The sequence below is a fragment of the Nycticebus coucang genome, chromosome 19, assembly GCF_027406575.1.
Source record: "Nycticebus coucang isolate mNycCou1 chromosome 19, mNycCou1.pri, whole genome shotgun sequence".
In the NCBI taxonomy this organism is placed as follows: Eukaryota; Metazoa; Chordata; class Mammalia; order Primates; family Lorisidae; genus Nycticebus; species Nycticebus coucang.
Genome location: NC_069798.1, coordinates 49,949,407 through 50,021,495, shown reverse-complemented (window position 1 = coordinate 50,021,495; position 72,089 = coordinate 49,949,407). Strand labels below are relative to the sequence as shown.

The following is a 72,089-nucleotide window of genomic DNA, read 5'->3' as shown; positions in this document are numbered from 1 at the left end:
AAATTCCTTTGCACACATTTTTTTTGACTCTATCCCTGTAATGTTTAAATCTTTTATTAATCACAGATAACACTTACAGGCACGAGCAGCTATTTGAGTGTAAACACAGCAATATTTTAGGAACTATGCCTTGGGTCAGGGAGATAATTCCTTAATTCTTCATTAAATCAGACGTCTGAGAAGGAACTGGAATTGATAAATTTTGTAGGATCATCATCTAACTGATTTGCTGGTATAGAGGTGGCTGGAAGTAAGTCTTGGGATGTTGTGAGGGAGAGGCAAGGAGAGAAGGGAATATTCCTTGTTCTGAGTCACTCCAGGAAAGAACCAAGATGTTTCTCTGCTAAGACACAGATTTGCGTGAGGCTGGTTAGTACCCCAAGGCAAAAGGATGTTCAGAATCTGAAGAAGGGGACTTAGAATTCACTTCTTTGACTTCTTCAGAAAAGTTGATAATGAAGGACTAACAATTTTACAAATAATTGTTTGAATCTCTTTTCATTTGAGAAGTCTATGTGTTATTTTATATTCTTGACATCATTATCATATTCATAAGTTAGCATGTGTGTCCTGGGGACACAAAGCAGAATACAAACCACTGCCTCTTTAACCACACTGTGAACATCTCTCAGACAATTTTTTTCTCCTATTCACTTTGGTAACTTTACCATGTAGTTCGGGTGCCAACACTGTTACGGCTTAGTAAATGGTTGTCAAAGCAGTTAATGATTAAATGAAGTTATAATCTAGTTGGGAAGTGAACCAATATATGTAAAATAATAAATTACTAATGCAAGGAACATGGGCAAATGCCCAGTGAAGTTCAGGGAATGACAACATTAGAGAATATTTTCTCTCTGAGAAGCTTAAAGAAGAGCATCATAAAAGAAGGGTAACTTGAGCTGGTCCTTAAATATGGTTGGAATTTAAAGTTGTGGGTGGTTTCATGTCTTAAGTTTAAATCTTTAATCCAATGAGAGTCTATCATAGTTAATGGTGAAAGGTGTGGGTCCAATTTCAGTCTTCTGCAGGTTGCCAGCCAGTTCACTGGCTGGCAACCTGCAGAAGACTGAAATTGTTTATTGCAGCCCAATTCATAATAGCTAAGTCATGGAAAAAGCCCAAGTGCCCATCGATCCACGAATGGATTAATAAATTGTGGTATATGTATACCATGGAATACTATGCAGCCTTAAAGAAAGATGGAGACTTTACCTCTTTCAGGTTTACATGGATGGAGCTGGAACATATTCTTCTTAGTAAAGTATCCCAAGAATGGAAGAAAAAATACCCAATGTACACAACCCTACTATGAAACTAATTTGGGACTTTCACATGAAAGCTATAACCCAGCTACAACTTAATAATAGGGGGAAGTGGGAAAGGGGGGGGGTGGGTAGAGGGAGGGGAATCGGTGGGATCACACCTATGGTGCATATTACAGGGGTATTTGTGAAACTTGGTAAATGTAGAACGTAAATGTTTTGGCACAGTAACTGAGATAATGCCGGAAAGGCTATGTTAACCACTGTGATAAAAATGTGTCAAATGGTTTATGAAGTGAGTGTATGATGCCCCATAATCATATCATTGTATACAGTTATGATTTAATAAAAAATAAATAAATAAATAAATAAAAATAAAGTTGTGGGTGGAACAGACTCTTCCCGGGCCTTTTTTCCCTGCTTTTGTGTTGTTTCCTCTTTTGAGGGTAAAGCATTTGATCTGACTGAGAATCCAAGAGGAAAACTATATTTTTAGGGAAAAGAATGACTTCAATCTTAGTGAACAGAATTATTGAGATCAGGAAATGTGTACGAGCTATTAGTACCTTTTGGGGCAAAAGAAATTGGTATCCTTTTGACTTCTTAGTGACGATAACCAAGGACATAGTCAAGTTTAGCTAAGTTAGGATTTTAATAAAGGTTAAATTATGTGTAATCCCCACCACATTGCCCTGGCAATAGGGTTTCCCATCTTACGATAATGACAATTTACCAGAAAAAGAAAAACTCTAAATGCTTATTAAATATATTGTAATCAGGCACAGAGCAATATGTCTAATTAGCTCCACCTTTGGAAATGATTTAGGGAGGAGTTCAACAGTGGTTCATGAACTAGTTTATATAGGTGAAATTAGTTCATAAGTGGTGAAATTAAGCCTGCTTACTTGAGATGGAGATCGTCTTTGGGATACCAGATAGACCTGGTTTCTTTCCCTGGTTTAATCATATACAATGCATATCATAGGTCATATAGTTGCATGCCCACTGACATTACTGTCTGGAAAAAAACTTAGATGGGTGAAAGATAATTTTCCTGAGGATTACAATAAATTGGTTTGAGATTGGAGCATAGGGAATAGGATAAAGGGCATCACTGCAAATTTTTTCCATCCAGTAAGAAATGGGGTAATAGAGAGTCTGGATGCTTCACTACAGAGAGTCGTCTCTCATGCCTGTACAGAGAGGAGGAGTAAAATAGTGCCAGATATCTTTTCTAAATGGGGGACGGATGCTACCACAAAAAGGACAGCAAAAGGGAAAAGTTTAGCACTCTTTTTCTATTTCCCAAAGGAAAAACACCTGTGAGGCAATGGCAAGTCTAAAAATTGGGAACTTGATTTCTGTCAGTAAATTGTGGTTGCCCTGTGCCTGCCTAGGGATCTGCTGCAATGTGAATAACTGGGTTCATGGAGGAAGGAGTTAGCCACCTGTTTTGGAAGGCATTTTGCCAAGTCTCTGACAACTTTGGTCAGCATTGGTTTCTGTGCTTCTTGATTAGGATGGTAGAGGAAGTGGGGGGGATTAAAGAGAGGAGAGGAATAGGAAGATGGCCTGGCAGCTTTGCAAGGTACTCTGCCCTTAGGAGAAAAGGAGAAGGATTTCTGAAATTCCAGAGATAGAGTACAAAATAACAATAATGATATTAATAATACCATGGGATGCAACTGGATAGTTGTCAAGGATTTTAGACTTATATGCATGAGAGTGAAGTTGTGGTAGCTTTGAAATCAGCTATAAGGTAAGAATATACTCTAAAGATGATACATGGGGCTAGCTGTAGGTTAAAGATTTTAATAGTGAATATATTCAAAATAGGTATAAAATGTCTACTCTTGTAGATCAGAGGATTAAAGGGTAAGTTGCTAAGGCAAACTGCTATTTGGGAGTATTTGGGCCCCACATTCTGATTCCAGGCCCAGGATTTTTAGCTGCTCTGATTCAGCCATTCAGGTTTTCCCTCTCCCATTCCAGGAGCCTAAAGGGTTGGACATGCCACAGTAGAGACAGTCAGAGAAGAACAGGGAATCAGCAACTGTCTTCTCCATCATGGGTACAAATATGGTCTCAGGAGAGGACCTGATTTCAAAACTGACTCTGCTACATGATTTGGAGGCATTGTGTTACGGTCATCCCCGTTAATTGTCAACCACTTAGCTGGCAAATGATCTCATTGATCTTTCTAAAATTCCTTGGAAGAGCCTTCTATGCTGCCTCGCTCCCCCTGCTCCTCACCTGTGTCCTGTGATCTAATTTCTGCCTCCACTGTAGGTTGAAATATTTCTTCTGTGTTATCCAGGCCCTCCTTCTTTCCAAATATAATGAGTACATTTTATTTCTTTTCCCATCTGACAGTCCTTGTCTCCTTATTAATCTTTATTCTCTCTTGACTTTGTAACAAGAGGTTCTTCTTCATCTATGTTATTTCTCTGTCTCTTCTGTTGGTTTCTCTCCTGCTACTCATTCTTTACATGGTGGTATTCGTCAAGGTTCTCTTAGGAATCTACTCTCATTTTATGTCTATTCTCATCTGCTGATTCCTTAAATAATTTCAATATTATTGAAATTTTATTTCCTCCCTACACCTTGAAATCACTATTCCCACCACAGAAATCGCCTACCAACTTGAGATGTGTATGTCCAATAGAAAAGTGGACATTTCTGCTGACATGGTGTAGGTATACCTCAACTCAGGATGACCCCAAATGAACTAACCATCTTTCTTCTAAAACTCACTTTAAAAAAATAATGATTTTAGTTGGTGGAGTTTTGTCAGCTATAAACCTGTTAGCAGTGTGTAAACAGTGGGTTCTGTGTGACTTTTACTAGAGTACAAAGAGGTCAAATGTGTAGTAATTTTCCAAGTATAGTGATAGTACCTCTCTACCCCCACTTGCTTTAAGCAGGAAAGTTATTCATTCCAGTTCTCTCCCTTCCCTTGAGAGGACTCTTGGGGGTGGTGATCAGCACTTCCTTGACAGTGCTGCGGACTTGGCATTCTGGTGCCCATCAATTTGGCCCTCTCAGGCCCAGGGCCGAGATCTCTTCCCGCTCTTCATGCTTGTAACTTCTTCCATCTCCATGGGCGCCTTTCCTGAACTCAGTGCCATCTCACCACCTCCAACGAAGCGCTTAACTTCTGTATCATTTTTCCACTCTGCCCTCTGGCCAGGATGACCCTCTTATTGAGAGAGTTTGATTTTTATTTTCTTTTGTTATAAAGTTTATGATATCTTGTCATGGAAAGAGAGAGTGTCGACCCAGGAGCTAGTCAGGCAGAGTCTCACTCTTTACCTGCGACCACGGCTTTCTCTGATTCAGGGTACCCAGTAGGTGACACGCAGCTGCTCAGTATGCTACTCTATCTGGCATGTTTTGAGAGATTTCTTACTTTCTCACAGTGATGTTTCCTCAAGGACTTCATTCTCTGACTTCTGGCTAATACCCTCAGATCATAAAAAAGTCCATAAAGTCTAAGAACTACTTATGACTGAGGCCAAGGGATTTCTTGAAGAGCCTTTGGGCACCCGACACTCAGAAGTTGTGGTTGGGTATCATCATTCCTGCCTCAGTTCATGAGTCCAGAAGTTCCCCACCTGTGGAGATAAGAGAGGGGAAAATAGAGGTTGACATGTTAAACCTCTACTTCAGAAAAACATGGATTTTACAGATCTGAAATTGAGAGAACTCTGAAAACACAGAGGTTTCTATCCACCAGTTGGTGGTGAAATCTGACCAGGCTTCAGTTCATTTCGTGTGAAACTTGTCTGGACTGAATGAAGTTGTCTCTTTATCTCATTTTTTTATGAATTCTCATACACACCGTCAAAGAAATACTGACAGGTTTGAGTGTGATGTTGAGGTGGGCCCTCTTGCCTGTGTGGGGAATACACAGCATACACACCATATTATTTTACTAAATCCAAACTGTTCCATATCCTGAAGCCCTTTTGACAAAATGGGTTTCAGTTAAGAGAGTATGGCTGTGTACTACCATATACAATCTTAGTTTCTGAGTTTTGGCATTTTTTTTATATTAACCAACCCTATAGTCCTGAAAAATTTAGCTCTGTTTCTAGAAACTTTCTCTGTCTTTACTCTGGCTGTCCCAAATCTAGTCAACAGCAGACTAAAGTAGGTAACCAAGGAAGGCTAATAACTTGGGTTACTTTAAACCAATACTATTTAATTAATATTAATCATTTAATTTTTTTTAGCAGAGAGTATGATGATTGTGTGCAAAAAACCAGAGACCATTGTATGGAGCAGGAGGGTCAGTGTCTCCTCCATCATCCAGGGCAGTGATTTCCATCCAGTGTGCCATGAAAACTTTCAAAGATCACTAATTATTTCCTAAAGAAGTTCAAAACACAGTAAGTACATTATTTTTTTACTCTCTTTTTTAATCAACATAATTTAGGTGTGCCACAGAAGTTTAATTATAGGTTCAAGTGTACTGGGAGATGAAAAAAATTTGAAGAACACTGGTCTAGGGTAATTCAAACTTATGTCCCCCAGGCCTCAAACTGTGTCACCATCTGGTATGATTAAAACCCTGCACTTGACCGAAGCTACACTCTGTGTAGTAAGCACGACCCTGTGGGAGGTAGGCCGTCCTGCTTCCCATTCCAGTTGTCATATCAAAGAATTCCTTCTAAGTATATATACTTTTCCTCCCAAAAGGCAGTTGGTTAACACAAGGTATGCTTCCCTGGACACATCCACTGTTGTTTTAGTGCCCTTAATAGAGTGTGTCTGAATGACTGACCCTTTTTAGGGCGTTGATCTAATTCTGCTTTTTACCCTATGACTCCAAAACAGTGGAAAATTTCTTAAGTGGCCTTTCTCCTTGTGTCTTATTCTTTCAAATCCATCTTCTCCCAGCCACTAGACAGCCCTAATTTGATCACAACGCAGCTGGGCAACAAACTGTTAAATAATTCCCCTCTTCCTACAGGTAGATATATAAACTATGAGAACACAAAGGCCTTTGCCGATCTGGCCTCTGCTTTTCTTTCTTTTCTCACTTCTTTCATTGAATTTTGTTCTTCAGCAGTTTAAAAATGCCTAAATCATGCTCTATACTTCAGGCTGTTTTTGCATCTACTCTCCTGTTTTTTTTTTTCATCTCTTCCTAAAATGATGAATTCTTCCAATCTTCTACTACCAATTACCTGGCCACATGTACTTACTCGTAGCTGGGGACACAAGGAGGTGCCATCTCCTTTAGAAACCCTCCCATCCCTCCTGTCTGAGTTAGACATCCTACCTGCCCCTTTTTGGTGTGATATTATATGACCCTGTGCCTTAAGTTAGCATTACACGGTTATCATGAGAATCATCTGTTTAGCACGTGAAAGCAAAGATCGTACCTGAAAAGACCAACTTTATTATTTTTTTTTGAAAAGACCAACTTTATATCCACAGTTTCCAGGTCAATATCCAGCCTATAGTAACCTGTATACAGTAGGCACTTAAAAGAATAAATATAGCATAGAGGCATTATTTTTATTTTACAGAAGAGAAAGCCGTGGCTCAGAGAAATTCTGCAACTTGTGATAATAACAATTTTGTGGTGCTATTCCCTGTGCAGCAGGGTCTTGAAGCCCAGACTACATTTTCTAGTCTTACTTTCAGGAGGGTTTTGGTTTAGATTTCTTCGATAGGAAGCACTTCCTTGGCAATGAAAAACAAATGGAAGGTCAAAGCTATTCTTTTGGTGCAGTAATTGTGGTAGCAGTGCACTAGTGCAGACTGCTGTGAAGACAGGTTGTGAGGGCAGCAAGAAGTGTAGCGATGGTCAAGTGGGGGAGCCCCTTGATGGAAGTTGGGCCTGGGGATTCTAGCAACTGGTTGCGGTGTTGCAGAACGTGAGGCTGAACAATGGTGCGAGGCTTCCTGCAGTTCCTGAATTCTATATAGCACCCTCTTCCCCCTACTCTGGCTTTTCAGGAATTTTGTAACCCAATTCTTTCTAAATTCCTTCCTAAAACTGTGATGATAATTGATATTTTAGCTTAAAGTCACAAAAATAATTATCGAATGATGCAACTTTGTCTGCTTAAGACTTGGCACCTTCTTTTAATTGCAGAAGAAACTTCTTCTTTGGCCAAAAAAAAAAAAAAAAAAGAAAACAAAAAGAGAGAGAGAGAGAGAGATAGAAAGAAAGAAAGAAAACCCTTATGTTTTTTTTTTATCAAGAACTTAGATTTCAACAAGGAGTAGAAATATTATATTGAAGAAGGGAGGAACCTTCTTGTACAGGGCAGCCTAATCTTCACATGCAGAAAGTTAGTCCTATGCAGAGTTTCCTCATATGTTTTTGAGGAAGAAAGTCTACTGTTCTTTTAGGGGAATAAACACTGAGTTGATCTGGAAGAGAAAGAAAAAGTTCAGGTCTTGTCTGCCCAGTGAGTCAACTGGGACAACATGTCAGGTAAATGAGTTCCTTGGAATCCAGTGACCAGAAAGTGCCCCACATGCATTGGGAGTGAATTTTTCACTCTTCGACTTGTGACACTTTTTATAGAGGCAAAGCCAATGTTCCAGAAAAACCACGCTGCGCAACTGAAGGGATTTTCCAAGCAGCTTTAACACACCTTGAATCAGGAAGAGAATACACTGGAGAATATTTGGTAGCCCCTAGTAGCTGGCAGAGCAGGTGCGTTGGAGCTGTTTCCTGTGGATGGGAGATAAGTACTTGTGAAGGGATGGTGTGGATGAGAATTTGTTATCTAATTTCCCTTAGTTTCTGTCTCCTCAATACAAAACACTCACCTGGCAGGATTATGGTAAAGAATAAAATGCTCAGTTGGTACTGGCATATGGTAAATATCTACTGTTTGCTTAGTCAGTCAAAATAGTTATTGAGTATTTTTTAGCTGCCAGGCATTGTTCTAAGTGCTGTAGGATGTGGACCTGCCCGCCAAGGGCTGACATCTGGAATATGCTATCTTCATTTTTTTTTCTTTAATACTTGTTTCCATGTTCCCCAGCTCTCTCAAGCTCTTGAATTGTTTTACATCACTCAGAAAACTAAATAAGTCAATGGAATGGAGAAAAGTCAGATTAAGGGTTATGATATCCAGAGTAAAAGGCCATTAAAATGGCTGAGAAAGGAGAAATTATCCAGGGGTTATTTGGAGCCTCTTTTCTGAAATTGTAGAAAGCAAGCTGAGTGAATTGCTAAATCTGAGAGTGTCAGTTATGGGGGGAAAAATACCCTTGTCTTAAAAGCGTCTCAGTTATTTTGTTGTGTATGTGTCTTTATCTTGGACTCTTGTATCTGGGAACATCTCATAAAATTAAAGTTTGCAGTTCCTTTGTGATGTTCAGGAAGTATCTCTAAAGGGACTTCAGGTAGAGAATGATGGGAATTACCTGACTATCTGGTGCACGTAAGAGGGATTACAGATGACATGTCTGAGCTCCCTATTTAGGGAAAAATGAAAAAATCTACAACTCTTCAAAGCAGGATTTTGTTTTGTTTTGTTTTCACCCTTTGGCAGAGTGGACAGTTACTTGCCAATGAACTACCAAACTGGATTGCACTTATTATTATCAAATAATATATTTGATATATATCGATGTCCATTGCAACAGAGATACATAAATTTCATATATATTTTGTGAAAGCCAATGTTTAATGGAGAATAAAAGTACTTAGTTTTCTTTTAAGTAACTTTTCTTTTCCCTGCCTTTTTTCATTATTATCAGATGGCATTTACTATGTTTTCTTTCATTTCCAGGCCATGATATGTCACACACCCAATTTACTCTGATTCTGGGTGGTATCCAACCTACCTCATCTGACCTTGAACTTTCCCAAAGTATGTAATTTTGAAGTTGGCTAGATATAAATTTTTTCAATTTTTACATTTTGCATAAAATGGAATGTTTCTATATAGTTCGGAGGGGAGTCGACTTTATATTTAATCTACCTACATATATTTAGACATGTAGCAACATTTTCAGTAGTTAAAAGAAAATTGATTACTTTTATTCTCCATTAAACATTGGCTTTCATGAAATATATATGAAATTCATATGTCTGTTGCCATGGATATCAAAAATTGTATATCCCAGTGATTTTCAAACTGACTTTGGTGAAGATCCTATTTCCAATATTACAAATAAATAATTTCATAAAATATAATAAAAATAAATTAATGAAATAAGACAAAGACATTCAAAACACAGGCCCATAAAAAGATATTAGATTTAACATCTGTAGAATTTTTCTATCCAATTGTATAAACATTTCTAAAGATGCACTTTCAATTTGTAGACTTTGGAGGGAACAGTCTCAGTTTGTAGGCTAGAGTCATCCTACAGCCTAGAACCTATGCTGCCAATTTTTACCACTCATCTTTCACTGGGTTGTGTAGACCATACGAACACTTGCATCTCCATAATTCTGTTTCTTTTCAGTTTACACTAACTTCATGGCTGCATCTATGCCAGGGATCCTACAGAGCAGTGTCATCCAATAAAAACATACCATGAACCCCCGTATATGATTTTGTTGTTCAACAAACATATACCATGAGCTTCCATATGTAATTTTAAATTTTTTAGTAGTCACGTTAAAAAGATAGAAGCAGGTAAAATTAATTATAATATATATTCTTTGGTCAGATTTGTCTAAAGATTAACATTTAAACATGTAATCAATATAAAATGTTATTAAGGATAAATTTTTCACTCTCCATTTCATAGTAAATCTTTGAAATCCAGATAACATTTCCATGTGGACTATTCATATTTCAAGGGCTCAGTGGCCAGGTGTGATTAAGCTGCCATATTGGAGAATGTAGCTACAGAGCTTCCCCTGAACTGCCCTAGAGCAAGTAAGACACATCGACAGCATCTTGTACCTTGGAAGAAAACTAACTCCATGAAAAGTACATTTCAAATTTATGGGAAAGAGAAAGTATGCTGGGTAAGCTTAGGTAATTGTCCATAGCAAAGGATCAGTGTTCCTTTTCTAATCCGTGTGTGGTAAAATCAGGTTGAAGTAGCTAGTATTTTCAGTTCAACACTTTTGGAATCTCAGTTTCAAATATTCTGATTTCCTGGGCGGTGCCTGTGGCTCAAAGAGGTAGGGCACCAGCCCCATATGCCGGAGGTGGTGGGTTCAAACCCAGCCCTGGCCAAAAACTGAAAAAAAAGAAAGAACTGATTTCCTACCTTGATATTTTCAGCTGTGTTATATTCAGACTCCTCTGGGCTACTCTCTCCTCATATTTCAAATACAAATAATAGTTTGTATCTTGCATATCTTACAGTTATTTGCAAACCACCAGCATATTTTTAAAGTATTTTTGTTGGGCTGGCCTTGCCTTTTGTCTTTTCCCTCCTTTAGTTTTATTCTGTAGGAATGATGTCCTTAAATCTGCCATGTTCATACTGATTGTTATTGTTTTGGGATAATGATGGGAAAGCTGTCTGATCTGGCAGTAAATTATGTAGGAGAATAGCTCTGCTGCCCAATGGAACTGCGCTCATGTGTACTTAATATCCTTAATGACATTCATAGCGACAGTTTCAGCTCAGTCTACTCATCATCTCAACAGGCTCATCAGTCTTCCTCTGTTCCAAGTTATATCCAGGAAGAGGAAGGCAAATATCTCCAATCAGGCATTCATAAAATTCTGAGTAGTCAAATATTTATAGTTAACCTCTTGTTAGCTAATCCTTTAAATTAAACTATTCCACATTATTCCAATTTAGTTACAGATTGAAGGAAAAAAATATCTAAACTGCACTTGGTTGAAGAGGGTAGTAATAGGTTTTAGTTACATTATCCATCATTTTATTGGCTCAGAAATGGGAAGGTAATGAATACTATAGAGAGTGAGTGATATAGTTGGGTTTCCTGAATCCTTTCTCTACAGCCTCAGTCTATCTTAAATGTATCTCCATATTATGTTATCATAAAGATAGGGTCTTTAGTATATGATAAATTTTGCCAACACTAAATCATGAGTGTCTAATTTTAGAAATATGATTTTTATAAGAATGAAATTAAAGTGAGAACTTTAGCCCAAGACTGCTGAGGACATGAAGAATGCTGGGGCAAATCAAATTTCAGTCTGTTAAGAAAACCAAAGTTTGAACATGGGAGGTACACAATAAATATAAGGGCCAGAGGAGGATGGGGCCTGGGGTGACAGCAACTGGGGCATAAGGAAGATAAGAGGATGGCCACAGGTGCTGGGGAGTGTGATGGTTCACCTTTATGAAGGATGGTGTCGGGTGCAAGAAAAGGGTTGTTGACTTGTGCAGCCACTCCTCTAGCGGCCTTTCTTCTAAGAAAAGTAGAATCAGAGTCTCTTGAGATTCTCTAGTGAAGAATTCTGGTTTCTGGTAAGCTGTTACTGAGGTTGGAGAGAAGAAGCCAAGAGCATGCTTCAGTCTATCACTGTGCTCCTGTATCAAAGACTGATGGTGCATATTAAACATGATTTTCCAACTCCATATTTTAGGGGAAATATATAACATGAGAAGATATAGCAAGAGGTATTAAAAGATTATATCTGCAGGATATAAGATACTTAGGACATTTTATAGCATTCTATTAAGAATTTTATTTTTTTAGACAGGAAAATAGTGGGATTAACATTGTAAGCAAACTGTACATCATTATAATTGATATGTGCCAGGCACATTTCCAGGGCTGAGGGAGTAATAAAATATGAGAATCACAGACCTATCTTTAACAAAGTTACATATAAGAAGGGGGAGAATGATTGTATTTTATCTAGCAATAGCCCTTGCAACTCTCCAGAGCAGAAGTATTTCCACAATGAAACTAGCCCCCCAAATCAGAGGTGAATGCTTCACCAAATGCCCAGACATCAATGAAAAGGTTTAATAACCAGAATCCACAGAGACTCAAATGCATTAGCAAGAAAAGAACAAGGGATCCCATTGCAGGCTGGGCAAGGGACTTGAAGAGAAACTTCTCTGAAGAAGACAGGTGCACGGCCTTCAGACATGTGAAAAAATGCTCATCATCTTTAATCATCAGAGAAATGCAAATCAAAACTACTTTGAGATATCATCTAACTCCAGTGAGACTAGCCTACATGACAAAATCCCAAGACCAGAGATGTTGGCGCGGATGTGGAGAAAAGGGAACACTTTTGCACTGCTGGTGGGAATGCAAATTAATACATTCCTTTTGGAAAGAGATATGGAGAACACTTAGAGATCTAAAAATAGATCTGCCATTCAATCCTGTAATCCCTCTACTGGGCATATACCCAGAAGACCAAAAATCACATCATGACAAAGATATTTGTATCAGAATATTTATTGCAGCCCTATTCATAATTGCTAAGTCATGTAAAAAGCCCAAGTGCCCATCGATCCACGAATGGATTAATAAATTGTAGTATATGTACACCATGGAATGTTATGCAGCCTTAAAGAAAGATGGAGACTTTACCTCTTTAATGGTTACATGGATGGAGCTGGAACATATTCTTCTTAGTAAAGTATCTCAAGAATGGAAGAAAAAGTACCCAATGTACTCACCCTTATTATGAAACTAATGTAGGACCTTCACATGAAAGCTATAACCCAGTTACAACCTAAGAATAGGGAGAAGGGGGAAAGGGAGGGGGGAGGTAGGTGGAGGGAGGGGGATTAATGGGATTACACCTGCGGTTCATCTTACAAGGGTATATGTGAATCCTAGTAAATGTGGAATGTAAAGGTCTTAGCAAAATAACTAAGAAAATGCCACTAAAGCTATGTTAACTAGTGTGATGAAAATGTGTCAAACGGTCTATGAACCAAGTGTATGGTGCCCCATGATCGTACTGATGTACACAGCTATGATTTAATAAAAAAATACACAAATAAATAAATAAAAAAAAAAGAAAGGCAACAAGAAGCATGAAAAACCAAGGATGCTTGCACCATCAAAAGAACACATTAATCTCCCAGTAGCTGGTCCCAAAGAAATGGTGATCTATGAATCATGTGACAAAGAATCTAAAATAATTTTTTAAGGAAGTTCAGTGAACTTCAAAAAAAAAATACAGAAAAATAATTTAGTTGAATAAGGCAAATAATAAATGACTAAAATTAGAAATTTAACAGAAAGATTTGAAATTATTTTTTAAAAACCCAGAAATTCCAGAGCTGAGAAATATAATTAATGAAATGAAAAATGTAATAGACAGCACCAACAGCAGAACTGACACAGTGAAATAATTTTTTTAAAAAAGCATTTGTGGAGGCTCAGTGCCTGTATGTAGCTCAGTGGGTAGGGTCCTGGCCACATACACAGGAACTGGTGGGTTTGAACCGGCTTAGGCCTGCTAAACAATAATGACAACTTCAACAAAAAATAGCCAGACATTGTGGTGGGTGCCTATAGTCCCAGCTACTTGGGAGGCTGAGGCAAGAGAATTGCTTAAGCCCAAGAGTTTAAGGTTGCTGTGAGCTGTGACACTACAGCACTCTAACAAGGGTGACACAGAGAGACTGTCTCAAAAAAAAAAGGACTCAAACACAGGTTATTTGAAAATTTACAGTCATAAGACAAAACAAAGAAAAAGAGAGAGAAGGCGAAGAAACTTATGGGATTTATGAGACAGCTTCAAAAAAGCAAATGTTGAATTTGTAGAAGTTTGGGAAGGAAAAAAGTAAGATGGAAGGGAAAAAATTTTACTTAAAAAGACATAATAATAGAAAAATCACTAAATCTGGGGAAAGAAAGAAAAATATCCAGGGTACAGAGGGGTCAAATCCAAACAAGACTACACTGAGACATATTATAATCAAACTGGCAAAAATCATAGGCACAAAGAAAAAATACAAATGACAAAGAGAGGTTCCTGAAACAAGAAAAGAAAAGAAGCAAATCACACATTAGGGAGTTTCAGTTAAGCAGTGGGTCTCTCAACAGAAACCTCACAGGCCAAGACAGAATAATATATTCAAAGGTAATATAGTCAAAACACTGGAGAAAAAAAAAATCCTCAACCAAGTATGCTTTGCTTGGTAAAGGTATCTTTCAGAAAAGAAGAGAGATAGATGGACTTCCTAAAATATGAATGCAAATTTGTCTAAATGTGTATTTATCTATAAAAGGACCAAGAAAGTCCAGAAAGTAAGAAAATCCATCATCTTCCCTGGTTGCTCATGGCCAACATAATTGATCTGAAATTTGAAAAATGTCATGCATCTATCATTAAAAGTCACATCTATATATGCCACTACTTTCCAAGTAATCTTTTATTTTTAATTGTAATATTTATGAATTATCACTCATGAGGAATTCTGTGTTGCTTTAAAGGCAATGGTATGGAACCCAATACATCAAGAGAAAGACATGTACTGATGAAATATGGTCCTGAATGTCCTCGTTCCAGTGATGTATATTAGAATAGGGATGGAAGAATGAAGTTGAGGGATGAGTCTCTCTGCTGTGCATTCTTTTTTTAAATTTAATTTTATTATTTATTTACTTTTTATTATTAAATCATAGCTGTGTACATTAATGCAATCACAGGGCACCATACACTGGTTTTATATACCATTTGACATATTTTCATCACACTGGTTAACATAGCCTTCCTGGCATTTTCTTAGTTATTGTGTTAAGACGTTTATATTCTACATTTACTAAGTTTCACATGTACCCTTGTAAGATGCAACGCAGGTGTGGTCCCACCAATTACCCTCCCTCTGCCCATGCTCCCCCTTCCCCTCCCCTCTCTTTCGCCCTTCCCCATATTCTTAGGTTATAGTTGGGTTATAGCTTTCATATGAAACCTATAAATTAGTTCCATAGTAGGGCTGAGTACATTGGATACTTTTTCTTCCATTCTTGAAATACTTTACTAAGAAGAATATGTTCCAGCTCCATCCATGTAAACATGAAAGAGGTAAAGTCTCCATCTTTCTTTAAGGCTGCATAATATTCCATGGTGTACATATACCACAATTTATTAATCCATTCGTGGATCGACGGGCACTTGGGCTTTTTCGATGACTTAGCAATTATGAATTGGGCTGCAATAAACATTCTGGTAGAAATATCTTTGTTATGATGTGATTTTTGGTCTTCTGGGTATACTTAGTAGAGGAATTACAGGATTGAATGGCAGGTCTATTTTTAGATCTCTAAGTGTTATCCAAACATCTTTCCAAAAGTAAAGTATTTGAATGATTCCCATGAAAACAGTGGCAGTTATTATCCACGTGCAACGTGAGATAATCAGGAAGTGTTTGCCTATAGAGGAAACTGTTTTGCAATGTGACTATGAATATAAACCATCAACACACTGGGCCACATTCACTTTAAAGGGCTAAAAAATCAAAGCATAGGAAAAAGTCAAATAGACTGTGAGTAAAATCCAACTAAATCCCATCCTCACAACTCAAGAAATTCCTGCCTATATTGATTCAACAGGCCATGTATACAGAAAACACTAGTCATTTAGAAAGTTCTGTGGGTGAAGAAATTCTTAACTCTGAGAATCCTGGTTTTATGTTTCTGTAATTATGCAGTAGATTTCTTTCACATCTTCACATTCATAATTACCTGGTATTTAACTTTCAATGATGACATTATTAAATCTAGAGATGACAGCCCTTCACTTGTGACATTTAATTTATGTTTCAATTTTCCTTCTCCCCTTGGTCCTTTAAATGGTTCTTAAGGGCAAACAACTGAGGAAACACTGTCAATTCCACTGAACATCAGCTATAATTATATTTCTTGATAAATATTCTCAAATTAAATGTTGAAATTCAAGTGTTGAGTAACACTGTCCAAGGCAATATAGGGTTATTTTGAAGTAGTGTCCTTTTTGGAACAGAATGGCAGTGATCAGATGCTGAGTATCTTTTCAAGCGTTGCCTCAGAAAGCGCTCTTTAGGGTATGCCAAAGGCCTTTATTTACACACAAGATTTCCTTCCTGTCTTTTTCTTCTTAATGGTAAAGTTATAAAAGGTTACTTTTTACATAAAGGTGAGCTAAAGAACAAATCTTCTATGTTTATTTCATACAGGTACATCTTTTCTTCAGGTTCTTTTGCATACATTTGAGAATTAAAAAAGAATACCCAGGATTGTTTTTCATACACTGAACACAATATTTTAAAAAGAGATGTGTAAAATGAGTAAGAGAACAAAATGTATTGGACTTTGGAACTTTCAAATTGGGGAGTTTCATTTGGGAATCATTAAGTTTTAATGAAATCTAAACTGGATATAGAAACCAATAAGCATATTCCCGTGACTTTACAAAACGTAATACACTCAGTCATGAACATTATTGATGATTGCTCAGCTAGTATCTTTTATACAAACAATAAATGCCCACCACGATGCCCTCCAAAAAAATAAAAGGTTTTCTGTTTGCCATGAGGTCATAAATGTGATGCAGTCAGTATCGCTACTTTAATTATCATATTGTTCAATTTGTCTTTATAAACTACTTATCCCCAATCATACACAGCTTGCTTTAAAAATATGAAGAGAATGTTACTTTGGGGACTCAATGCCAATTGTTTTCCCTATTGGTTAATACGATAGAATATTGTTGCTCCCATGCCAATTAGAGGGCCTGTCCCTGATAACACATAGAATGCGGAGATCTATTTTTATATTATTAACTCATGATTTATGGGGCTCCTACATGTCATTCCTTCTTTTTCTCTCTTTTCTTGTCCTTCTGACCATTCTATCTTATGAAGGAGGGACTGCCCTACCCATATTCCCTCAGGCATTATCAACTCAGGCGTTCCAGCCAACTTCCAACTATCAGCATTTGGGCTTTCTCTGGACACTGAAGCCCACATGACTCACAAGCATAAGAGTCTAAAAGTAGCTTGTGAGAATGAAAGTCTCCTGGGAGCAAGTCCCACATAAAGATGGATGGAAGCTATTGTCTAAATACCCCAGCATCCCTTCTCTTTAGACAGATGACTTTGGGACATGAATTCTACATGTGTTTATAGAGTTCTCCAGTGAAAGTCATCACCATGTGTGCACAGCGATTGTGTTGCTTGGTAATATGCCCTTTATTGGCTGTTTTCCCTTCCCCATCTCTAGTTAGGACTCTTTTACTAGTGTTTCCAGGAAACACCTCCAAAATAAACCATTTGTACTCAAGTATTTGCCTCCAAGTATACTTCGGAGTGTTCCCAAATTAACGTACTTATCTGGACACACAAATGTCAATGAAATAGCTAAAGGCTTAATCTTTGGACTACTTTTCTTACCTAAATTTCTTGCCTAGGTGATTTTTAATCTAAACCTAAGGTTTCAAATATCATTCACAATTATACCACAAGCTCTGCCTTCTTTATAGAACGTCAAATGTCTAATGAATATTTCCATTGAGAAGTCTACTAGGTATCTCAAGACTGTATTTTCTAAACCAAACTCTTGAATTTCTTCCCCAAAGTGGTTAGGAATTTAATGTTCCACATGAAATGCAGATATTTATGTTGAATACATTGGTATTGGTTCTGTCATCAAAAGATGTAGTCAAAATATGAGTTCTGAACCTTCAATAGGAAAAAACTTGAAATAAAGAAAATAGCCCTCTCTCTTTTCCTAGGATTCTCTTGCATCCAGTTTCAACAAACCTACTTCACTCAATGATTTCATACAGTAATACTCACATATTTACCAAATTCCCCTCTATAAATATCCAAGTTTTCATTATTCCTCTCAAAATATGACAACTGAAATTAAATCTGATATTTCTGATATGGTCTGGCCAAAGTGGATATAAAACACATGTGCAGCTGTGCTCATTTGCATTTGAGCTCTTTCTCTGTCACACATACTATTTTATCAGAACATACACATCCTTTGCAAGTTCCTCTGTTGAACTTGTTTGTACATGTCAGCAATGTTATCATTTTGTTATTTTATTTTATTTTATTTTTTTGCAGTTTTTTGGCCAGGGCCAGGTTTGAACCCACCAAGCTCCAGTATATGGGGCCGGCGCCCTATTCCTTGAGCCACAGGTGCCACCCTATCATTTTGTTATTTTTAATAAAACTGAACAATTGTAACTAAAAAAACACCCACCACATCTTGACAGATTTTCACAGAGCAGTCTCGTTTTTTAAGTTTAATTTTAAGAATACGTTTTCAATTCAAGAAAGGGCACTGTGACAGGATGATAAAAAGCAATATAAGTCTGTATGAAAATGAAGAATGCAGTGGTGTTTATTTGGAGTAGTTTTTTTTTTTTTTTTATAACATTGATCTGGATAGCCTATTGGCCTGCTCATCCTTCCTTTGGGGAATTCTGCAAGTCTGAATGAGTGTGAAATTTGAAAGGAAACAGTGACTACTTTTATTTTTTTCTTGTCAAAATGGAGAAGCTTTACACGCCCCTGTCACCAGGACAATTGTTAGCAACAATTGTTCTTTTTTCTTAAGAAGATGGATTTGTTTTGGTTTAGGAATTGCCAGGCCTTAACGGGGGAATCTAGCAAGGAGAGATTCCTTGAGATAGCAAGGAATGTGATCATGAGAAGGACATGCTATGTGAACAGCTAACCATGTAATAAGATCAGCCACTTTTCCATGACAAAAACAAAAAAGGTAATATGCACAGTATTTACAGTCTTCAAAGCATTTTTGCATACTGTCACCCTCCCTCCCTCCTTCCTTCTCTTGTTCCTTCCCTCCCTCCCTCCCTTCCTCCCTCCCTGTCTCCCTTCATCCCTCCCTCTTGCCCTCCCTCCCTCCCTTCCTCCCTCCCTCTTGCCCTCCCTCCCTTCCTCCCTTCCTCCATCCCTCCCTCCTTCCTTCTCTTGTTCCTTCCCTCCCTCCCTCCCTTCCTCCCTCCCTCTCTCCCTTCCTCCCTCCCTCTCTCCCTTCGTCCCTCCCTCTTGCCCTCCCTCCCTCCCTTCCTCCCTCCTTTCCTCCCTCCCTCCCTCCCTTCCTCCCTCCCTCTCTCCCTCCCTCCCTCCCTTCCTCCCTCCTTCCTTCTCTCCTCCCTCCCTCCCTCCTTCCTTCTCTTCATTTTCCCCTTCTTTCTTTCTCTTCCTCCCTCCTTCTTTTTCTTCCTCCCTTCCTTCTCCCTCTATCCCTTCTTCCCTTCCTCTCTTCCTTTGTTATCAAGTATTTAGTGTGTGGTAGGAATTTTGCTAGATACTACAGATAAAAAATAAAATAGAATATTTTTTCTGTCAGCAGGAGAGGATGGAAATTACTGCCTTTATTACATGGCAGTACAACCATTAATTCATCTGTAGGGTGACTTCCGTAAGCTCTGTGAGAACTCACATCATTTGCCCTCCAAAGCTGATTCGTTCTCTCTCTCTTCTTTCACTCTGCTACTCTGGGTAGAGTGCCATGGCATCATCACACCTCACAGCAACCTCAAACTCTTGAGCTCAAATGATCCCCTTGCCTCAGCTGAGACTGAATAGCTGGGACTACAGATACCTGCAAGGATGCCCTGCTAGTTTTTCTATTTGGTAGAGACAGGGGTCTCCCTGTAACTTAGGCTGGTCTCCAGCTCCTGAGCTCAAGCAATCCACCCTCCTTAGCCTCCCAGAGTGCTAGGATTACCGGGATGAGCCACTGTGCCCAGTCAAAGCTGATTTTCTTGACACCTCCCTGTAAGTCAACAGATACATAGATATTTGGGGGTGCAGGTTAGACATAAGTCAGTTATTCCTCAATTGTCTAACACAAGATGTCCAAAAAACAATGATTCTCATAGAAACTAAAATAAGAAGCACAGCATAAAACTAAACTCAAAACCCATGACACAGAAGCTTACATCTATATTCCAAAGATTAAAACTGATATTTTAAACAAAATTAAATTTCTCAATAAAAATTCAGTCAGAAGCAACTTCTTATCTTAATGGCTTAACATGAAAATATTACCTTATCAGGAGTATGCTTAGCAAGGAGGAATTGGTTTATAAAATTAGCTTTATAATCCAAAAAGTTTTAATATGATATTGACAGATAATAAATGTTGGTTATAAGTTCAGAGGGGGCTAAAATTACTAATGATGCCTGAACTTAGAGATCTATGCAATTTAATAATTCTATGATGTGGGCAGTTGAAAACTGGACTTTCACCATTATTAATTTTTAAACACTACAGAAGAATAAGATAATTTTTCATGTATATTTGAAGACTTTAACATTGACATGGCAAGAGCAAATATAGCTTAATTTCAACATTAATGAATGGAGCTATATTTAAATGAGGCTTTTTAGATTGTATTGTGAACTCAGCTCTTTCACGGAGCTAAAAAAAAAAAAAAAAAAATTAGGGGGAAACCCTAGGAACAGAAGCCAAATGTGGAAGTCTTGTATACTGGTATCTACTGGGATTTGCATTTATTTGTGATTTATGGGTAATTTAATAAAGGAAAAGACCATTATTTTCAAATTTTAAGACAATGAGATCTTTGAATTTCTGAGGCTCATTTTTTGGCACAAACATTTGTAATCTTTAACTGCAGAAATACAGGACTTAGCAGAATCAGCATAAATTTAAAGATGTCACCCAAGCAGTAGTGTCCAGATTTATTTTCCTCATGTAATGATGTGAGAATCTAAATGGGATTTAACACTCTTATAAAAAGTTAGTGTCCTTTCCAGTGCTAACTTACTATATTACCTGTTTCTGAAGGAGGTACAGGAGAGCACATCATGTCTATTTGATGTATTATCAGCATCTCCAAGAGCGTGGCTTGTTAATTACTTGACAGTGAGGACGTAGAAATAATTGAAAAGTGATGGGCTTTGGTGTTGTTTTGATACAAGTCCAATTGGATCAGGTTTTCTGATGTCTTCAACCTGGAAAGAAAAGGAATTTTGCCTATTCACTGTGGTTTCTGTTTTAACAGGTTATTTTCAAAAATATCGGCCAACTTGGATTTGTGGAGAGAAATGTTGGAGCATTTAATGTAATTCAGCAGTTATTTTCTCAGGCTCCACTCTGTGCCGTTTTCTGCATAAGCTATTCAGCATTGTGTAAACAAAAGCCTGAGTACCTGGCTTTACATGTTCTATTGACTTAAATTGTCAGTGTGGAAATAGTAAAAAAATAATAATAATAAATATATATATGTATATATAAAAGCTTGCCACCAGAGTCAAAATACAGTTTTATTGATGTGAGCACATGTAATCAGAGAAGAATTGGTTTGTAATATGTGGCCACTCCCCGGATATCGGCAGTTTGATGTAGTCTTTGGAGCCCAGGCATTGCAGCGGGACCTCTGGGCTTAAATCCCTGATCTGCACTTGTGAGTTTTGTGGCTTTGCCAAGTGCATAGTGGTTGCATCGCTGCATTTGATAGTTCCGTGAATTAAATAGGTGAATTCTTTTAAAATACTTAGAGTAGTGTGCAGTAATTATTAGGTCTGGTTTGTTACAGTCCATTCTGCGATGTCATCATAACAAAAGATTTGGTATTTATTCACTCTGCTGGTGTAAAATACATGTATATCCAACCCCCCTCTCTGGTAAGCACTATATGTAGTCAATTTGTTGGTACTTTTTTTTTTTTTTTTAGGGGGGGAGGGCTGAGAGGAAGAGACCATACCAATCCTCATCCAATAGCTTTGAAAGATAATATGTTTACTTTCATAAAGACTTTTGAATATAAGAATAATATTTATATTTGAATATTTGAAAAATATTCAAACAATGTAGAAATATCTCAAGGCAGAGCTTTCCTTGTGGGAATGAAATCACACCTGTATCATGCCATCACTATACTGACCAGTATTTTACTTTTTTTAAAAACATAGCTTTATTGGGACATAATTTACATGCCAGGAAATTCACAAAGTGAATTCGATTGTTTTTAGTAAATTGACAGAGTTAACTTTCAGCCCTCACTACAGTCCAGCTTTAGAATATTTCCTGTCAGCTCAGAGAGATCTTCACGCCCATTTGCAGGCAACCTCTGTTCCCATCACAGCCCCAGGCAACGGCTGCCTTTTTGTCTTTAGATTTGCTTTTTCTGACATTTCATATAAATGGAATCATACAATGTGTGAGGTTTTTTCTACAGCTGTCTTTTAAACTTAGCATAATGTATTTAAATGCAAACTTGTATTACATATCAGTAATTTGCTTTTATAACTTCATACATCATTGATGTCTTTCCATGTCAGACTGATACAGACATTTACTTCATCCTTTTTAGTGGCTAAAGATTATTTAATTATGGATATACTGTCATTTTAAAGACTCTCATGAAATATTCTAAATCATTTAGATTACAGGCAGTCCCTGAATTACAAACATCCAACTTAACATACAACTTGTACTTACGAATAGAGGCTATTACAGTAAGTCCCTGAGTTACAAACATCCAACTGTTGTACCACTTGCACTTATGAACAGAGGCTGTTACAGTAAGTCCCTGAGTTACAAACATCCAACTGTTGTACCACTTGCACTTATGAACAGAGGCTATTACAGGTAATAGGTAAATGTGCCTCTCCCAACTTACGTACAAATTCAACCTTTCTCATTTGTAACCCCAGCACTGCTTGTATTTCCATTTTTTATTACGAATAATACTACATAAACATTCTTGTATAAATATTTTGGTGAACTTTTACTAGTACTTCTGAAGAATAAATTCCTTAAAGTGCAATTTCTAGGTTAAAAGTACATTTCTAAATTGCTTTCCAAAGGATTGTATCAATTTATATTCCCACCACTAATATGAGTACCTGTTTCCCAGTGTTGTCACATTTAATTATTATTTTTAAATGTTTGCTAATATGATAGGTAAAAACTGAGAGCTTTTTGTTTTCATTCATGTTGATGTGATTATTAGTGAAGCTAAGCATCTTTTCATATCTTTGAAATTTTCTTATTTTTAATTATTATAGTATTTGAGTCAAATGCTTTTGTGATTTGTTTTTTAACCATTCATTTCTTATTTATTGTGTTTTCCTTGTCAATGTGTAAGAAGTCTGACATACTTAAAAGCGTTTCTTACCATTTATGTTGTTTTGCTACCAACTTTTTCTTATCATGTATTGTGTTTTCAAGCTACAGCAGTCTTGCTTTTTTAATGCTCTTAAAATGCTTTTTTAATGCTCTTATTATTTCTATTACAGTTTCTGCTATTGATGACATATATAGCCTTTCCACATAAAACACAGCCTAATATTTTTAATACATTTATCTATATTTTATTTAGCATTTAAATCTATAATTTATATGGAATTAATGTGTCAGCTTTTGCATTTTTTTCTTAGTTCATTTTTCAACTATATAGTTTCTTTCCTTTTCCTTCTGGTTATTTGAAAGGTTTAGATCTTTTTCTGTCCTTCAATGTTGATTAACACATTCCTTTTGGTAAAGCATCACGAGAATGGAGAAGGAGGAATCCTAAGTACTCAATTCTAATATGAAGCCAGTAGATGATCTAATACACACCCTCATCAGAGAAAAACGCAAATCAATTCAAGATGGGGAGAGGGGAGGAGGAAGAGGGGACGAGGGAGGGGGATGGGGGTTAAGGTATATGGCATACCACTTGGTGGGGGGGGTGACATAATTATAAGAGAGACTTTCCCTAACAAATGCAATCAGTGTAACCTAATTCTTTGTACTCTCAATGAATCTGAAACAATAAAAAAATTGAAAAAAAATTTAATTCTTAAATAATTTCACAATATTTATACAACTCTCAAGTAAGATGAAAAGACCTACAGGAGAGCTTGAGTTGTTTTCTCTTTGGCCTGGGGAAGCCACTAACAGCAGAGAATATCTGTGGTGCTACATTTTCTTGGATTCCTTCACCACACTGTTCTTCCATCCCCAACAGCCAACAGCAGCATCTGTTGTTAAGGTGTGTCTATTGGCATAGTCTGATTTGCTTGTTCATGGAACAGGAAGGGTCTGAAAATGTTTATCCCTAATAAAACAGTTCTTTACCAATCACTGGCAGTGCAGGAGTATAAGTGCCCCAGCTCTCAAATCCCTCCTGGGGGTGACTCTAAGAGCAACCGACACTGCACTATTCCCTATGCTAGAGTTACCCACCACCCAGGGGACTTACTTGATGTTTACCAAGTTTGTTTACCTTTTCTTCCATTATCCACTTCTCCACTCTCCTCAGGTTTTCCTGGAAATACTTTCAAGTAAATTCATGTCATATGAATTCTCATGGCAAGGTCTCAGGAACTCAAACTAAACCCCATGCTATGAAGCAGTGAAATCAGAAGGAAATTTCCACAACTGAAAAAGAACATGAGTGTTCAGATTGAAGTAATTCACATGGTCTTAAATGCAATGAATGTGTCCAGAGGCACTGAAAGACATTTTTGTGAAAATTTCAGAATACAAAAAAAAAAAAAAATCAAGAAAAAAAATTATGAAAGTGGGCCTTAGAGAAGTTAAACTTTGCCTACAAAGTCATGAGATTAAACTTCCTGCCAACAGCACATTCTACTCCAAGATAATAGATAGCCAACACTCCAAATGTGGTGCAGAAGGAAAGCATTTTCAGACCTGCCAAGATGCTCAGGTTATTTTTTCATAGAAAGATCTTTGAGGATATATAGAAAAACAAAATAGCAAATCAAGAACAAAGATGTAAAATGCAGGGAACCAAGAGTCCAAACCCGAGTACGGTGAAGGGAAATCTTTGTATCAGTGCTAGACAGTCACTAATTCACCTGACACGAAGAGAATTAAGACTCCAAAGGAAAGGCTTTTGGAAGAGAGCAAAAAGGAAAATAAAAGGATAGACAATATGATTATGAATCTAGAAATATTTAAGAATATGCTAAAGGAAATTGGTAAGCTGCAAAAAGGAAGGAACATCCACTTGAAGTGATTCTAAGTACATTCCACTTTAAATGGAGAACATGACACTGGTGAAGAAAATGGAGCCCTAGCTTACTTCCTCACTCCTAACTAACGTGCTGTAGCCAATTAAATGTCACTTATGGGTTTCTAGTCTTTAGAATCAGCCTACAGGCAAACCATGGAAGACTGTACTGAGATTATGAAACAAATTATAAACAGTATCAAATTGGCTATAGTTGGTACAGTTAGCAGAAATGAGATGGAAGGAAGAAGAAGGTAACTAAGGTAAAAAGAAAAGGGTAGGGAGGTAAGATAAGTAAGGTAAGAAGACGACGGTAGGGAGGTAAGATAAGTAAGGTAAGAAGACGACGGTAGGGAGGTAAGATAAGTAAGGTAAGAAGACGACGGTAGGGAGGTAAGATAAGTAAGGTAAGAAGACGACGGTAGGGTAAGAAGGAAAGGGGTAAGAGCTTTAACATCTTGTTGTCTTGTAAAATCAGGAAAACAAGATATGTTGTTTATAATTTATGGGCCAAGAATTGAAGCTTTAATTAATTTTGTTGTTATTACAGGGGGGTTGGGAAGAAAAACTAGGATGGTGAATCTATATATAGAGAGGAGATAAGAAGTGGTGTGAATGAGTGAAATCTTCAGCTGTCAGAAGAGGAGGACAATAGATAAGAAATAGTAGAATAAATGTGCTAATTAAGTATTTGGAGGCAAGCCTCACACACACAAAAAAGCAAGCAGTTAAAAATTTTTGCTCCTGGCAATCAAGACCCTGTGTGTAAGAGGTATGGAAAAGAGAATTGTTGATTTTCTTTATAAGCCTTCTGTTCTTTTTTTGCTTCCTAAACCATATTTACTTATGACTTTGAATAAAAATGAAGAAAATTACATGAAAAATTAAATTATAAATAGGAAATTGTTACAAAATAAGGACATTAATTAGGAAGATATTGGAAAGAAAAGTTAAGACAAAAAAAAAAAAAAAAAAAACCACCCAGCAAACCTGAAGTCTGTGTTTAAAAATATAACACTTGGAAGCTTTCACGTAGACAAGTTTTTTGAACTGAAATCCTATAGGACTAATTTGCAAAAGTGCAATTTTCAGAAAAACATGTTTTTTTGTTTGTTTTTGAAAATGAGGATGGAAAATTTGCAAAGCTGCACATCAGAAATTAGGCATCTAGGTAGGTTCCACCCTTCCCCATTTCTACTGCCAAAGTTACTGAAGCCTTTTGTTATAACTTTGGAACCAATATTGAAAATTAATTAAAATGTGGAAGGCAAGACAGCACCAAAGAATTAGTTGAACTAGCTGAAGGTCATGGATAAAAAGGAGATACTCTATAAAAGGTGAAGTATTTCTTAGGTCTTTACTGAAGAAATGATTAAAGATTCTCTCACTTTTAATTGTCTTTTGAAGCAATTTGATGGAAAGGAATCGATCAAATCTCTAGCAAATAAGGAAGGAGAATTCAGAAGAAATTTGGAAGTATTTGGCACAAGAACCACCAATCTCTTTGCTTGTGCCCATATGGAAACAAACTCAGAAACTTCCTCTAATTTTCCAGGGATAGAAGCTGAGATCGGTATATGAAATGGAGGTTATGAGATCGACAAATGCAACTAAAAACAAAGTGTGTCTTAGTTCCTGTTGATCTCATTAAAAATTACATCAAAACTTAACAAGTTTAAGAGGAAAAACATTTTATTACCTTTTGTGGCACAAATAAATAGCTTCTAAAAGAGGAAAGAAGAGCTCAGAGAGTTTAATGGAAATGCAGACACTTTAGCTGAGTTACCCAATGACAGAGATTCATCTCACATTAGACCAGGATCACTGGCTGAGTTCAGGTAAAACAGAGGATAGCGCAAAAGACATTAATTATTCATTGTACAAACTAGAAACATTGAGGTTGAATGTTAAATGACTTGTCCAAGATCTGAACTAAAATAACCCTAGGTCTCAGGTGTCCTAATCAAGGCCGGTGCACTAAATAACACAACATTCAAATCACAACATGTGGAATCCATTCAAGATTCCAACTCTTTTACCCATCCTGAATTGATTTGGGTGAGTGGTAAGAGATATTGGTCCTATATCTTTCTTTCTTCTGCATGTGGCTGTCCAATTTCCCAGTACTGTTTATTGAATAGGCCTTCTTTGCTCCAGTGTATATTGTTGTCTGCTTTGTCAAAGATCAGTTGGTCATCTATAGGTGATTTTCCATCTGAGTTCTCTGTTCTGTTCCATTGGCCTATGATATGTCTTTTATTTTTTTGCCAATACCATGCTGTTTGGGTATGGCTTTGTACTATAGTGTGAAGTCTGATAATGTGATGCCTCCAGATTTGTTCTTTTTGTCTTTTGGCTATTTGGACTCTTCTGTTTCTTAACAAAGTATAGATTTTTTTTTTCCTATATCTGTGAAATATGACATTGGTCTTTTGATGTTGCATTGAATCTATAAATCACTTTGAATAGTATGGAAAAGAACTTTGGTTACTATTTTTAGTAGGTGGAGAAATTGAGATCTAAGATCAAAAAATGATTTGCTCATAGTTGGAGAGAGAGTAAAAATAAGAAGTAAAATTCCCGGTTAAGCTATACTTCCCCCCAAGCTCTTATTCTTCACATTGGGTGTACCTGGTATTACCAGACAGTATCGAATAAATAAGCATGCAAGACCAGAGAATTAGGAGCATGGGGAAATCTTTACAGTGAATAAAAGTAAATGTACAGTAACTGGTATCAATTATGCAGCTCCAGATGAAGAAATGCATAGAAAGACATAGTTTGAGCTTTGGGAGCTACCAATCAAGGTAAGACTGAGAAGTTGCAAGGGTAAAAAGTACCCAGAGGAGGATGAATGATTTACACTAATGTGATGTGGTCGCCAGCTTCTTTCAATTTTCATTGTTATGTTCTGGAAGCCCAATTCATTGCCTTCTCATAATGGCTAATTAAGCAAGTGAAATTTGAAGAGGGATCTGAAACAATTGAAATAGTTTACATAGCAAATAGGCAAAGGAAAATTGGTTAAGAACTGACTTCATAAATCAAGCAGTGTCCGTAAGACATTCCCAGAAATACTTGTGGGTGTGGTGAAGACACAATAATTTTAAGGCAATGTTTGTGACATAGAGAATATATAATTTTATAGGGCAGGCTTTAAAACAAACATTAAAAATATCAATACAATTACCAAAGAAGGAAGTTATTAGTTAGTTTCTTAGAGAATATGGAACTTGAGGTGTTCCATGAAAAATAGAACATGGGGAAGTTGAAATAATTTCCAAATGGTTCTTCATTTAATTGGAAAGTCTTAATAACAAGTGTTTTATTAGTTTCATTTTGAATTTTTTTCATTTTGGTGAAATTAGTAGAACCCCCTTCCTTATCTTTTTTTTTTTTTTTTTTTTGAGTCATAAGGTTTTATAGATCAGTACAGGGATGATTTTAGATCATGAAACTACCTGAAGATGAAATGGAAATTTTAACGAAAAGGGTTAGATTTGGGAGAGAAATTATTCAAAATTCTTAATTTCCCTATGTAATATTAAACTGGGAAAGATTTCTTTGGGTTGGGATTCATGAAATGTGTATTCTTGGAGAAAAGAGTTAGACAAGGGTTTAAAGGAATGGAGAATGATGTAGCTCAAAGAAACTCTTGGTCTAGGCTCCTAAAGTTTCCTCCACATCTGCAACTCCCCAACTTTTAAAAAATTTAATTGTGGTAAAATATACCTAACATGAAATTTAATATATTAACCATTTTTAAGTATACACTTCAATAGTATTATATTTACAATGTTATATAAGCAACATCTAAAACTTTTCCACTTTTTAAAATGTTTCCATATACCCAATTAATAATAACTCTTCATGTCCTCCTCCCCACAACTCCTGGCAACCATCTGACAACTTTGTTTTAATTAATTAGACTATTCTAGATACACAATCCAGGTGGATTAATACAGTATTATCTTTTTGTGACTGGATATTTCATGTAGTATATCCTCCAGGTTCATACATGCTGTCACATGTGTTAGAATTCCTTTCTTTTTAAGGCTGGGTAATATTCCATTGTATCCACATATATTGCTTTTCGTCTCCCCATTCATCCGTTGACCGACATTGGGTTCATTTACCTCCTGACTATTGTGACCAATGTTGCTGTGTACAAGGATATACAAATAGCTCTTTGGGGCTCTACTTTCAAATTTTTAAAAACATGTACCTAGAAGTGGATTTGCTAGATCATATGGGAATTACATGTTTTGTTTTTAAAAGAGCTGCCATACTTCTTTATTAGCTGCTAAATCAGTTTTCATTGCCACCAACAATGCACCAAGGTTTCAATTCTCCACCTCTTCACCAACTCTGTTATTTTCTGAATTTTTTTTAGTAGTAGCAATGGCCTTGGGCATGAGGTGACATGTCATTACATTGCCCTCATGATTAGTGATATTGAACATCTTTTCACAGGCTTGTTGACTATTCACATATTTTCTTTACAGAAATGTGAGTTTAAACCATTTTCCCCCTTTTTAATCAGGATATTTGTTTTCCTTGAGTTGTAGGAGCTTTTTATATATTCTGGGTATGATTCCCTTATATGTGTGAATTGTAAATATTTCTTCCATTGGGTAGACTGCCTTTTCATTCTATTATTTTTTTTCCTTTGATGCACAGAAGTTTTCAATTTTAATGTAGTCCACTTTGCCTTTTTTCACACTTGTTACTTATGTTTTTGGTGTCATAACCAAGAAATCATTGCCAAATTGAATGTAGTGAAGCATTTTCCCATTATTTCCACTGAATTTTGTAGTTTTAGGTAATAGGTTTAGGTCTTTGATCCATTTGGAGTTCATTCTTTGTATAATATAAAGTAAGAATTCAATTTCATTCATTTGTATGTGAATATCCAACGTCCCAACACTATTTGCTGAAGAGACTGTCTTTTTCTCATTGAATGGTCTTGTAACCCTTGTTTAAAGTACTTGACTGTGTTTCTGAGCTTCCATTTCTACTCCGTGGTTTATATATCTGTCCTCAGGGTGCACTGTTTTGACTACTGTAGCTTTATAACAAGTTTTGAAATCAGGAAGTGTGATACTTCTAACTTTATTATTTAAGATTATTTGGGATATTTTGGGTCCCTTTAGATGCCATATGACTTTTAGGATGAGTGTTCCCATATCTGCAAGAAACATGATTGGGATTCTGACAAGGATTGTATTAAATCTAAAGTTCACTTGACATCTTTTTTTTTTTGGCCAGGGCTGGGTTTGAACCCACCACCTCCGGCATATTGGGCCAGTGCCCTACTCCTTGAGCCACAAGGCACCGCCCTGACATCTTAACAATATAAAATCTTCCAGTCTATAAACACAGAATGTCTTTCCATTTACTTGTGACTTCAACTTCTTTTTGCAACATTTTTTAGTTTTCAATGCTCAAATATTTTGCCTCCTAGTTATGTTTATTACCAAGTATTATATTTTTTTGGTTCTATTATAATGGTTTTTTGGGTTTTTTTGGTTCTAATTATAATTTTGGTTCTATCTATAAATGCAGCTGATTTCTTAAGTTTCTTTGAAGATTGTTCATTACTGGTGTAAATAAATGTAACCATTTTTGGTATGTTGATATTGTATCCTGCAACCTTGCTGAATGTGTATATTGTTTATATAAGTTTCTTTTTTTTGTGGGACCTTTAGGGTTTTCTATACATGAGATCATGTTGTCTGCAACTAGAGACATTTTTTCTTTCTTAATTTGAATGCCTTATATTTTTATTTTCTTGGCTAATTGCTCTGAATAGAACTTCTGGTATTAAATTGAGTAGAAGTAGGGAAGGCAAGCATCTTTCTCTTTTTTCTCATCTAACAGGGAAATCTATCTTTCACCACTGAGTATCGTGTTTAACATGGGAAGATACTACTTATTTTTCCAATTGACCACATTTGTAAGAATAATATTGTGATTTTCAAAGTAAAATTTTTCTTCTTCAATCTACTCATTAAGCAAGTGAGTAAAGCCTTAGAAGGTAGCTAGGACTATGGAACAGTTATTGACCATGAGGACAGTAAGGCGTGGCCAGAATCTCCTTACTCTTGGGATGGTGCTGCTTCAAACCATGCTTGAGTGCTTTCTTCATTTCTGAGAGTTCATTGCCATTGTCATTGCTTTGGTTGTGGGCAACTCTTTTTTTAAAATTTTTTAATTAAGTCTTTTGTACATAGATCATAAATACATTTATGTGCATTTCAGTGTGTTAATTGTACCAATTGGAGCGCTTACGTAGATGTCCTAATGCTATAATTGGGTAAATGAGATGAAAGCTATGCTGATTAGTATGTTGTGGGCAACTCTCACATTCACTGCTGCTCCTCGCTTTTTGTGATGAATTTCTTTTGTTCTATCAATCCAAATACCATTATTCCTTCCTTGCAATGCAATCACCTCTTAAAGCTTCTCCTAATTTAGAATCCAAATAAGCATATTTTCTAGCACTGAAATTATGTTGTATCGAATGTTCTTGACAGCACAGGCAGCATTGCCTATAGGCTCAGGAAGTAAGTTTCTTGGGTAATGTACCTGTAATTTTCAAATATATAAGACACTATTGTGATAAATACAATATAATGTATTTACTTATTGAGAATTTTCTGAAGCCGTGAGATTAGCCAATGTCTTAACCACAACTTTATTTACACCAAGTGGATTAGAAATATGAGATAACAGCAAGAAAATTAAGCAGACTTATTCTGAGTTTTATTATCTAGGTATTTGGATATATACAAAGTTCTTTATAGGACATGGTAACTAGATGCATCTAGATAATCTGAGGAAAAATGTATCCAGATTATCTGAAATGGCATTTCCATATTCCACCCCAATCTTGAGTAATGGTTTTGCCAACATGTAAGAAAGAGTATTTACTTAATCTCATAAATTTTGGAGTGTGTCTGTATATATATGTATCTCTCCTACATATTTATGTACATTAAAGAGGCTTTTCAATGTTTGGCTATAATAAAAATTACCATAGCTGTTTCAGTGAATTTAAGCTGTCCAAGTGAACACTGGTTTTTGGCCCAAACTTTAGCATTCACTGCAATGGCACTTTGTCTTTTGAATTTTAGCTAAAATTCTTAGCTCCTCTTCCTCTTTCTTCCTCCCACCCCCTGGCTAGGCAGTTAGGCATCAGTTAAGGCAAGTCAGCTTTTATAGGAAGAATATCAGCAAAATATGGGCCAATAAAAATAAACATTTGATAGAAAAATATGTCATTCTCCTGCTGCTTTTGGTAAGGAAATACATAACAATTGTAAGAAATTGCATTTGTTTGGCTCCCATGACATAGCCAGCACCAGGGATCTCTGCTGCAGGCTGATTCGTGACCAGGAAGAGTTGTTCTGCTAAAAATGGACTTAAGAAAATATCAGAAGAAAGTCCCAAACAGTGACTTCTGACAACTGCGATCATCTTTAGGCTACTCTTTCAGAAGGTTCTTCTGCTTGGGAGTAGTGGGGCAGATTTATTTCTGATAGACATGAAATTTATTATAAGTTGAAAACCACAAAACAAGAAGCTCTCTTGTGTTTCTTATGGAAGGGACAGAGCTGTAAGATGAAGGAGATTTATTAGCTAACTTGATCATACTGTGCAGGGCTGGAATAGTTTTGGATTTCCAAGAGGTCCAAGTTTCCTGGCCCCAAACATACCCTCTGTGTTTTATATTCGGTAGTGAAATATGTGAGCAGCGCTCTGGGAAAGACACACAATTTCCCGTCCATCTGTGCTGTGCCACCAATCATCGTCCACAAGCTCAGAGTGTGTCGCCCTCCAAGATAAATAGTTCTTCATCTGAGAAAGGCTAGTACAGCACTGTGGCCTGTGCTTATTTGAATAAGAAAAGAGTGATGAAATTGTAATAGGGAAAAGGGGCTAGGCAGGGAATCAGTTTATAGACTGCAGAGGTAGAAAACAGAAGAGAACGGTCTGGGATTCCCGAATAATTTTAACAAGCATCCAATTTAACATGTTACATCATCAGAATTGCCTGTGAATCACTCAGCCCTCTTTATTTTTCCAGCACTCTTTCTTGACATTATTGGGACTACGTGTATTCTGATATTATGTGGCCTAAGTTTCTGCTACTTCCAGGAGGGATAGGGAATGTCGAATGCCTCCAGCCTGTTGGACTGAGCTGGCCCTAAGGAGCTGCAAGTGTGCTGATGTGGCAACATTTCCTCACAGTGTTGGCTGAAGTGCAGGTCAAATCATTCCACATATTCCAGAAAAGCTACCAGAGCACCCTGATGTGGGGCTCGGCCCCGTTCCCTCATTCACTGCCAGCTATAAATTGATTGACAAGGTGGAGGCTGAGAGTGGTCAAAGAGTGGAGAATTTTAGTTCTCTGTGCTTTTTTCTTAAGTCAGAGCTAAGTAGAGGGGCTTCAAGGAGAATCTTTGGGGAGCTTTTGTGTGACCTTTGCACTGGATGCATAGTAGACTGCAATCTGATTGTCACCTGAGAGCTCTGAAAGGCAAAGTGGGCTGCGGTCACCATGCAGCATCTGTGTTTGGGGCTGTGCTGCTTTCCTGTCAATTGTGGAATGGTGGTGGTCAGGGAGAGAAAGTCAGTGCTCCAGAGTCATCCTGCAGGGACTCTGCAATATGTTTTCCTGGAAAAGGACAGAACAGAACCCCCAAAGAAGGGGTATATGAGGATGAGGGTTGCAGAGAATCAGGAGCCTGAAAGTGGTAAGCACTGGGGCAGGGAAGAATTCCACAACGAGAATTCCACTTCTGTCAAAACACCCAGAAGTGCTCCTGAGAGGCAGTTTAAAGCCACAGCCAAAAACAACTCCAGAGGGATTCCAATTAGAAAAGGTATTGTCTATACTTTTATCCCTTTTACCCTATCCTCTCCATCTCTGCTATGCAGGAATTTTCAGATACTTTAGTGCAAAAGAGCCCCCAAAGTCCTTCCTATTACCTCCTTCTGGCAACAGTCTTCAGATAAATCTGGAAGAAAGGTTGATATGACATTGGACAAGAATTTTTATAATTCAACTCTGTTTCAGGGTCAAAGTGAGGGACATCACTTTATCATTGGAGGGTTTGCAAGTAAGCTATAGAACTTACTCCAAGTTTCATCCAGGGGTAGAAATAGTAAGGTTAATAGCAGATTGGGTGTGATATAGTTATGAGGAAAAGGAATAAAGAACTTTCTATCATATCATATGCATAACTTATTCAGTATGTTAAGAGCATAAATAAAAATTGTGTCTTTGATATTTAATTGTAGCTCAAGATCCATCACCCAGCCTTTCCCTTCCCACGTGATGAGATGGCACCCTTATTCCAAAGACCAGATGGCAATAGCGCACATGCTTTCCCCTCTTTTTCCTCACTGACCACTACAGATCTAAAAGGAGTATTTGGTCTCAAACCTACAAAGGGACAGCAAATATTACTGCTATCTTGGACGTGGGGATTATCTAGTTTTAAGTAATTTTAACAAGCAGATTACATGACTGCATAGATAGTTTTGGCTAAATATGTTGTTAGAACAGTGTATGCCTGGGATGGGATTTTATAAAAGAATATATACAATTAATCATATTTTATGATTCCCTAACTCCTTAGTTGTGTTTTAGATTAGCTGTATGGGTTGCCTTACCATGGAAGCCCCTCTTGTGAGGAATGCACGTAGGAAAGAAGGGTCATTCTGGGCTCCAATTCTCTCTGACTTAAACAGAATGTTGGTGAACTAAGGAATGCATTGTGAAGAACCTGGCAGATTTTTTTATTTGCATAAATAAATTAGTAAATTTATCGGCAAATGAAATAGCAGGATAAATATAGACCATATGTACCATCAGCTTCTAATTTCTTTTGTAATTTGTGGAAAAACTTATTTGTAAAAAATTTTGAAGTAACATTTTAAACTTATACTGAGGAGGACTAACAGACAACACACCTACATGCAATAAATGTTCTTCACTTTGGCCAGGCACGAGGGCTCACATCTGTAATCCTAGCATTCTGGGAGGCCAAGGCAGGTGGATCACCTGAGCTCACAATTTCAAGACCAGCCTGAGCAAGAGCAAGACCCCTTCTCTACTAATAAAATGAAAAACTGAGGCGAGGAGCCCAGTTGAGGTTGAGCCCAAGAGTTGAGGTTTCTGTGAGCTATGACACCATGGCACTCTACCAAGGATGACAAAAGTGAGACTCTGTCTTAAAAAAGAAAAAGTGTTCATCACTTCTGGTTGTATAAGAATCCTGGAGAATAGGTTCCACCAGTATTACCACTGTCTCTGCAATGAGGCTCGAACTGGACATCTGATGATGAACCAGAAGTAGGACCATCAAGAGATGATGAGGCATTACCACAGAAAGCCTTATTACAGGTTCCCCCACGGTCATCTGTTTAACATGGGTTTCTGTCTAAGCAGCTTCTCTTTAATTGAGTAAACTGCCATGAGCTCTTGATCACTGATAAATGCACATTGTTCAAGGCCAGCAATTAATTGGTCACACATTTTCCCCATATGATCTATGGAGATTTTTCACCTAGGCTCCCGATGTCATCATCCCTACTACTACTATCTTCATATTATTCTGCATTTAACACCATCTCAGCAATTTTCCCATCACTCAAAGGATGCACAAAGGACTGTCAGCTTCTAATTTATTTGCACTTTCAGCTGATAAGCTTTTGGCATAAGTTATTAGTTTTGATACCATTGTCTTCTCATTAGTGTCTTTAAATCCTTCAAAATCTTCATCAACAAGGTCATTTTCAAACATCATGGTAGCTCAAAGTCTGGGCCGAGCATTAGTTAAAGTTGACTTATCAACATTGTTCCAAGCATTAGCAACTGTGTAGATGGTATCCTTAAAGACTAAATTCTTTAAGGAAGTCCTAGATTTTCAGGCCTCTGTTAACTGAAACAAGCGTGCTGTTCAAAAACAAGTGTTTATATTTGCTTTTCATGGACCCTAGATTAGCTGTATGGGTTGCCTTACCATGGAAGCCCCTTGAGCCTTGGGCTCAAGGCTGAATGACAGATGTCACACTGTGGGGAAAGTAAATGCCAAAACATTGCTTTTTACACTAAGTTCAGGAGGTAGATGTGCATAACAGTTGTCTAGAAATAATATTTTTTTTCAGTTGTCCTTTAGTCCATCCTGTCTGCAGTAAGTTTGTGCTGTAGGCACAAAATGCTTATTGAACCAGTCAGAAAAGGTTTCTCTTGTTACTGAAGCTTTTTTGTTTGCATAACAATGCACAGGTAAATTGTGCACACCTTTAAAACATCTTGGATATAGGCTTTTCCAAGTCTCTGCCAGTTTTATCTTGTGTATGCCTGCAGCATTAGTACACACACCAATAACTAATTAACCTTTGCCTGGCATTCTTGAAATCTGTTGTTTCCCTCAGTACAAAGCTGTTTCATCATCATTGTAAATCTGTTCAGGGTTAAGGTTTTCATTGACGTTATCTTAGCAAATTCATCAATTTTTCAGGAGTTTTATAATTAGCAGAAGCTTTTTCACTACAGATTTTAAGATACTTGATACCATGATGCTTTTTAAATTTTTGCAACCAGTCTTCTGAATATTCACACTCACCTTCAGTGTTCAGTTCTTTGTATATTTTTGCTTGTTTCATGACCAACAAACCAGTCAATGGCATATCTTTACTTCTTTGCAATTGAATTCACTCCATCAGTACACCATCAAGATCTTCAGTTTTGACCCTGTGCAACATTTTTCTATTTTTCATTAGTTCTTGGTTGTTACTGTCACTGTAAAATTTCAACAACTTGTCTTTCTGTTTCTTTAAGTCATATATGGTTGTGGTTCTCATCCCATATTCTTCAGTAACATACATACCACCATCAAGCTCTGCAGTAACTCTACTTTCTGAGCTATTGATAAAGACGGATGTTTCCTTTTCTTCTTTTCACTGTTACCCGTAGGTATATCTGTAACTCTTTTGGACATTTTCCAGTGCAATTAATTCCTAAGTCATAAAATGTCATCAAATAGCAGAGGCATATGTGACTGTTGGATACAAATGTTAAGACAACAAAGTCTTCACAGTTTTGTTCACAGTAGGATTTGTTGTCAAATAGCCCTGGTGCCAAACTTACAAAAACATTTTGAGTTTCAGTCTTTTTATTGTGTTTTTTTTTTTTTTTTTTTTTTTTAATTTTGGAATTATAGAGTAGAGATTGTGGACCTCTAAAATCCAGACACTTCCCTGCTTCTCCTCTGCCATTTCCCAAGTCCACAGTACCATCGTCTCTTTCTGGGACCTCTCACAATGGCCTCCTAACTAGTTCAGTCGCATCTGCGTTGATTTGCAGATGTCTCTGCAATGAGGCTCGAACTTCTTATTAATGCTGTAATATTTGCATGCCATTACATTATACCATTCTCTACTCCAGGAGATTAACTGGAGATAAAGTGGTCAAATGTACCTCATAGTAGAGTTCTGAAAGTCCTGGTGAGTATCTTATTTCATTTATTTTCATAATAAGAAAGTCATGCATGTTTGCTTACTGGAACAAATTACCCACTTATTAAATCAGGAAAGTACAATATTACTTACAAAATATTCTCCACTGGTACCCATAGCAGAGAAAAGATTGTTCTGGTGTAATGTAATGGCATGCAAATATTACGGTATTATTTCAAGTAATCAGACAATAAGAAAGAAAAAACATCAGGCCCTGAGCAGCAGTAATGTTCTGCTCCTGGAGCTCATTAGCTATTGAAAATACTAAATAGTAGAAAGACAAGAGACCAGAATGGGAAAGCAAATGTCAAATGACTTGGGAAAAGAGCTTGGAAAAGGAGAGGCAGTCACCTATATTGGCCAACTTAATTTTTGACTTCTAAAGTGAATTGAAAGTGGAAAGAAACACTTTTTCTTTTAATGTAATGAAGTAATTCTAAGTGTAATTCTTAATGATGCTGTCCAAACTGCACTCATATTGTTGCTGCTGCCCTGAGAAATATAAATGAATGTAAACATCTGTGCATACCCCATGCATTTGTGCACGACATGCTCACGTTGTAAAGATTCCCATAAAACCTAGCAGCCTGGATATCACTCAGGCTTATTTTATTGTGCTGCCCATGTTTGAAGATGCATATAGAAGGTTGTTATGAACTCATAAATTCAGGCCAATTAGGCAGAGAAACATTCCAAGCACAATGCCACATGTTCCAGCATTATATCCCCTCCTGTAGGTGCTATTCTGTGGGAAGAGGAAACCTCAGCACAACTTTACAAACAACTTGATTTCCTGGAAAGTACCCTGAGTACACCTGTAGGATTTGTGCTGGTGTAAATCTGCTCTTTTGTATGGGATGGTGTGTCCATTTGCTCCTAGATGTTCTGTGTTTCAAAAGGAAGGGCAATGACTTAATCATAGCTTGGGGAGAAGGATTATATGGAGAGAATTTAAGAATGAGCAATTGGTGGGGGTAGATTACTCAAATGGAGAAATAATATGTATCAGATTAAATTTGAATATCCGATTGTTCTAGAACATTAAGCACTACCTTTGAAGCTTTACGAGGTTTAAAACTCATTTTAAGAAGTATCAATTCACAAGGAAGTTAGTAAACATTTTGTCGTCAACTATTTAATTTTTATAAAACGCATTAAGTACCCACTATGTGCTAAGTATTATACGAGGTGCTTTGGAAACAAAGTTAAGACACTATTCTTGATTTCATGCGACTTCAATGTAACAAGCACAAAAAAGAAACCCACAAATGAATATTATAATGCAAGACGATAAATGCAACTAATTAAGTCTGAGATGGAGAGAAAAAGATGAGAGAAGTATTTAAAAATTAGTTTGGATGATCTTGCTAACTGATTCAAGTTGGGGGCCGAAGGAGAGGCATTCTTCAAGTGTGCTGATCAGTCTCTCAAAATGGGGAGCCGGATAGAAAGAGGTTCTGTGAACCAAAATTATGGCACCAGGGGAAAAAATAAAACACCTTGGAGAAGTTAAAGATTTTAAGTTTTTTTTTTTTTTTTTTTTTTTTTGTAGAGACAGAGTCTCACTTTTATGGCCCTCGATAGAGTGCCGTGGCCTCACGCAGCTCACAGCAACCTCCAACTCCTGGGCTTAAGCGATTCTCTTGCCTCAGCCTCCCGAGTAGCTGGGACTACAGGCGCCCGCCACAACGCCCAGCTATTTTTTGGTTGCAGTTTGGCCGGGGCTGGGTTTGAACCCACCACCCTCGGTATATGGGGCCGGCACCTTACTGACTGAGCCACAGGTGCCACCCAGATTTTAAGTTTTTATAAAACTGAATGGATGTTCCTGAATATTCAGGCAGAAATTCTAGGACCCATGGAGAAAGATGGGTCTGGCTATTAGGAGAGAGTTCTGAGCTGGAAAACTAGACTTGAGATATTCTTGTTAATAAAACCACCACATTTTGCTGCTGTTAAATAGGCACTGAAAAGGCTCCTACTTTCATAATGTTTCCCTACTGGACTATGCGTTTTTGAAAAGCATTATATTAGATGTATTGAAGGTATTTTAATTATTTAACTTAAATATATAGTTAAAAAATCATTTGTTGAATATATAAATTGCATGGTATGTAAGTCACATCTTAATGAAGTTGTTTAAAGAAAAGAAAAAGAAGAAAAATCAACCTCTTAGACTGATCCCATCTATCTGTAATATAATTCGCTGTGTTTTAAATTACCATTTCTTTTTCTGAGTATATGCTCAGGGGTATATATGGTTTAATAATCCTGGGTTTCCTTAGCTTAGAGCATCTACTAGGAGTATTTTTGTCACTGTACTTGGCACGTAATGTTTGTTGTATAAACACATAATGACTAAATGATTCATTGAAAGTGGTTCTTGTATGGTGCTTTGGTAAATAAACATGTGTAAGTATAGGGACTTATTTTTCCCAACTGGCTTAGGCCGGTTGACATTCTCTTTTAGCGTTTGTGTAGGTGTTAGTGCCTGAAAAAGATTTAATGGTCATTTGTTAAGCTCATTTAGTGAGTGAAATTTAGTGAGTGAAATCTGTCTGTTGCTAAGGGGACCACTGTGATTAGCTATAGATTTGACCCCAAAGTATTTCATGCATTTTACAAATCTTTGAAAGACATGGCAAAATAGATTTATTGTGTTACATCGGATGTGAAATGGTTAAATAGTAACAAAATCTTGATCAAAAAAAGTTTAATAATATCTCATAAGAAATACAATTTTGGGACATTTCTGTCTCCTGGAGGATTATTTTTTAAGTCTAGATTTCAATCTGGAACTTATTCTTTCAGCCAAAATGAGGAAGTTGGGAAATGAGTCCGTGTAAATCAGATAATGAATGCAGAGATGTGTAGAGCCGGGCAGGTCTGGCTGCAGAAGAGAATACCTGAATAGAAAGGAAACATCTTCAGAAAGTGAAGGTGGTATCAGTATGGAGCCTCATGAAAACCCTAATTGCTGGAATTCAGGCAAAAGAAAAAGGCAGCTGATTAGCAGACAAGGTTCTGCAGTCAAATCCTGAGCCTGCAGAGACATGAGGAGTCAAAGAGAAGCCCGTCCTCAACGAGCAACTAGGGAAAGGCAATTTTATAGTCGATATTCAACTATGGTATTACCAATAAAATTATTATTAAAGACTCTATTTAAAGACAACTTTGTCCATGTGCAGTGGCTTATACTTATACAGCATGTGGGATGAAAATGGTAGAGGGGAGCCTTAAAATAGTACCTAGAAAAGGTGAAATACAGACTGAACAGAAATCCTCCCCTTAAGCACACTATTCTACCCTTCTTTGGTGAAGTATTGCAAATTATTGTACACTTCCAGTTTGTTTTATACAGACGAGCTTAAATTAACTGCATCATAAGTTACAGTTCTCAATGCGCAAGTTTAGTCACCCCCCATTTTTTAGAGACACATTGTCTCTATAAATTCCAAGTTAAAAAGTCATTGCCAGTCTTGTCCTAAACATAGATTGAAAATGAGCAGAGAGGCCCGGATGCACCGAAGATACAGTGCAGAGGTGAGCAGCAGTGTTAGCAGAATTGCTGGGTGACAGCGTTATGTTAAGACCTGCTTTTCTCTGGGTATACTGTAAATACATCTGCCTACTTAAAAATGACCCAAAGCACATGTTCTATTAACAATTTTCCAACAATATCATCTTTATTAAAAAACCTTACACACATGTAGTTGGCAATAAGTTTATACTCAGGCCGTGAGAACATGATGATTTCGTCTGCTTTGTGCGATCAGCATGTGACTAAACCAAGAACAGCATTGAGAGCTTTGAAAAATCCCCCGAAAGGCTGAACCTCTCTTATCATGTTATTTCCTCACTTAATAAGCCATAGTTATTTCACACCATCATTTTGCCAGGGCTAACCCAACTGAGGTTGTCATGACCCTTCGTAATCGGATGTGATCTTGGCTTTCTGAAGATGTTTTCAGGATGTTCAGGTGTTCTTTCCCACAGGAGCCCTCCTGCTTTGCGTGCATTTCTTGTTTTTCTGTGAAAAATATCTCTTTTCTTGCTTTTATCCCTTGCTGATCTGTACCATGCAAAAGGTGATCTCCTTCCCCTTAAGGTACTGTGGTACCCATTGATCTCCTGTTCTGAGCTTTTACGGGGCAAACTTTGGATATCATATAGTTTATATGCAGCTGTATGCTATCTTTCATAGTTTTCTCATTTAATTTTTATTAGTCTTATCTTTACTATTAGAACTATGTTTCTTGGATTCAGGATATTCTGGTAGCTCCACAGCACCCAGGTCAGAGATAGACCTCAAATTATCTTGAATCTCTCCTTTTTTTGTATATTTAAAAGGTTTCTTGAAATATTTTTTCACAGACCTATAATTCTTTTTTTTTTTTTTTTTGGCCAGGGCTAGGTTTGAACCCGCCACTTCCGGCATATGGGACCGGCACCCTACTCCTTGAGCCACAGGCGCTGCCCAGACCTATAATTCTTTATTATTGTTATTATTATTTTTGAGATTGTGATACTCTGTCACTTGTTCATTGCATAACTACCCCTTTCATCCCCGACATTGCAATGATAGGCCTGGAAGTAGAATACAGATTAGTTGTGAAATAAAAGATTGATTTTGTTTCAGGAACTTTGCAGCATGCCTTGAGAGTATAATTAGCATTTCTGCATGTCATTGCAGAGCTTGATTTGGTAACTATTCTCAAAACTGCAAGTAGAATTGTGTGATAGATTGGCAAACAATCAATGCCTGGTAAGCTAATTGGTTAATATGGTCTCAAAGTTACATGTAGAAAGGATATAAAGTCAAAATTTAGGAGAACAAGGTGTCTGTGGGCAATTTGCCAATTGAGGCACCTGGAGAAGGTAAAAATGAAAAGATTTGACAATGGTAAGGCGCAACACAGTGTACCATAACACTGCATTATTAATATCATTTTAATAGTCTGATATTTATCAGGGTTTACCATGGTATTGGGTGTTCAGTGACATTGAGAAATCACAATTTGTGTTTGCTTGTCTTGAGTATGGTTTCAGGGGAGGCAAACTTCTGCTGGATTTACATGGATGAACTGATGTTTGAGTATCACCTGTTTCATTTCCTCAGACTGTCCTGATGAGTATAATGATTATTATGTTCCATCTATTCCCCAAAGAGTTACTTTTTACCAGAATGTCAATATCAATTTTCTTTATTGTGTTTCTCTACTCATTTAATAAGTCTTATGTTGCTAAATTATTCATTGGCCTAAAATATTATTAACCTAAATTTTAATCTATAACCTAATTCTATTATTTGAGAACAATCCCCCTTCAAATCCAAATCCCCTATCTTTTGATGGAGGCCTGTTGTACTTTTAGATACAGTTATGTTGGTCCCCAGTCAGTGTACCCATTGGCTTCACCTCGCATCCCTTACATTTTCTTCAGAGGTTTTTAAATACTTAAAAAAAGTTATTTTGTGTTAGCCTGAATGGCCTCCAAATCTCAGTGTTCTTTTATTTTTTCTTTTAGATTCCATTTTGAAAACAGTATATACGATATTTAAATAATTATTATGTATGTGGATCTTATAATATTTCTATTTCTTCTCCTTACTGAAGGAATTTGCCTTTACTCATGGAAAGAAGCCAACGTTCCGGGTTGATCTACATTCAATGCAGTCTGTCTACATCACTATTTATGTGGCTGTGACTTACATAGAGGTTTCCATATGGTTGTTCATTTTATGTCTTTGCTCTATTCTACATTCTGCCAATTTTATTTGCCCTCCATTGTATTGATTCCTGACGATTTCTCCAATTTATCAACATGTTATATGATGTTATAACTTAATCTGTTGTAGCTTTTTAAAATCTTTCTCAGCCACGAAATGTCTACACACTTTAATGGTTGCATTAAAGCAGGCTTTAGATAGACCTGACACCTCCAGCAGGTTCTAAGTAGTCATATATTTTCATTTCAACACTGTATGATTTACCATTATACTTTAATTTCAAATACTTTAATTAGAGGTCCAGTTTAGTGGTATTTACCATACGTTACTTCCTATGTGAGTAGGCAATGTGAAACTTGCATTCTTTAGTGTCACCTAAAATTAAGATGGGAAATAAACTCTGACCAGATAGAAAATAGTTCCCATAATATAAAGATGGAATGTCTGGAGTAGGAGGAAACGATTGCCCATTGGTGTAATTTTTAGAATTCAAGGAATACTCCATGTCAAAAATATGCCTTCTCTGTGGACAACTGATGGTGGGAATTCCATTCCTCCAGTGAACATCCCTGCCCTCCAGGAGGTATTTGTGATTGTGGTATGGACTAAATATCTCAATAGAGACATTAATAGTAAGATTTGTACTTCATCAGACAGGCCACTTAGAGGGCAATAGACCGGGACTTTCCAGGAAGTCTTTATCTGTAAGTTCAAACTTGTCCTTAATCATAGTTCTTTCCCATCAGAAGTCGTTGATTGCGTGTCAGCCTTTCTATTTTTTTTAAACTTTACCAATGTGATTTATTTTTAAATACAAATAGGGAGTGAACATAGAAGCATTAAATTGTACTCTCATTCACAGGCATGAGCACACCTCCAAACTTGGTGATATACAAATAAAGACACACACCCAGATAACAAGCCAAAGCACTCACCGTTTTCCAAGACCAAAATTTTCAGAGATATACTAGCAAATACAAGAAAATATCAGTGTAAATAAACACATGTACATATACTTATGAGTTTATATGCCAGAATGCAAACTGACATTAGGCATACAACATAGGTGTACATATGCATAACACAGAGCTCAATCAGAAATAGCCCAGACAGAAATAATGATCTACAAAATAACAATAACATCATGACATTTTCACTAGCCATGAAAATGTAAGAGTTGGTAATAAAATTGAGATTAATAAAATGTTCATGCTTTAGGTAACAGAAACAAAGAAAACAGACACTAAAGTCACTCCTCGTTGCCACTGAGTTTCTTGTAGGTGATAATATGAAGACAATTTCAAAGACATAGAAGCATAAAAGTTGATTATTCTTATCTACTGCCGCACCCCCGGCTTCTGCACAACAGCAATCTACAACAATGATATTTTACTAAATGAAATTACTGAAAGTGAGCAGAGAAACATTCTGTAAAGTGAGATAAACTCTTTTTACTCTGAAGTTCCTGCTAGAGACTTGCTCCTGCTGTAATCCACGACTCAGGGAGGCAAAACTAAAAAAGCTGTTGCTGGGTTCAGGTGCTGTGGGAGAACCCACAAAAATGGTCTGAACTGAAAATCTCCATCTTCACCACCCCAATTTCAAACTGGTATATTATCCAATGAAAGCTTAGAGTTGTTCCCTAATGGGAAGCCAAAAACACCAGACTGTGCAATCTTGGATGTTTCAACTGTGCCTTCTTGGTTAGCAATAGTTAGATTTCGTAGCCTAAGGCTATCATAGAGTCCTTGGAGCTTTTGATACTGGCAACTGCATTCCATAAGTTTCAGAGATGTCACTGAACTTTTGCTTGTATTCTTCTAGCACTTTCTTCATGGAGGCGACTTCCCCTTTCATAGATGACAATTCTACATCCTTACTTTATATTTGCTGAATATATATTTTCTCCATCTGTTTCAGATGCCCCTCAGCCTTGCTAAAGTTATATTCTTGATAGAGACGCTCCTGATGCACCTGATATGTCCAGAAGGCCAGTGCCCGGGAACTAATGTCCAACACAATCTCTAGTCGCAGTCCTGCCATCTACCATAGCTTTATATTCCTCTGATGGACTGAGTTCCTCATGGACAATATCTAGCTTTCTGGAAAGGGTACTGTTGCAGGCAGGACAGAAGCTGGTGAACGACTAAACTCACCACTACCATGCTGAGCACAGAAGATGTGAGAGCAGGCAGTGACCCATGCATAACCAGAGAGTTTGATGAGACACTTTCTATAATTACAGAGCAGCATGTCTTCACACACAGACATAATAGGATAATGAGGTCTGCAGATGCTGAAGAGTCCTTAGAAAAAGCACGGGAAACCACCTCCATTCTTTCAGGACCAGCGAAGATTCTCAATGTGCAGGCACCTGTCAACACTACGTCAAACAGCCACGTCAGCCTTTCTCTTCATTAGCTAAAAGTACTGGAAGACCTCACTATTTCTGTTTGGTAATAACAATAAATCTAGGTGGTTTGGTAAAATACTAATATTTGAGAATTAGCACAGTAGGGGAGGAAGAAATCTTTAGATGATACTAAGATTATTGAAAGAAGACGATAGATTATTCAATATTAAAGTCCAAGTATATTGTGCCACAAAGAGCTGTGGATGGGGATACTCTGCTCCTAACTCTGCTGCTGGCTCCTGGGAGAGACCTGGGGAAAGTGACCCGCCCTCATTCACACTTAGCTTTCTTAAATTTAGCAGAGGATTTAGGTTCTTTCCAAGGTTCCTGGCCATTGCTATGGTCTACGTTTGTTCACGGGGGCAGCAGACAGTGGTGTACTCTTTGCTTGTCACACATTCAGGTAATGACCAGCATTGTTCTTGTTACAGATGTGGGAAGAGGATGCGAAGTGCTCACGTGGTTTTTGAGGTATTTGAATGTTTATGTTACATTGCTGATGGGATGGGTAGTACATTACAGGTCCAGAAGGAGTGATATATGTGAACACATATGTGAATACCTGTGAGAGTCTGTAAAATAAATAAATGTCTGCGTTTCAGCCATCTCTCCAATGGCCTCAGCTGGAGAAGATTAATCTGTATTTCGCTATTTCAGATCATCCAAAACACACTGACAAAACAAAACCCAGGGAGGATACATCTGTGCTTCCTATTTTTGGTCCTCAGCTGAAAATGACTCTACAGAAATGGGTAAAGTAACCACCCTGAGTGTATCTTCGGAGCACCAGAATGAGGGCTTTGTCTTGTTCAATATAAAAGTGTTTTTACTCAAGCTCATATGTGTCTCTTGTTAAAATTTCCTTTATCTTTGACTCGAAGAAATAAAGGGAAATAAAAGAGAACAAGGATATGGAAGTCTCAGAGATGATATCCAGACAGAAGCTCCATTTACAGAAAAAAGGAAAATTCAGGAAATGAAAACAAAAAGTTATCAAAGAGACACAGGTAAGATAATGTAAGTTAGGATAATGAGAGTAAAGCAGAATTTTTATATTTAAGACTAGAATTTTCACATGCCTAGACAAGTTTAGAATTTTAATAAACCTTAAACATAAGTATACTATTTTAAAAGTTACCATAAGAACAGAGTTGTTATGAGTGTAACCTCATATTTCAGTGTGCCTTATAATGTCATCCAGATAGAGTTTAAATATTGTACGTTCTAACCTGCAAATATAAGAGGCAACAAGTCTAAATATAAAAGAAAGTTGTTTTTTAAAAACTAAAGTTTGGACTCTAATTTACTGTTGCTAATCCTTCCCTTCTCTGTATAGCCACAAATCTGCTTGTCTTATTTTTAAGTTGGAAATGAAAACTATTTTGCTTCTTATTTTCATATTTATTGTACTTTCTTTTTTTTTTTTTTTTTTTGGTAGAGACAGAGTCTCACTTTATGGCCCTCGGTAGAGTGCCGTGGCCTCACACAGCTCACAGCAACCTCCAACTCCTGGGCTTAAGCGATTCTCTTGCCTCAGCCTCCCGAGCAGCTGGGACTACAGGCGCCTGCCACAACGCCCGGCTATTTTTTGGTTGCCGTTTGGCCGGGGCCGGGTTTGAACCCACCACCCTCGGTATATGGGGCCGGCGCCTTACCGACTGAGCCACAGGCGCCGCCCTATTTATTGTACTTTCAATGTTGAAACAATACAATCTTCAAAATGCCAACCTGCACAAGGATATATTGCACTGAAATAGTTAGAAAGTATGAAGGAAAAGATACTAAAACATCTGGTGAAAAAAAGAAATGTTAATCAAGTTAATCAACTGTCAGATAGCTATTCTGTTTCTGCATCATTAAGTGTCTGGTTGTTTGGGAACATCCAGACCCTTACTGTCATTCTGCAAAGACTTCCTAGTGGTGGGAGGATCTTGTTTGTTTTATCTGAGTGCAACAGGATAATTTGTGTCTAGAATCAAGATCCAAAGGCATTTGGGAGCTGTGATAGTAAGCTTCATATTCTAGAACAGAGGTTAAGAGAAACTGACTTGTCCAGCTGGTTTGCAATAATCAGAAACATTGTGACAACTATGTACAGATCACCTATACATCCCTTCAGTAACTTCTTGCTTTTCACAATCAGACAATCGTATTTCTTACCCCCCATCCCAACCCAAACACAACCTTTTAACTTTGCTCTCACTGTTGGGCCTTAGCTGAGAAAGCTGACTAATTAGTCTATACGGGATCTAGTTTTATCCCTAAAGAATGTGAAGCTTTTGATCTGGTGCCAGCTCTTTCTCCATTATATTAATCAGGGTATGGTCAAGACACAAGAACTTCATAATAAATTGAGCAGGGAAGGTTTCAAATGAATAATTATAAACTAATAACAGATTAACAAAGTGGAAATAAATGAGAACTTTCAATGGCAGGGGAAGTGTACCCAAGAAAGGAACAATTCAAAAACAGGAAGAATCCTTCCGAAGGCAAGAATTCAAACTTCCCTGGGAGGGTCGTAGCCCACAGGATGGCAGAGAAGTTTGCTGAATTGCTGAAAACAGCACTTAGCCAAAATTGGTGGACCAACACTGTCAGACAGAGAACTGGGATGCCAATGGGATTAACTAGGGAGTGTCCGAGGGGAGGAGGGTGCTTTGAGTTCACTGGGAAACCACCCCAGGAAGCTTGCACAAGGCGAGGAGGACACCATGCAGCTAGGGGCAACTTCAGAAAGCCAGCTGGGGTTCCCATGGAACTTGCCTGGTAGCTGCCTTGGAGTGCTGCTGAACTCGCTAGGGGCGAGTTTCACCGTGCGACTTGAATGCCAAGCTACTGCAGCAGAAGCAAGAGAAGATAAAACACACCAGGACCAGAAGGAGAAGACTCTCCTCCTCCAGGGTCCCTCCCATGTCCTCTACTGACAAAGGTTAACATCATGCCGACTGCCAAGGGAGAAACTGTTTAGTATCACAAGCAGATAAGGAAGGGTGAATTTGGAACCAAGAGGCAATAAACTGACACGTTTGTCTTTTTTTTTTTATCTATGGCTAAATCAGGTTTGAAGGTAGTGGAATCATAAAGACAAGTAAATCGCTACTTGGGATGGTGCCTTACAGTGTAACTCAGGGGCTCCTCCAGCCTTCACTGACTTTGTGATTTAGGTGGGAAGATGATTATATATACTTAGTAACTGTGGATATATCAATTGAAGGAAGAGCCTCTAATATTATGATTACTAAACTATGACATACCATTGATTGGAGGATGTGCTTCAGTTTCTGAGATATTAAAATGTAAAAAAAAAAAAAACTTAGAAAATATTAAGTCTTGAATTGTCATAGAAACAGATATAATAAAAGAGGATCATAGCTTTGATAAGCAACCTCAGAAAATGAGTTCCCTGTCTTTCTCCTGCCTCACCTCTTATTCAAATCTTAATTATCTTTTCAATTTTCATATTTCCCCAACCTGCATCAAGACTTGGGTGTTTTGCCTTCCATTTCTCTCAGCCCCTGTAAAGTTGTTTTCTGACTAGTCATGATTAAACACCCTCCTGTTTTTTCCTATTTTTTTTTTTTTTTGTGTGTGTGTGTTAAACTTGTCTTCTCATCTTCTTTGTAAATTCCTTGAGGAACTTCACCTGCAACTTCTTATACGTTTATATAAAATGTTTTCTTGATTGATACAGAGTCAGACCTTTTCTCTGTAAAAGAAAAATAGCTTCAGTGAGCTAGGTCAAATGATCAATTTTGGGATGAAAAATAGCCTAACTACCTAGTGCTTGCAAAGGTTCCCATTTCTTTTCTTTTCTTTCCTTTCTTTCTTTCTTCTTCTTTTTTCTTTTTTTTTGAGACAGAGTCTCACTATATCATCCCCAGTAGAGTTCCATGGCATCAGTCACAGCTCACAGCAACCTCTAACTCTTGGGTTTAAGCAATTCTCTTGCCTCAGCCTCCCAAGTAGCTGGGACTACAGGTGCCCGCCACAATGCACGGCTATTTTTTTGTTGCAGTTATCATTGTTGTTTAGCTGGCCTGGGCTGGGTTCGAACCCATCAACCTTGGTGCATTTAGCTGGCACCATAGCCATTGTGCTACGGGGGCCAAGCCAAAGGTTCCTATTTCTATTTGATTTAATTCATTAAAATATGGTTGCTTAAGAAATTTTGGTAATTGTATTTATATTTAATTTTCACAAAAATTGAACTTTGATTTGTATTGTCAAAGTAAAAGTCAGAGCATGGCAAAAAAATAAATATCCATACAAAACAAGGCTTACTTGAGTCGTTCTTTTAGGCCTTTCTTCAACTCCTTTGCCTCAGAAATTATATTGTTACATGAAATCAATTCAGGCTCATTGTATCTCTTTTTCCTGAAACTCAGGTCCGGTGCTACTTGACACCAAGGTCATTCCAAATATCCCTATTGGCACAGTTTTTACAAAAGACAGAGAAAAAAACCATTTGTTTTTTTTTTTAGCTTTTTTTTTTTTTAGCTTTTCTACTAAAGCAATTACATGGAATAGGTCACATTGGAGGAAAATGTCTTAACAAAGATCATTTTATAGGACCAAATTTTAAACGTTTTAGTAGGGACAGAGGGCAAGATAGTTTCATGATGTAATTTCCAACTATGGGAATATAACTTAAAATCTTATAAAAGATCTTTTGAACAGCAAAGGGAAATAAGAGGGAGAAATAAGGAGAAAAAAGCAAACTAGTGTTTCTTGCAGAGGCAGACCTAATTCTGGGGTAAAATCGGTGTTGCTCTGGTGCATTCCCGTTTACACTCTTTAAGTGTATGATTAATAAGAGTAAATGTGAGCAGTTGTGGTGTTTCCAGTACTGCGCCTATTATTTCATTGGGACATCCTTCTGTCAGGTGGTGGTGTTGACAGACCAATCTATACCTTAGGAAAAGAGGCCCAGGAGGTACAAGCATTTCTAACTCAACTTTTATTCTTTAGCCTGGGGATGTTTCTTTGCAAACAAATGATTTGAACAATCTTTATTTGAATGTTGATTTGGGGAGTGAAGGTTGAGGATGGTGAGGGGCTATTAAAGCTAAAATGATCATCTTCTTTTCAAGTAGACGTGAGGAATGAGGAAACCCATAACTTTTTAAATGTAATATAAAGTTGTTGGTAGGAAACTTTGTGTTGTGAGTTAAACTTCATTTAAAAATTAACATTCTTCAAAACTTTATTCTTTTATCTGCAGTCACTTCCTGAGTTGTAGGGTGATAAGAGATGATGTAATTCTGGGGCACTGTGATAGGACTTTGTGTCATTGTTGATGTTTTTTGCTGCTATCATGACCTGCCAGGCCAGCCTCCCTATCTCTGCCCAGTATGGCCAGTCTCTGACACCTGTGCGATCATTCTCCATTCACAGTGTCTTCACATAATAATGGATGTCACTGTTCTTTTCCTTGGAGTCTGGGTACAATCTCAAGCTCCTTGTCAACAGATACCCAGGAAGCCACTCCCATTCTCCTTTGGTCAAGGTGTCTGGCAAGATATAACATTATCTTTCCCAGATTATTGTGACAAATGACCTCTTCAGGAGTAGTAATGATGGTGGTGGTGTCACATGTCAATTAAAAGCACTTTGAGATTTGTAATGTGCTCTCATAGATACTATTTCATTTGTTGGAGCCATCCCCTAAATGAGGTACAAATCAAGAGTTGATGTGCAGGGTGGTGCCTGTGGCTCAAGGAGTAAGGCGCCGGCTCCATGTACTGGGGGTGGTGGGTTCGAGCTCGGCCCTGGCCAAAATTACAAAAAAAAGAAAAAAAAAAAAAGAGTTGATGTGTCTGTTTGCTCAAGTTTATGACTCAGACCCAGGGCTTCTCTGATTATTTAACTTTAAACTTTTCTACAATACTTTTGGAAACTGCAAAAGAAGCCAGATTTTTTTTTACAGAGCTGAATCTTTAGGCTCCTCCTTAACATATTGGGAAAAGAACAGGAGCTTCCTGAAAAAGTAGAACTACTTGTGTCTTTTCCTCACTGCCCCTCAGCATAGCTTTGACAATGACTGATTGAGTAAATCTCGCTTGAGAATCCTACAAAGCCCATCAAAAAGATCACTGAACAAATCGCCGTCATGTAGACATGCAGGGCCATACTGGGGACCCCAGTGATTAAAGGCCAAAAATCATTTGTCTTTTTCAGTTGTTTGAATTCAAAAGGCAACCGCTGTGTTCAGTGACAAGCGGGAAGGAGCCCGCATCAGAGCCAGGATCTGTATCGAAGTTACTGCTTCCAGGCCTCACTGAGCATCTCTTAGAACCTGTAAAGTAGGTTCCTCATTGTTACAGTAGAAGTGAGTGTAATTCCTCATTAGGTTCCTCATTGTTAAAGTAGAAATGAGTATAATTCTTAATTTACATTATCCAAAGTGACAATATTTGGTAAATAAAAACGTCTTTGTAAGCTTAAACTGCTATGAAAATGTTAATTATGGTTATTATTTTCTGGTCTATTCGGCAGCATCAGTAAATGGTGTGCCTCTGCTTTATACTCCAAGTCTTCTAAATAATTCTCAAAATACAGTAAAATACCACTTCTATTACCATAAGATCTAGCATCAGTTCAAATACAGTATCATCTAAATTTATAGGAGAAAGAAGTTTTTTTCTCATCAATTTCTTATTTTAAAAAGAACAAATAATTCCTTCCCAGCCTGTCCATTCTCCCTCCACTCCTCCAAAAACCAAAAATAGTTTCTAAATGCAGTAATTTACGTTGACTGTTGTATCAAATGGCGGCTTTCTCACATCTGTGTTCAGATTAACAGTGGCTAATGGGTTTTCTCTAAGAAGTTGTGCTTGGAGCCCTCACCCATCCCTCTACAAGGGTACCTCAAAATAAATTAACAGAAACTCTCAAAGAACTCTCCCCTGTAGAATACGGAACACTTGGCTGCTTCAAACAACAAATGTTCTTAGTTTCTGCAGATAAAGGTTTCATAGCCTGAAGACATCAGTTCCGAGAACACTCTGACACTTGGTGAGTATCTCTACTTGTGTTTTCATGTCATCTCCTTTATCAAGTTAGAAACACAGACCTTCATTTATACACATTTATAAACTCCCGTGTAAGGAGCACAGGGTTTACAATAAACAGACATGGATTTAAAACTTGGTTTTATCATTGGAGAGAGTTTATTGACCGAAGTGAATAAACTATATGATAAAATTGTCTTTTAGTTGTTAAAATTCCTCGTAATGCCCAGTAGTTATTATTTGTGAGAGAGAGATAGCAGAGTTGCCTTTGGAGAAAAATTACGAAGGTCTTTCAAGGCACTTACATGTAAAGATTTTTAACTTTTCCCCCAACCATTTACAGGGAATATAATTCTGAGCTTGCTGTAAGGGCAACTGCCAAGGTGAGCAATTTTGTACTTGATCTTTGAAAGTGTAGCACATTCTCACAGAGGGGTTGGGACATAAAATATCCAACACTGAGATAGGAAATATGGGTGTTGATGTTTAAATAAAATCTATTAGTATATAAGATTAAAAATATGCAATATTTCTGTTGTATAATAAAAGCCATTTTGGGCTTGGTTTGTGTTCACGTTTTCTAAAGTCCATTGGCATATTTGGACTTCTTGATTTATTTGTAAGTCCTGTATCTCTTCAGGGATCAAAGGTGTTAAGTCACCCTTGTCTTTGCTATTCACAATCATTGAACAGTAGTAGAATCTGCTACTTGAAATGTAAGTAAGCTCAGTTCACTGGGGGTGCTGCCAATTGCTTTCTAGGGTCATAGGATACAATGTCATCCAGAATTGTAAACAGCCACTAAATTGATTTCCCTAGGCATGAAATTGAGGCACCAGCAACAGAGTGACAAATCGTTGTGGGACTGGGGAAAAAAAAAACAAACACAAAACTTTAGTTTTACAATGAAAATCCACTGGAAAGCCATTTTAGAAGGGTTGTTTCAAGATAGGCATATCTGGAAACACATTCAAGTTTATGTATACTGGGGGTGCCAAAAAATGTATACACATTTTAAGAGATATATTTTAGAAGTTGAATTATAGTAGCCAAATGCAGTACGACCTTTGCTCAAAATATGGCGTTACTCAAATGAATGCTAGTGTCACCATTGTAACCAGCAGCATAGTCAAAGAAAATGGGAGCAGCATGGCTGTCACTGGAGGGGTGGGCAAGATGATTTTGAAGCAGTGTTTGAAATTCGAGAACACTGGGAAGTACAACAACAACAGAGGCGAAATCTGGGAGCCCTCCCACAGCACAAGAAATGCTTCTTCTGCTATGGCGTTGGAACAATTTACGTGCTCACCACAGAAGTCTACCAAACAGTGTGTATGCGAGACAGGAGTCAGCATCCGACACATTCCTAAAACAGCAAAATGGAAGGTTTTCATTCCAACATCATTACGTGCATCGAGACGAGAGAGCTTACTGCAAAGAGAATTCAATTTGCCAGGACAGTGGACAGAATGAAGAGGTGTAGTAGAGTTTCTCTCATGTTCCCCCAACTTAATATCCCTTGTCTTCTACCTATAGGGGATCTTAAAGGATGTGATATACTGTAAGAAACTGTCTACACTGGTGGTAGTTGGTCAAGAAATTGAAAAGGCACATACAGGGATACAAGTGGACACTGGTCAACGTCACTCAAGCAGTAGTTCACCATAATCAAAGTGTCTGGACCTTGATAGTAACACTTTGAGCACTTCTCATAATTGCAGAAGTCAAATGTGACTTGTGTTCATCGTGTTCGTTATTGGTATGTATTACAATTTTAATGCAGTTTTTTCCTTTCTTAAAGTGAGTATACATTTTTTGACATCCTTTGTATTTGTGGATGTGTGTGCATGTGTAGAATAAAAGAGGGAAATAGAAGGAAAGAGAAAAAGAGAGAGAAAATAATTTCTCCCAATCTATACCTATATACACATACACACAACTTTTGTCATCAATTCTTCCAAACTGTGTTCCTCTAACTACACAGATTATGGTTTTCATAATGGAAATTTTAGGGAATAATGAGATGTACTAATTTATGGTAACATAGTACAGTTTTGTCTCATCTGTCTTCCTTGGCCTTTCCGAGGTTCGTATCCTATAATTGAAGGAATCATCGAAGGTTGATTGGCATGCCTACAGAGTATCCAGATTGCTTGGACAGCCAAACAACATCAAGAATATTTTCCAAGGGTTTTAAATTATTATTTTTTTAATAAGGAGTCTATTAGGAGTCAAGCAGCAGGCAAAATAAATACCCATGATGATAAACTCCATGTCCAAGAAGGGTAGCAGGACAAGAAGAGCCTGGAAGAAGCCATTGCTGGATTTTTAGCATCAGGATGACATAGTCTGATCCATATTTAAGAAATCACCATGGCTGCTGGAGGGGAAAGGCCCAGGGGGAAAGGAACAGGCAGAGGAAACAGTCAGGAGGCTGTTTGTGTGTTTGGGTGGGAAATGAGAAGACAGAGGTTGAGTTAAGGCAGAGAGCTGATACAAAATGGATGGATGCTGAATAATTATTGGAATTCAAGCTGGCAAGACTTCTTGATGGTTTGAGAGCATAGAATAAGGAGAAAGAGAAGAAGGAAGCCTGACTCCTCAGCACCTGGGGGCTGGTGTCTACTGAGATGAGAGGAGCTTTCTGGAAAGAAGGGAGCTGGGTGGGGTAAGCATTTGCTCTGTTTCAGTGACATTAAATTTCAGATGCTTATGAGATATCCAAATGGAAATGGCAGTAGGCAGATGTATATTTGATTTTGATGTTTCTAAAAATTCTGATTTTTTTGCTCACTTGTAATGAAATTGAAGTCTGGCAAAAAGAAGGTCCTTTGACAGTCAGATAAAATGTAAGTTCCTTTGCTTTGCACATAAGAGCACTCATTGCTGAATAACAGCCTCCTGAATTTCTATTGCTCTTGCATAATCTATGCTATAGTCATATCAAGTCATTTGCATTTCCTCAGACGCATTAAGATGGCTCATGCATCCACATGTTTGTTGTATTCTTTCCACTTGTAATTCATTTCTACCCTTTTTCTAACTGGCTAATTCCTACCCATCCCTTAAGAATCAATTTTGGTGCCACATCATCCTTGAAACCTTCTCCAATCCTCCTACACTTACATAGCTTCTTTTACTTCGACTGGTACTCGAGGCCTCCTTCACTGTAACATTTGTCACGTAGTACTGTAATTACTCAAATGTCTTCTTTCTAGACTACTGTGAAAGCTTTTTTAATCCAAAAATTGCCTTTTTTTTTTTTTTTGGTACCCTTAGCAATCAGAGTGACAGGAATTTATAGGCAATCAAACTGGTTGTTGAATGAGTGAATAGTTCCGTTGCTGTCCACTAGCCCTATCAACGACACAGAGGTATCATTGCAGATGGAATGAATTATTTATTAATTAAGGGAAGACTGGAGGCTCGCTCAGGCCCACAGCGATTGTACATCTTTCTTCACTGTATTATATATCCAAACTCATAAAAGAATAAGTAAGAATATAGAACAAAAGCACTAGTTGAGACTACCATAAAAATTTCTTCACAGCATAAATGTTACAAAGCATGTACACATCATTTCTAACTCTGGAGCATTTAACTTAAACTACAAGGACACCACGCTGTCAGTTCTGTTCACCCACCTCCTTAAAAGGTTAAATGAAATTTTCGTGTAATTTGAAGTTAGGGAATAAAGAGCAACAGTTCAGCTCCAGACAGGTGCTAAATCTCCAGCTACGACTTGGTAGGGACCTCAGGGATTCCTTTCTCAAGGCCTTTTCAGCAAGCAGAGAGGAATTAACCCCCGAGTCTCACTTATAGCCGAGAATGGAATTTTCCTGTACACATATGAGACAAAGCCACCATTCTGGGATGCTGAAAAGCATGCCCTTTTATATTTCTTTGTAAATTTTGAACCTCTTGGAAGAAGTTGTAGAATAGAAAATTCTACACAATTCAGATCCTTGGGAAATTTTTCTGAGTAGACAGGACAGGGAAGGACTCATGAGAGGAGTACTTTTTACAGAAAGTGATTTGAGCATCCAGAAAGTCTCCTGGAATGACTTTTAGTGATTCAGTTTTTTGAGGGTTAACATTTCCCTCTCACTTGTGTTCTCTTGAAAAATTTAAATTTTTAGGAAAGAGAGTAACAAATTAAATCATTAACTATATGAAAGGTAAGGTCTTATAGTGGAAAGAATACTGAGCCAGGAGTTTAGATTTTGGCCGGGGAGTGGGGTGTACATATTCTCTCCTTAACCCAAGGCAGAAACTCAGTGCTAAGGGCGAGGCTGTGAGGGTAAGTGGAAAACATGGGAAATATTGAACTTCTGCAGATTCAGCAGTGACATTAATTGCCCAGAGGCAAAGCATACAATTATGGAATGTGATTTGAAACACTCTTGGAAGCCTTGAGAGAGCAGAATCAGAAGAGGATGTACAAATAGAATGAGAAGAAACAATGACGATTTAGGGAGCATTAAAGGCTGTGAGTAGCCTACACTAGAGAGTTATCTTTGAAATATGCCGGCGCCTGTGGCTCAGTCGTAAGGCGCCGGCCCCATATACCGAGGGTGGCGGGTTCAAACCCGGCCCCGGCTGAACTGCAACCAAAAAATAGCCGGGCGTTGTGGCAGGCGCCTGTAGTCCCAGCTACTCGGGAGACTGAGGCAGGAGAATCGCTTAAGCCCAGGAGTTGGAGGTTGCTGTGAGCTGTGTGAGGCCACGGCACTCTACGAGGGCCATAAAGTGAGACTCTGTCTCTACAAAAAAAAAAAAAAAAAAAAAAAAAGAAATATGCTTCTTACTGCTCTCAGCTAGCCATAGAGGACATTATACATTGAAAAAAGTGATCCTGATGTTGAGAATTTTTTGTTTCATGTACCTTGATTTTTAGATGAAGCCTAGCTAAAAGGGAGGACAGTTTCCAGTCCCTGTTCTTAATTGATAGCCTTGCTATAGTTTGTGTTCTGACTTTCCTAATCATCTCAGGGAGGATTTATGCAAATTCCTCACATTTCCATGCCAAATTCATTTCCAGATGCTGAAAGCTTACAGCCATCCCTTTTCTTGTGCAATTTTGAGACAGAGTTGAGTATTATCATCAGTAATATTACATAATCGGACCATTAAAAATTTTGGCACCAACCTTTCACATATTTGCAATGTCATAGGAGAGAGATTTATTTGGACTCCTGCAGAGCTGCCTCTGTGCTGCGTCTTACAGAAGGAGGCAGAAAGGAATGCTCTAATGGTCTACTCTGTACTGAGTCTGAGCATTGCATAGCCAACATCTCAGCACAGCCTATTAGCCTTGGCACCAGAACCCGTGTGGTAAGACTATTTGTATTTCTTAGTTCCAGTGGCATTGGGTACCTTATATGTGTCAAAGAAAATACAATGATTGGAGCCTTATTCTTTTTCCCCAAGAGGATTAAGAGGGAGCAAGTATTATCCCTTTCTGGGCTGTAAGAAGGAAAATAAGAGAATTGATTATCTTGCCTAGCATCCTAGGCCCATATTTTAATTCTAGCCCCATTTTATGCCTCTCCCGCCTTAATGCTTTCCTACATGAATCCCCTGCTTCAGCATGGTTGGTCTGCTCATTGTCTCTTAAACATAGATTTGCAAATGCTATTCCACTTACCCAAAACATTCTTTCCCTTCTTCTCAATTTATTTAAAATGTCAAGAAATCTTCCAGGGACTGACTTTTCTTCCATCTTGTGTGTGAAGTCCTCCCTGTTTCCTGTAGTCAGCACTAATGATAAAATGGAGCAAATCAGACAATACTTTCCTTGCCCATATGGGAACTCTCAATCTAGTGACAATTTTTTGTCAAATTATAGGTAATATTTGTCATTTTACTATGGTTCAAGGGGTTCCTTTGGTATAATTTTTGATTAATCTTTATAATGGCTTTACAGAACATTGCAATATATTTTCTGAGACAGCCTCTGTTGCTTTTTTCTATTTCATGGATAGGAAAATTAAAGTTTAAAGGGGCCCAGGGCCGTCTAAATGCTAAGCATTTTCTGAACTCAGGCAGTCTTAACCACTTGTGCCACCAGGCACATTTCTCTAGGCCTCCAGGTACTAACATCTCCTTCACCAACTGCCTTCGGTTATAATTAGCTCATATGTAATCTTATTTTGTGTCTTCAACTACCTTGTAATGCAAGGTAAATAAGGAAGCTTGTGGGAAGCAGACGGGTTGATCCCTCTGTAGGGTGCCTCAATCCTGGGTAAAGCAGGAAGGCAGGCGGACCATCCTGGGGAGCTCCTTATCAAGACCACTGAAAGATGAAAGGAGCATGGAGGCGTCCAGACAGGTAAAGTTATCAGAGACCATACTAACAGAAAAACAGCAGGCAGGCCTTTGAACTCCTGATCTGCAAGTAGATGAGGGAAGCTGGTTCGCCTGTCCACCTGCCCAGTGGAATCAAGACTTGTTTTCCCCTCTTCCTTTCTTAATACGTTATCAGTTGATGACAGCTCACTGCCCTACGTTCCATATGACCCAGCCATTTATTCTTTACCCAATCTGGGGGTTTGGGATTCTTTTAATCCTGTTTTGAATTTTGAAACCTTTGCATCTTTTCACATATGCTTTGTCTTAGAGTTCAATAAAAGGTTTCTGAGGAGTCAGAGGGCTGTTGCATTGCCTCAATCTGCCACTTTATGTGTAAGTCAATGTATGCCTCCCCAGGCTACTTAGATTTTATACATTAAGTTGGTGTAAAGTCTTGTTATGTCTCCAGTATTGTCTTTCCTGTTGACCCCCAACCCAGATTATGGTCCCCAACAAACTCCAATAGAAACTGACCATGTCTTAGGGAGCAACTAGGAACATTGGCTTTGGAAACAGATAAACCTGTATTTAAATCCCTGATACCCTGCCCGTGTGACCAGACAAAAGGTAATTACCCTCTCTGATCTTCTGTTTCTTTATTTGTAAAACAGGCAAAATAAAAACCACGAGGAAGATGAATAAGGATTAACCAAGATAACATACGAAGTTTTCATACAGTGCTGTGCACATGTCTAGAAATTAACAAGTAAAAGCTCACATTAGTCTCTGGAGTCTTCACTCTCCACCTGCTAGCACAACAGTTGATACACAGTACAGCTAACATCTTTCATGAATGATTAAGTATGACGAAAACCTAAAAATTCAAAAGATGAAGGCCCCTGGGGCAGTTAATTTTTATTAAAGGACATTTTTACAAGATGTTCAGTTTTATTATTTTAAGCCTTAAAGATATATAAAATAGCACAGACTAATCACAAAGCACAGAAAAATTTAAAAGTATAAGTATTTGATGATGGCTTGGTTAAGGCCAAGTGAAAATCTGAGAACTTATTTTGCTATACACATATATGTAATCAATAATGGTAATGTAATAATGTAATAATCAACATGTAATCAATAATAATAATTAGTCATTAGCACATTTGACTACATAGCATACTAACGATTCTAAAAAGTCATTTTTCAATTTGTATTCTGTTAACACAGAATTACTTAATGAGCACCTAGTATGTGCAGTATATTCAAGAAGTTTATAATTATGCATTTTTTCAATAGTTTCAAAGTTTCCCAGCTTATTAAAACCTTTGTTTAAATGATCATATAAGGGTCAGCCCAGGCTTAGTCTGAATTATCACAAATTCTTGAGCAGTTATGTTCGGATAAATCAAGTGATGTTTCTCAAATGCTCCACACTTTCTTTAAGAGACCTACAAAGAATGGCAAAATTTAACCTGACCTCATGAATTTCTAAATATTTGGGAATTTTCTAGATATGTTTCTGACACTGATATTTGGTTTAATTTTTTTAGGTTGAAGAATGTGCTTTGCATTATTTCTATTCTTTTCAAGTTGTAAGGTATTTTTATGACTTCAAATATGTCCCAACATTGTGAATATTACAGAAGAAAATTTCATTCAGAAAAATACATTTTCTACTGTTGTAAAATGAAATATTCTACAAATGTCAGTAAGATGAAGATGGTCAATAGTATTATTCAGATCTTCTATATCCTTATTCATTTTTTCCTTTCCATTACATCAATTACTGAGATAAAAGTGTTGAAATCTATAAATTGGATTTGTTTATTTCTCCATTCAGTGCTACCAATCTTTGCTTCATGTATTTTGAAGCCCTTTGAGATATAGGCACTTAGTATTATTATGCTATTGTAGCAAAGAACCTCTGTATTACTAAGCAATACCGTTCTTTACCCTAGCAATATTTCTTGTTTTGACGTTTACTCTAATATTAATATGGCCTGCCTGAATTTATTTTAATTGATATTTACATAGTTTGCCTTTTTCATCCTTATATTGTCAACTCATGTGTGTTTTTATTCTTAAAGTAATTCTCTTGAAGATACCTATTTTCCTCTTATTATTTACTCTGTTTAATTGATGTATATACTATTTATATTTAATATTATTGAGGGTTAGATTAAAATCTATCATCTTAACATGAAGATTTTTTTTTCTATTTGTGCCATCTCTTCTTTATTTCTACATTTGATCTTATCCAAAAGGTAGAGAAGTGATCTTCTTTATTCCTTATGTTTCCTTTTTCTTCCTGCTTTTATATTGAATATTTTATTTTGTTTTATGTCCATTTTGGTTTGTTCATGTATCTATTTAAATTTTGTGGTTACCTTGAGTTTACATATTTAATTAATCACAGAATATCTTCTAATAATATTAACTGCCTCATGTGTAGAGTCTCTCAATTCCTCTCTCCCATCTTTGTGCTGTGGTTTCCATGTATTTTACTTTACAAAATACATTGGTACTATTGTTTTAGACAGTAGCCTTTGACAACAATTAAAATGTAAATAAATAACTTTGTTACCCTCGTTCATGTTATTTCTGGATCTCTTTGTTTCTGTAGAACCAAGTTTATCTGGTATCGTGTTACTTCTAGTTGAAGAACATTTTGTTTTTTTAACTTTTTTCTTTTATAGCTCAACTCTGCTGGATATAAATTCTCTCTGTTTTTGTTATTTTACCAACATCTTTATTTCTTCTTCATTTTTGAAAGATATTTTTGCTTGGTATATAACCCTAGTTTGACAATGTTCTTTCAGAACTTCAAAGATGTCTTCTGGCTTACAGAAATAAAAAGTTATCTGTAATTCCTATCTTTATTTTTCTATATGTAATATGTTCTTTCTCTTGTCCCCTATAAGTGCTTTCAAAACTTTCACTTTTGTCTATTTATTTAGCAGTTTGAATATGATTTGTCTAGATGTGCATTTGTGCTTCAGGTCCTCTGAATTGATTAACGTGTGATTTGATATGTTTTTTTTTTTTTATTTCTGAAAATTCTTGGCTATTATCCCCTCAAATAATTAATATTTATTTTGCCTTTTCCTCTCACTCCTCCTTCTGAGATTCCAATTACACACACATTAGGACATTTGATATTATCCAGATGTTGGATGTTCTGTTCATTTTATTTTCCATTCTTTATTCTCTTTCTGCTTCAGTTTGGGTAATCTATTGACCTATTTTCAAGATTTTTAAAATTGTTTCCTTGACTCTGCTGAAATGTACAAAGATATCACCAATATCTGTGAATGTGTTTATTTTATTTCTAAGCCTTTCCATTTTACTCTTTGTTAGAGTTTCCACCTCTCTGCAGAAATTCCTTATCTGTTTATGCATATTACCTGCCTTTTCCACTAGTTTGTTTAATGTACTAGTAATATTTGTTTTAAATTCTCTGTTTGTTAACTCTCTAACATCTGGTTCATTCCTGAGTCCTATTTTATTTGTTGTCTTATCCCTTAGGTTTCTTTATCTTAAGTTTTTCAGTGCCTCACCATGTTTTTTCTTGAATCTTTGTCATTCTGTGTGTGACAGTGGAGATCAAGATAAATGATAATTAGCCTTGGAAATGAGAACACAGTCTTCTCTGTTGGATCTACCAAGCAGAGGGTTGAGTTTCACGAGGAGATGAGCTGTGTCTGAGTTTTGTAGTTATCCTGAAAACCTTCAGTGTGCTGCCATCTTTACATTCCTCTACTGTTTCCTCATGCTCCGGCTGCCAGCTGGTTTCACTCAAGATCTGTTTCACCCTCAACCGTGGGTCTTCTGTTTATGCCTGGACCCCAGGGAGTTCTTTATGTTCCTGTCCCTCCTTCAGTAACTGAATGATGTTTGCTGCTCTACGGTTGATGGCATGGTGGGGAGGGGCTCTGCTTTTCTCCTGTCCTCAGTGTGAGACGGGCCCTGTGTTCTTTGTATCTGGGTTAGAAACTTTTTAGTGATCCTAGCCTTTTCTCAGAGAGAGGATTTCTACCTTTCCCCAGTGTGCAGGGAGTTTTTCAATTTTGGGGCCACAGTGGATCTTCACCTGTGTGCTGGTGACAATAGGCTTTATTGCACTTGCTCCAGAAACTTAAGTCTTGTTTCATAACAGGAGAAATAAAAGTTCCTGATGGGAATTTCTATATTTCCTGCAGATAAAGGCTTTGCTTTCTCTTACCTGTTGCCATGACCTTGGTCTTTCTTGTGATCACAGTGAAGATCCCCCAGGCACATCTGCAGCTTCTAGAGATTCCAAATTCCCATGCTATCTGTAATCATTTCTTAACAAATTCTTCTTTCCCACTTTTAGGGAAGGACTATTTTTGTTCTCTTGTCCTCAGAGACAGCACATGTGTCCCATTTTTCCATGAAGGTGCCTGTGTTTCCGTAGATTTCAGGTGTGATCTTAGTTCTCTGCTGGGTTCAAGAAAAGTTATAACGTGATGGATTATCCATATTTATTATTACTGGAGTAAGAATGATATTATTTTAAGTTTTCTACATCCTAAGTAGAATGTAACCTCTTTGAATTAAATGAAAACCAGAATTATGCAGCCTTCAGTGAAGGATGCCAGTTTGTAAGTTCTATGGGATAAAGACCTATTTTGGAACTGGAGTAAAGGTTGAATTAAGTTGCAAAAAGTGTAAGGGTAATGGCATAGAACATAGCTATATACCGTGAAGGTGAGTCAAGTAATGAGATACAAGCATCAGGAGATTTGAAGGAGGAAGACAGGGAGGTATCATAAGATGTCCTTTTATACGAGTGAGTCAACAGTGGAGAGTAGGGTGAAAAAAGATCAGAAATATTTTTAAATAGCACATCTCTGTGTTAAGGTTCATTGACTACCATAAGAGAAAGATGTTATGTTTCCATCGTGAGGAAACTAAAAATGAGGAATTTAAAAGCCTCTCAGGAGGTGAATAAGCTATTGCTACCCTGTACCAACTCAGACCAGTTGGTTAGCATGTATGGGCATGAAAAAGAATCAAACAAAGCAAAACTACCTGCTATTTCAAAAGAGAACCAAATAGTACACCTGGCTGCTTATGGTGTGCATGAGTGATAAAATCGGCTCTTATGGGTGGCGCCTGCGGCTCAAAGGAATAGGGCGCCAGCCCCATATGCTGGAGGTGGCGGGTTCAAACCCAGCCCCGGCCAAAAACTGCAAAAACAAACAAAAAAAAACCCCAACAACTTATGGTTAATATGGTTATTATATAGACTGAGATACATAAAACTGCTTTGTATGATATGGAGTAGAGTAAAAATGTGAAGTATTAGTATTATAAATATTGTTATGTCTAGGAGTGAATGCAGCTGGGCATATGTCTCAGAATAAGCTCAAGAAATGTCCACATCCAATCGGAAACTAATAATGTTATTATGAAAATACTGCAATGCTGATTACATTTTTGGCAATTTAAATGGCTTGTGACTGACTGGTTGATGTCCTGCCTTCACTGTTAAACTTTTCCCAATTTCTCTGATTCTCAGTGATGATTTCTAATTTTTCTGAATTCTTCTTGAGCCCAGACTTCTGCACGTAGTACTAAACCACATATGCAGCATGTGACTAGGTAAGATTTTGAAAGCTGTGCTCTTCTCTCTGCTCCTTATTGAATTTCTTCTCTCTGCCCAGACAGGTAGATATTAGTCATTCATTGCCTAAGGAAAGCCCAAGACAGTGGAAACTGAGAAGTGTCAAATTCTTTTTACTTAAGCTTTAGAAGTTGACTCCAGAAAAGGTATGGAGCGATACCTGATACAGTTGTTTCAGTCTGTGAGAGGCTTGGTCCATGCCTAGTCTGCACTTGGTCTGTCCTTGGGTTCACTCTGTCTTTATCTGAGTGTCCATTGACTCAGTGTGGAGGGGCTGTTGCCATTCTCATTCCTGACCAGTGAGGATGGCGGCCAGCAGGTCCAGTGCCATTTAGCAGGAAGCTCACTCTTTTGGTCTCAGAACTACTCAGGCCACATTATAAATCTCCTATTGTAGATAGTCACCCTTTCAATGGACCAGAGTCCTTCAGACACCCAAAAAATGGAGAATGGGCTTTGGACATCTAAAGTGGTAATGGTGATATGAAAAGCTAGATCCTTGGAGCCTCTCCTTTACCTCCTCTTTCCTGGCCCATATATCAGAGCAAATTGAGCTCAGATTCTCATCAGAGAATGAGCTCAGATCCATTTCCTCACCCTGTACAGCCAAGACAGGAGAGCAATTATAGGAGTTAACTATGAATTTATGTTTCATGGTAATCATTTTCTTGAGGTTAGTATCACCCATTTTTGTTTTACCAAATGAATACGTTATATCAAGTGGGAGACTAAATTATCTAATATTTGGAAGACTGATACTAGAGGTAATGTGGTGAATATGCTGGAAAGAGCACCATGTTCCATGGAAGAGGCAATCAGAAAATGGAGGTCTGTTATCTATTACGATGCACAGACCACTCCAAAATAAAAAAAAAAAAACAACAACCCTTTTATTTCCTTATGGTTTTGTGAGTTAGAAATCTGGTCTGGAGGCAGGTGGGTGTTTTATGTGGAGGTCTTGCCTGTGGTCAGTCACATAGCCACTATTATCTTGTGACTTAACTGGGGCTGGACAGTCCAAGATGGCCTAATTTTCATGTTTTGATGTTGTTACCTGGCCTTTCTTGTTCTGTATTTTCTCCCAATCCCCCACATGGTTCATTATCTGCCAAGAAACTAGACCCATCTTTCTACATGGTGGCCTCAGGGCCACAAGAGGGCAACAATAGAAGCTATACAATCTGTAAGGCCTCATGTAACCGAGGCTCAGGAATCCTACAGTGACTTCTACTCAATCAAACGAGACCAAACTAAGTTGAAGGGAAGGGAAAAATAAACGGTTTCATGATGGGAGAAGTGGCAGAGTCACATTGCAAGGACTCTGAAATGGGAGAGAAATGGGAGAGATTCTTGTGACCATCTTTGCAAACAAATCATAGTAAGTGCATGTAAAAGCTCCCACATAGAGCTTACACTTACCTTAGTAGGCAGCGAATAAATAGCAGCAACAATGGTGGTGATGCTGCTGCTGCTGATGGTGACGATTTTAACACATGAAATATTGGTCGCTTGAAAACAGAAGATTCCACCACAGACTTCAATATCAAAATCACTGTCCATAAGACACAGGAAGGCTCATTCACTCTTTCGTCATCATGCTACTAGTTATTGCCTTACTACTGATAACTGAAAAAATGTTCTGAAGGTTTTCTCAGCAAACAGAATCAGCAGTAAGACATAAGATCCCAAGTTCATTGCCAGAGAGGTCAAGAGGGCAAAAAAGCAACAATAAGCTATGAGCTTTTTCTTACTGTCTCTGGCTGTAGTACAGTCCTAGCAACTTAAATTTCAGGGCTTACATGCATTTTTACACCAGATATTCTAGTAATGCGTTCAAGAATATCTCTTTAGGCTTGGCACCCATAGCACAGTGGTTACGGTGCCAGCCATGTACACCAAAGCTGGTGGGTTCGAGCCCGGCCTGGGCCAGCTAAACAGCATTGACAACTGCAACAAAAAATAGCTGGATGTTGTTGTGGGCGCCTGTAGTCACAGCTACTTGGGAGGCTGAGGCACAAGAATGGCTTAAGCCCAAGAGTTTGAGGTTGCTGTGAGCTGTGATGCCCCAGCACTCTACCCAGGGCAGCAGCTTGAGACTCTGTCTCAAAAGAAAAAAATATATATATCCCTTTAAAAATATGGAAAATATGTTGATGTTCTAAACATTTTTCTTCCAAAAGGCTATTTGTACCAGAAAACATCTCAGTTTTGGTGTTAAGGCTAGAACTTTATACATTTAGTGTCACTGGTACACTTACATGACAGCTTTTATGAAGGTGATTATCCATAAAATGTGCCATTTTTACTAGAATGAAATATTTATTTGTTTTTATGGGGAGAAATCGAAATGTAGAAAGTGGCACAAATATGTGAGTTGCTTTGTTGTTGTAACTATAGTTGAAAAAAAATGAGAACTACAAACCTAACTTTGTTGGAGTGATAGGGAGATAAAACCTGCCAAGGGCTGATGAACAGCAAATTCACTGAATTAAACAGAATCCACAGCTGCTCAAAGCTGGCCTGCCTAAAACTCCAGGCAGACAGCAAAAGATGTGCATTGGGGCTCACCTTTTATTTGTCAGTGTGACACCTCAGGCACCAAACGGGACCCATTGATTTTTGTGTGTCACAAGAAATGGTTATTAATTTAACAAAATGTTGCTTTGAGGAAAGACAATTTCTTGGCACAGATGTTTACAGGGAAGGTGATGACCGAGTGATCATTTATGAGGAGCAGAAGGAGGGGGCTGATCTTGTTTAAGATTAGTCGAAGTTTTGGTCTATAGTGATGGCAATATTTCTACAAGTTTGCAAAAAATGCCATATTACTCAGGGTAGAGAGGAATCATTTTTCATCTCACTCCCCTTGGGAAGCATTTCTTTTATTACATTTGTTGAGGTCCTGATATTCCACATTGGAGGCTGTGTGCTTCTAAGTATTCACACCATGTTATATCCAGACTTTATTCAGATTATGTATTTTGGTCAACTTGAGCTGATTACAGAATTAATCTGGTGGTAATTGTATTAAATTGACCTTTCACGGATGGTCCTGTTACCTGGACATCAGACTGAATTGTTGTAAAACCACTTCATTAAGTAGAGCCGGACTTACACGACCTATGTCTACATGGGCAATGAGCAGAGGAGAGATAAAGAAAAAATATGAATTACCACCCCTCTATAAAATACCTATCACCTACTCTTACTACTATTACTGATAGCAACAGTTAATACGTCTATTTTAATTAAACTGCTTATGTGTGTTATTTTAAAATCAGAAGTCATTGATGCCCATCACTTTCTTTAAGCATAGAAGATTACATTTAACATTAGAGCTATTAAAAACAGTAGCAGGTTTGTGCCACTGTTCATATTCATGTTTAGGCGCTAATGTTTTATCCACTATTATTTTTATACCATCAGAAAAAAGTAAATATTAATATATTATTATGAAAATGGCTTTGAACTTATAGATCACTTTAAAAGGTCTTAGGGATGCCCAGGCATCTGCAGACCACACTATTTTAAGAGAACAAAGGTGCTACATAGAGCAGGATTCTTCTCAGGCCACACCACACATCCCCAGGAGGGAGCTCAATAAGCAAGGTTTCACTTGGATCTCATTCAAGCATTTTGAATCTCTCAAGGAGCCAAATTCCATCTGTATAAATTGTTTTCACCTATAGTATAGTTGCATGTCATGGGCCTCAAGAGAGGAAGACAAACAGATCTCTGGCATATTTCATTTTTGGTGTGGAATTGCACCGGTAACAATAAATATTTCTTCTGAATGGATCCATAACCACTTACAAATTACTCTTTGGTTGCATTTCTGATTGCTTTGTTACAGGCAATAAACCCCACTAGACAGCCGACCTCTGATGGTTTTTAATCAAATAACAGAATCCTAAAAAGGTCAGAACTGTAACTTATAAAAGCGCTTTTCACTGACTGTCCCAAAAGGAATGAAAGATCAAAATGCGAGTGTTTTCCTAAGCAGAAATGCCATCCAAACAGAATCAAAAACACATTGCTTTAAAGTGGTACAGCGCTGACAATGAGTTGGGAAAAGATAAATTTCTCTTGGGCCCTGGGCCACTGTCTTCCATTTTCTCTCATTCATCTAGGTTTGAGAGATTAAATTATTTTCATGGATTTGAGAAACCTGATCCTAATATCAACCAATGGAAGAAAACATTTTGTCACCCGTTTAATAAAACAACCTGCTGATGCCATGTGGAATTTATTTACTTTTGCCAGTAATTCCCCCCAGGATAGGTATAGGTCTTTGACCATCCATTGCATGCAATTTGATATGAGAGTTAGACTCAAAGATGAGGGCGTGCATTTGCTTCATCTTCAGGTCTGGAGCAGTTAATTGCCAAGGCACATAGTTGGCACTGGTGCACTTCATCAGCCAGCTTCTCCATTTGCACACAATCTGTCACTTGATATTCATTTGTACTTTGAGTTTTTATGTATTAATTGAGCCTTGATTGTGTAGGAATATGTAAAGAGAAGAAAAGGTGGAAAACTAAGTGAAAGTGATCAGTAATTTAATGGCTCCAAAAGACTGAATCAAAATCCTTTAAAGCTACATTTGCTGTATGTGCAGCAAAATTTGAACTAGGAAGAAAGGACAAGTGAAACACATACACAACATGAATTTCCAAAGGTCACTATTTCATTAGCCTGTTTTTTATTCCAAATTATATATATATATATATTTTATTAAATCATAGCTGTGTTCATTAATGCAGTCATGGGGTACAATGTGCTGGTTTTATATACTATTTAAAATATTTTCATCAAACTGGTTAACACAGCCTTCACGGCTTTTTCTTAGTTATTGTGTTAAGACATTTATATCCTACATTTAGTCAGTTTCACATGTACCCTTGTAAGATGCACCGTAGGTGTGGTCCTGCCAATTACCCTCCCTCCACCCATCCTCCCCTCTCCCCTGCCCTCCCTTTCTCCTTTGCTCATACTCTTGGGTTATAATTGGGTTACAGCTTTCATATCAAAGAGGAAGAGAAATCGAGAGAAAAAACAGATCATTCTCTCAGAGAGCTCTGGGATAATTCAAAGAACTCTAATATTTGCCTTATAGGAATCCCTGAAAGTGATCAAGTGGCTTCACAAAGCACAGAGACTCTTCTTCTTGAGATTATGAAAGAGAACTTTCCAGACATACCTAGAGATTCTGAAATTCAGATAGCAGACAGTTTCAGAAATCTAGCATGACTCAATCCAAATAGAACATCCCCTAGGCACATCATAATTAACTTCACTAAAGTTAATATATAGGAGAAAATTCTGAAAGCAGCCAGATGTAAGAAAACCACAACCTCCAAGGGGAAGAATATTAGAATGACTGCAGATCTCTCTGCTGAAACCTTTCAAGCTAGAAGAGGGTGATCATCGACTTTTAATCTCCTAAAATAAAATAACTTTCAACTCAGGATCCTATATCCAGCTAAACTGAGTTTCATTTATGGAGAAATTAAATACTTTTATGATATTCACATGTTGAAGAGATTTGCCATAACTATACCAGCTCTCCAGGATATTCTCAGACCTATTCTCCTTAATGACCAGTGCAATCCTCCATAACAAAAGTAAACTCACTCAGAAACTTTTGATCAAATTCCAACTTCCAGAGTTGGAATTAAAAGGATTAAATTTTTCCACTGGACTTTCGAAAAACTCAATACCCAAAATTCTACCAGGCTTATCAATATTCTCAATTAATGTGAATGGCTCAAATTATATATTTAAATAGTCAGGTAGCTCTTCAAGAATTGATATGAAAATCATCACTTCTCTGCTCCCATCATTTCCCAGTTTCTAAATCAATTACTTTCAATTCTTGTGTTTGATTTATTTGATATTTAACCTCTGCGTTTCTAAATAATGTGCATGTATTGCTACTTCTGAATTTATGTCTTAAGCATTACCTTTTAACTTTCTATTGTGGAAGATGAGAATTTAGCTTAATTTTATCCCTTCATTCCCTAACCCATACATACATATTCCCCATCTCTGGCCCCTATCCACTCAGTATTGTAATTTCAATAATAATATTCACTGGTGACCTGGGTAACCTCTATTTCTGGATGAGCTATGTAATATGATTATTTTTTCTTTCCTGTGCGGCAACCTTTTCCTGCCCAGAGTTCGTAATTGTTTGTTTACCTACTTTGTGATTAACACTAACTTAATTTCCTGTGTTAAAACTTTATATATTCCATTAATTGCATTTCATTGGCAAAAAGTCTTTCCTAGAGCCTTCATACCTATTATTGTTTGAATTCATTGATTTCTATTTGATTTATTTCTAGGCATGAGGTATAGCTGCCATCTGGAGAGTTCCTTCTACCATAAGCCTCGTAATTCCCTTGGCCTATCTTTGGTGATAGATTTTGTTTCCTGGATCCCATAATTTTTATTTTTCATTTAATTTCACGTTTTGGTAGAGCATATCTTTCAATGTTATTTCTGAAAATTTATTCATGGGAAATACTCTTTTAAAGATCTTTCAGAGCCTCAAACCTCATAGTTCTATTCTCAACTATAGTTAAGACTTTGTCCTGGGAAAAAAAATTCTACATTAGAAATTATTTTTCTTTGAATTCTGGAAGGATTTCTCAATTTTTGTAACTTTTAGGAGTACTGTGAAGAAGTCTGAGAGTAATTTGAAACTTGATCCTTGTGCGATACCTGTCTTTCCCCCTTTTCCCTGATGATTTCTTTCTGGCAGAATTCCTTGAGTTTAACTTGAAATCCTCCTGTTTATTAAAACAACATTTATCAGAAATTGACAGTTTTAAATGAGACTAATTTTTAATTCTATTTTATCTCTGAGGATAGACATTATTTTATTTTTTTCTTTTCTTTGTATTATCTATGAATCTTCCAAATTGCCTTTTTTTTTTTTTTCTGTTGTTTTGCTTTGGTCTTAAACTTTCAAATTACATATTTTCCTTAAATGCCTGGAACGCCTTTTTTTAAAATTATTTTTTATTAAATCATAACTTTGTACGTTGATGCCTTTATGGGATTCAGGGTACTGCTTCAATATACAATGAGAAATGCTTACATTGAACTAAGTAATACATCCATCATAATTATACTAATTTCTTAATAGTTTTGAAATGTACTATTGCATCAAGCACAGTAGGTGAGGTCTCCCCAAATACCCTCCCTCCTCCCGTATCCCCCTTCCACTACTCCTTGTCTCCTCTTCCCTTCTACTTTCTGGACTATAGTTATGTTTTGCCATTTGTATGAGTGTGTAGGTGGTTATATATTGATTTCCTAGTAATATTGAGTACATTGGATACTTTGTTTCCATT

General features: G+C 37.4%; 1 pseudogene; it reads right to left on the bottom strand.

The window, feature by feature from the left end:
* Positions 1-44,759: 44,759 nt before the first annotated feature.
* On the bottom strand, positions 44,760-45,638 carry LOC128571713 (E3 ubiquitin-protein ligase CCNB1IP1-like; annotated as a pseudogene).
* Positions 45,639-72,089: the final 26,451 nt, after the last annotated feature.